This window comes from Canis lupus, chromosome 23 (assembly GCF_003254725.2).
Source record: "Canis lupus dingo isolate Sandy chromosome 23, ASM325472v2, whole genome shotgun sequence".
In the NCBI taxonomy this organism is placed as follows: Eukaryota; Metazoa; Chordata; class Mammalia; order Carnivora; family Canidae; genus Canis; species Canis lupus.
The window spans coordinates 8,263,533-8,335,270 of record NC_064265.1 but is presented as its reverse complement, the minus strand read 5'-3'; the positions used below and the strand labels follow the sequence as shown (position 1 = coordinate 8,335,270).

Below are 71,738 nucleotides of genomic sequence, written 5' to 3'. Positions count from 1 at the left end.
TATGTGACTACCCCTCCCGGACCCTTCCTTGGTCCAAGTAGGCATTTGCTCTGGTCAAACCTGCCTGCCACAGGAGGCCCTGCTGGGAGCCCAGATAAGGCAGACGGATGAGAGCTACAAGGATTCTTTCCTGCTTTTCTCAAGTTCCTACCTACATGGCACATAGCCTAAGAATGCCATGGCTATCTGCTGTCTGGCATGCATGGAGGTTCCATTGCCAAGACAAACTGCAGACGGGGAAGCCCCATCTACAGGGTTGATTTCTGTAACTAGTCTCTAAAGTCAGTGAAAGTGGCTGGTAAGTGTTCACTTTAAAGTTCACAAAAATACACAATCTACAAGCACAAAACCCAACACCCCTACAACAAGTCATTTATGCAGCTGGGAAAATGAATGCACTCTTCAAGGCAAAAAACACTGAAGGTGAACTCTATGGAGGTTCACAATAGCCCACAGATCACCAACAGATGTTAATTCAACAATGCAACTCATAGGGGCGATGGCTGGCACTGCTGGAAACACACAAAGGAGCACACTTTACAGTGAATGTCCTGGTGTCTGTTCTCAAGAAGCTTCTTACTGAGAGGAGTCAATCCCCACTGCTTTCATGGGAGGTAGAATATAGAGTACAGACAGCACTAAGGAAGTGAGGGACCGGAACTGAGGGCACAGCTGCAGCTGAGCCATAGTTCACCAAGAGGCAGAAGTGTAACTGGGGATCAAGGGTTAGCTGGGGAGCCAACAGTAAAGCAAATCCCTGATGCCACCTGGTGGACACCTCCACCACTGCAGTACAGTCTCGGACTCCCAGTATGAGGAGCCTTCTAGACCATTCACTTGATTGTTTTCTCTCCTCCTGAACTCTGTCTACAAATAACGAATTTCAAGAATAATTAATTTGTCATGCCCACCTGCTGCCAACCAGGGCTTCTAGTAGGAGTCATTAAACTCCAGCCAAAAGTAAAGGAATTTGACATTTTAAAAAATGACTTCTAACAAAAAATCTTAGGTCTTCAAAAACTCACACAAGAGCTAGAGGACATCCATTACTGCTTTTAAGAACCCTCACGGGACACAACAATGCCTACTAAGAACCACAGGGTATGATTATCTCACCCACAACCTTCACATAATATTCCAACAAGGAGGAGCAAAATACTATCCCTAAAAATAAATAGAAAAATGAAAACTTAGCCACTATCTTCTCTGATTCAGTCTCCTTTGTTCTTAGGAAGTAAACATCTGTAACCTGTTTAAAATAGGAACCAGCGGGGATTCCTGGGTGGCTCAGCAGTTTAGCGCCTGCCTTCAGCCCAGGGCATAACCCTGGAGTCCCAGGATCGAGTCCCACATTGGGCTTCCTGCATGGAGCCTGCTTCACCCTCTGCTGGTGTGTCTGCCTCTCTCTCTCTCTCTCTCTCTCTCTCTCTCTCTCTCCCTCTGTGTCTCTCATGAATAAATAAATAAAATCTTTTAATAAATAAATAAATAGGAACCAGCAACATTTGGAAATTAAGAAAATCCACTGTTTTTTCCTTGAATTTAAGATTTAAAAAAGAAAACCTAATTCTAAAGCTATCTTTTTTGTAAACAACTCAACCTACATAATAAAATTCTCCTAGTTCTGGGAAAACTAGAAGTCTTTCATAAAACATTTCTAAAAACTGATAGGAACTGGAACCTCAGAGACCTGATCAAGTCCTGGCCTTGACACTACAGAGGAAATCCTCGCTGCTGTTAAATTACCAAAAAGCATGGAACTCTTGCCAAGACTGTAACAAAAACTGGAAATCAACTGGGTATAACTGGAAAACACATATAGAACACCTATAAAGCTGGCACTCATTCACAACCTCAAGTCAGTTTTCGTACCTGCTGGCCTGAAGTTTCCTTCCGTCCAAGAGACAGAAATGACAATTTGCTCTTTTCCGCCCCAGCTCCACACACACAAAACTGGGCCTTCATGCTGACTCAGTGCCAGAAAAGCCTGGCAACAAACAATACTCAGGATAGGTCTGCCATTTGTCAGGTCATATACATACTGCAACTGTGCCATAAATAAAATTAAAAAATAAAATAAATAATAAATAAATAAATAAATAAATAAATAAATAAATAAATAAATAAAATAAGTAAAGCAGCAGCACAAGGAAAATATATGTACCTGCTAGAATCACATAGATATATTTGGTTTACATTCCCCTGGGAAGATAAAAAAGAAAATCCAAAAATAAAACTGCTGGACACATTGAGGCCAAACTCTTAAAAAGTCAATCCAATCAAGTGACAGAAAGAAACCATGACAGTGTAATAAATAGGGGCTCCATACCTGAGAGGAAAGAGGAATAAGGAAAGAAGGGAGTCAGGATGTGTGGCAAAGTCAAAAGGCAGGTGGCCAACCCTCATGCTGCATGCCAAGCCTCTAGAGGAACTTGTGCGACAGCAGAGACCTGGGGAGACTGTGCTGCTCACACTGGGCACCTGCTCTGGATAAGGAGGCTGGGGACTGCCAAGTCACAATACCAGAAGCACCACCTTCCCAGACTATCAATCCTACTTGGGAGACTTAGGGTGGGAGTAAGGAGATACTTAACCAGTAAAAATCATTTATTTTTCAATTAAAACAGATACAGAAATGAACAAAAGCTCTGCCTAAAGAGACAACAGGAGATTTCGGAAAAAAAAAAAAAAAATACTTCTGGATCACTTCAGGTGATGCCTCAAGATTCCTGGAGGCATGTTTTTAATTTCCTCCTCCTCTAGGAACTGGTTTGGAATTAGTTTGGAAAGTAATGCTATAGATGAAAATACAGACTGTTAAGTACTTCTAACATTACCACCACCACCACCAAGTTGAAAAATTTGAAGCTCACTTTCTTGTCAGGTCACTTAAAATGTTCGGGCCAGAATCTTCAGGTATGTTTCACTTGTCTGGAATCAATCTCTTCTTGCAACAGGCACATCAGAGAAAGCACATGGATGACCTCAGCTATAATAAAGGGGGTGATTCTGATTAGAGCTGTCAGATGACTCACTTCTGATAAAATCACTGCTACTAATCTTCCCCTGGGCTCACATTCACTCAAGTCCTATGACACTGTGATCCTTTCCTGTATATTCTAACAGACATTTCTGCCTGGCTATAAGGGATCCTCCTTTTGGCCCATTTTCTGTTCTTATTTTTTGCATGCTAGCAAAAATCACTTGCAACTGCTCTCCATCCTGACCATCTTTTACCTCCTAGCTTTAAGCTGCTATATGGGAAAAGTACAGCAACTCCTTTACTGCTTTTGAAGGCTTCGAAGAACAATGCTATAGAATAACTGGCAGCTCTCATACAAGTAGACAGATCCATATTTGGATCTCCCCTTTGACAACGACTAGCTATGTGACTTGGACTTGACTCCTTTAAGCCTCAATTTCTTTGCATATAAAAGAAGATGACCAATACTGCTTTGTAAGAACTGCTTGTGAGGACTGAATGAGACAACATGTCTAAGACTGCTTATATACCGGATGGTAGATTAACACCAGTTCATTTGCTTTACTCCCTCCACAGTATACGCATACATGTGTCATTGTCTAGAAAGAAAACGAAATAAACACTCTTGTTTTATTAGCTATATTCTCCTAAAATCAGATTCAGAATATAGTTGTAAACAAGCAATAAATATTAAATGGCTGGATCTGAGAAAAGAAAACACTTCCCAGGCATTCTAACAGACATACATAATTGCAAGACATTCCCCTGAAAACAGGAATTCACAATTCAAATATTTATTCATTGAGAGGAACAGACTGCTCTCTAGGGCTGGGCAATGCTATGTCCCCTATTTCAGCATCACTAAAGGATGTGGTCTGATTCACAACTGTTTTATTATGAATTGCTAGAGAGCAGCCTGAATGTTTTTGAGCTGGGCGTTTAGGTTTTGGTCACTGGGCCCCAACTTTTCCTTTTATTTCTGTCTCCTTCCCTGTATGAAGCTCTAACCCAACTGTCTGAGGAACTTACTGTTTTTCAGCACATATCCTACTTTCTCCTATCTCTTCCCCGCGGCTAGCTTTGCCTCCCATGTCTGTTTTCCTTAACCAAACTGTCCTAAGTTTACGTGTATGTATATATGTGTATGCATATGTAAAAAACTTTTGGCCGAACTGAATTCTTAAAATGGCAAGCTGAAACAATTTTTCCAATTTAATTTACCAAAGGATCATATTTTGCTTTCATGCTAATAGGTACACCACAGATTTTTAACTTTAAAATTCCACTTGAAATCATTTAATCTAAAAAAATAATGCCACATCTAACAAAAGCTCCATTACTACAAAAGAGTTAGTGAAAAAATATAAAAAAGTAAATCACTTTGATACGATTCTAAAAGAAAAAAGAAAAACAATATTCTTCTCCAGGGAGATACATTCCTATCAACATTCACCAATGCATATGCACACACAACACACACACACACACACACACACACACACACACACACACACACAGGTAAGTGCTTTCTTTATGACCAGGGTCTATAAATCTCAAAAAAAACACCAAGGAACAATGAAGATGGGAAAAAAGGCCTTCCCGACAGTGAACCACTAGAGGCAATAGAATTTGTATACTATGTTCTTTGGGGCTCTCTCTCTACCCACTATAAAAGGCTAAAAATAAATGTGGTGAACACACATGACAAGCCAACAGCAGCCCAAGCACTCAAGAATCAACTTGTCATCCAGATCCTGGTTTCTAAATTACTAAACCCCATTAAAAGGAACCAGAGCTCCTTACAGAGATGGCTGATCCCAGAGTCTGGTCAAGATGAGCCTGGAATATCACATTATGCCAGAAAGTAGAAGTGCTAAGAACATGATGAAGATGTGTCAGAGCACACGGGAGACAGCCTGAAAGGGGTCCCACTGGCCAAATTGGAGACAATTTGAGCATCAAAATGTACACAGAAGACTGATTAAAATTCATTGAATAAAATAAGAATCCATCAGTTCATACTGATAATAAATAAGAAGGAAAAGCTCTTCCTACAGTAGAATGTCAATTACTAAAAACAAAAGAAATACTAATTAAAAAATCATTACTTGCCAACAATTATAGTAATAACTGATTCAGGCCAGAATATTCAGTGGCTGCTAAAACTAGCAGGTGACAGTTTGAAGAGGAAAAGAATACTTACACAGTCTCAAAGGACTTTTACAGACAGCTGATTAATTTCAAAGGGGAAATGATAACTTAGCAGTGAAGAAATCTAGAAGACACCACCTTTATCAAGTGATCCAAGTTAGTATCACCATAACAGGACAACCAGATAGTATATGCATGCTGTTGTGATGCACCAAGAGGCACACAAGCTCACCTCTGGGATGTTCTACCAGAAACATAACTGAATTTAATCAGAGGAAACAAGAGACAAACCCAATTTAAAGAACATACTACCAAACAACTGGCCTACATCCGTTAACAATGTCAACATTATTAAGGACAAAAATGCTGAGGAACTACCACTTGAGATTAAAGAAGACTAAAGATTAAAGAGACATGACAGCTAAATGCACGCAATCCATGATCCTGGACTTCATTCCAAATCTGGGGGGGAAAACTGTATGAAGAATATTATTGGAGCAAGTGGCAAAATGCGAATACAGACCATTCTCCAGATAATATTCTTATATGTCGAATTTCACAAATTTGATAATTATATGGTGGTTATGGGAGAGAATATTTAGGGGGAAAGGGACAAGATATCTGCAATGAACTCTTGAATGATTGAGATATTAATCAGTATAAGGTGTATGCATAGAGAAGAGGGTGCAAACACTGCAGAATGCTAACAACTAATGAATCTAGGTGAAACATGTAGGAGAGTTCTTTATTCTTACAACTTTTCTACAAATTTGAAATTATTTCAAAGTGAAATGTTTAAAAATATCAACTTGCTTTGCCAAGGATGTGCAAAAAACTAATGAATAAATATTAAAGGAGGTTTCTAGTTCAAGATGGCAACCTGGGCCCAGGCTTCTGCTCCTCTTCTTCCCTCAATCTAAAAAATATACATACACACCCAAAATGGCAGCAAGCAGGCCTGTCACAGAACCAATTCATGCAAGTACAGAGAATGACAGAGTAATGTGTTAGTGGACTAAGAAGTGCCATGAATTTCTGGAAGACAGAGATGCTGACATGTTAGATAAAACAAAGAGGAAGGAGTCAAAGCTTGGATATTCACAGCCCCTTATGTTGTGCTCCAGTAAGTAAAGGGTGTCAAAATCAAGGTGTGAGACAGACGAATCCACCTACAGAATTCTTGAGTGACCAAAAGCAGCAGGCCCTTGTCCTGCCTCCAGGATGAAGCTGGAAAAATATTTCCTAAAAGGATGATTCTCAAACTTTACAGTGTACATAAAACTGTCTGGAGAGCCTGTCACATAGCAAGAAAATTTACCATCCAACGACTCTTCCAGAAAGAATCTGAGGATGTACGCCAACAAAACAAAACAAGGAATCCAAGGAGGAGGAAGAGGGAGCACAAGATAAAAGGGACCTAAGCTAACAGCTATCTGTAAAGAAACAGAGAGATGTGCAGCTGACTTAAAACTACAACAGCTTACAGAGATTGTCCAATGATCAGTTCATCATTCCTTCAACATTTCACTCATCATTCCCTCCATGAAATGCTTTCTTCACTTGGCTTTGGGGACACCACTCTTCCCTGATTTTTCTTCTGCCTCAAAAATTGTTTCCTCTTGACTTCTGAATGTCTGAGCCCGCCAGGGTTAAGAACTCAGATCTGTTCTCTCCCATCTATATTCACTTACATGATTTCATCACAGCTTTAAATACCATCTGCTGTGCTGACCACTCCCAAGCAGATCACTTCAACCTCTCCTAAGAACCAAACTCATAGCCTGCTCTGGACATCAAATAATCTCCCATTCACACAGCCAAAACCACCCCTGATTTCCAGCCTCCAGACCTGCTTCTCTCTGATCTTCATGATCTCAGACTGAAAGCTAGTGTTACTACTCTTTACCTCTTTGTCTACAACTTAACCCATTAGGAAGTACCATCCGTTCTACTACAAGGCACATCCTAAATGAGACCATTTCTCACCATTTCTACCACCACTCCCCTAGTCAAGCCATTGTTACTTCTCATTTAGACTATTCCATCAGCCTTTTAGGTGGTCCAGCTATTCTTCTATTCCTCACATACAGCAGCCAGAGTGGGCTTTAAATTTCTAAACAAAGGTAATAAGTAAATAAAATAAAATAAAATAAAATAAAATAAAATAAAATAAAATAAATAAAATAAAATAAAATATAAAATAAAATAAAATAAAATAAAGTAAAATAAAATAAATAAAATAAAATTCTAACCAGATTATGCCACTATCCTGATCAAACAGCATCGCGCTCTGTGAATACAATCTGGATTTCTTCCCACTGCCTCCCTCTACCTTGCCCTCCTCCTCTTCGGTGCTCTCTGCTCTAGTCAGACTGGCATTCTGCAGCTCCTTAAATATGCCAAGCTAACCTCACCCTGGTGTCTTTTCACTTGCTGGAAAACTCCTCATATACGTTACTCCTCCTTCACTTCACTTAGGTTTCTGCTCAGCCTCACTTCCTCTTAGCAGCCTATTCTGTCTTTCTTTTCCAACCTTGTGTTTTCTTTTTCTAATATGGTATTTTGTTTATTGTGCATCTCCTCCACTATAACCTAAGCTCCATATAACATACAGCTTTGTTTGCTGCTATTATCAGAAATGCCTAGAATGGTGCCAGGTACACAGTAGGAGCTTAATATATATTTGCTGAATGAAAGGAAGAAAAGAAGGGAGGGTGGGAGAAAAGGGATGGAAGGGAGGAAACCAACGGTTCATATTAGAACAGAAGTCAGAGGATTCCAAGAATATCTTTAAGAAGAAACTGATTTGCCTTTTTAAAAAATAGGATGATAGAAAGGTTAAATGGTCTGCAATAGAAAGTAAAAGCATATTATTATATTTTTTAAAATAGCAATTATAATACCCTGTCTCCTTTACTTTCCACCTCCCAAATTTTTGTTGTTTGTGGTAATACTTATCTCTCCAGTGGCACAGACTTAATACAGGATCATACCTACTTCTTTACAAATGGAAACGTTCTACTTAAAGATTCACAGTACTGGGATCCCTGGGTGGCGCAGCGGTTTAGCGCCTGCCTTTGACCCAGGGCGCGATCCTGGAGACCCGGGATCGAATCCCACGTCGGGCTCCCGGTGCATGGAGCCTGCTTCTCTCTCTGCCTGTGTCTCTGCCTCTCTCTCTCTGTGTCTATCATGAATAAATGAATAAAAATTAAAAAAAAAAAAAAAAAAAAAAAAGATTCACAGTACTATACATGCTGTTTTTACAGTTTTAATAGAGCCAGGATTATAAAACTCAAAGACCAACAAGGGCTGGGCAGGAAATATAATGGATGAAATGGGCCAGGTGAAGACTATGATGAATGGAGGAACATGGGCTCCATTGAAGGAGAAAGCTATTATTCTCATCTAGTGAGTGCACCTAAGGGAATATGTGCCAAGTGTCGGAGTCATCTGTTTTTAAGAGAACCTAATACCTGGATTTTTGTGTGAAATCTCTTCCCAATTATGAAAAATTACCAACTGATGAAAAAACAACATACTATCTGAACCAAATCAAATAAACTATGGGCTGGATATGACCCAGGAACACTCTGTCTTACATCTCTGCTATAGGCAGAGCTCAGACCAAATTAGAACTAGTAAATACAAGTGTAAATGCTATAAACCTCAACAATACATAAATAACAGATCAAGAAGTAAAGGTATATGTATACTATATAAAGGTTATGATGTAAAATTTACCAATAGAAGAACTAAAAATAACATGAATGACACATAATGTAACAGCTTGTGAAGTGAACTAAAGAAATTTCATATATTTCATAGTAAAAGCAGCAACAGAGACTGTTTAAAATGGGTAAATCGAAATTAAGAAATACAGTTTAGCACCCGTTATTCTCAGATAGAGAGATAACCAGAAGAACTAGGAAAATGGACAGTGGAACTGGGACCAGGAGCTGACTATTCCTCTCACTCATATCTTATACTATTTGAATTTCATTATGATATCATATACTTTAATGTTTAAGGTTTAACATTTTCATTACTATTCACATATAGTTCCATAACAACAAATTTTTATCTATGTATTTATTTTTTAACAACAAATTTTTAAAGTTTAAATTCAAGGCTCATTAAAAGATGGGCAATTACAGGGGCACCTGGATGGCTCAGCTTAGCATAGTCTGCTTATCCCTCTACTTCTGCTCCTTCCCCAGCTCATGCGCATGCTCTCTTTCTCAAATAAATAAATAAAATAAAATCTTAAAAAAAAAAGAGAGATTGGCAATTATGGTTTCAATGCCATAGCGGGGGGAGGGGGGCATCAAGATTAAACTATGTTTAATATAAGTATCTAGTTTCACAACTTTTTTAAAGATTTTATTTTTATTTATTCATGTCAGATGCAGAGAGAGAGAGGTAGACATAGGCAGAGGGTGAAGCAGGCTCCCCATGTGGGACTGTATCCCAGGACCCCGAGATCACAACCTGAGCCAAAGGCAGATGCTCAACTGCTGAGCCACCCAGGTGCCTCTAGCTTCACAACTTCTAACATAATACATAATTAATGAAAAATAGATTCAAAGGCTTTAAAATTAATAGAAAGGTATCTGCTAAGGTTCTATAGAAGAGAAAGGAAAAAAAAGAATCTAAGAAATTCTTCCTTACTAAAAACTTCCTTACTAATTCCAGTACTCTGCCCCACACTTTGATAAAAAAAAAAAAACACATACCAAATTAATAACCTTTTATAATTGGGACACCTGGTGGCTCAGTGGTTGAGCATCTGCCTTCGGCTCAGAGTGTGATCCTGGAGTCCCGGGATCGAGTCCCACATCGGCTCCCTGTCTCACATCGGCTCCCTCTGCCTATGTCTCTGCCTTTCTCTCTCTGTGTCTCTCATGAATAAATAAAATCTGTAAAAAAAATTTTTTTAATGACTTTTTATAACTTAGTCCAAATGTATTTTATCTTTCAGATATTATTTGACATTCTTGATATGACTATGGACATTTCCTGATTTCAGTACAAATGAAGTTTCCTTTTCTGTTCTTTTGGTACTACTCATTTCTGATGGTTTTGAGGATGAGAAAAACAAAAATATGTACTTTATCTGTCATGATTTCTGGACTCCAGACAGACTGGCCCCAACAGAAAGGGAGGCAGAGAAAGTCACCATAGGCCTCTATTACTATTACACTGCAGGTGTTCAGAGCTTCAGCAAAATCTGAGTAAAAGTTATTAAGAAAGAGAATTGATAACAGTTGCTGACTCAAAGAAATTGAGAGAGATAATTTGTGGACGTGAAATCCAGGAAAGAAAGGAGAAAGTAGTCAAGAGTATAGGTTAAGGCATGTCATTTATAATTCTGTATACATTCCTCCTCCCACATGACAGGTACTTGGAAGATTTGGTGGATTAAAGATTTACTAATGAGCATGAATAGGTCCTGTGAGTTAATATGGACATGGGAAACTAACAGTACAGGTTCAGAGCACAGAACTTGAAAATAAAGACCAAAGACCAGTAAGGCTTTCATGTAAAAACCAAAAACAAGATTATTACTCAAAGTCTACTCTTCAGGAAGCTGATCTTAACTGCTCTCACACATTTTATCACCATGGCACTAATTCAGGTGAGGAGAACTGACAAGTCTCTTTTAAAACTCTCTTTAAGACTTGAATAGCAGTTACTGATGAACTATTTAAGAGAAGCAAGGTTAGTCTTTAGTGGGTGGTTTTATATACTCTAGTGTAGTGCAGGATTGTTGTATAGAAAAGATACATCAAAATATATATACATATATGTATGTTTCATTCTCAATTAATTTCAAATATAGAATTTATAAGATTAGTACAAAGAACACCTGTGTGCCCTTCACAGCTTCACCAACTGTTACCACTTGGCCCAATACGCTTTATTACTCTCTTTTCCTCTATTTTTCTTTTCCATAAACCCTTCGAAAATAAGTCATAGACACATCCTCTAGGATGTATTTCCTAAGAGTAAAGACATTCACTTATATAATCACAGTATGATTATCAAAATCAATAAACTTAACAGACTGAAAACATACAGTGATCTAATCTACGTATCTCAAATGTTGCCAACTGTCCAATAATGTCCTCTTTCATCACGTTTCTATTCTGATCTAGGATCTGACCTCAGATCACACAATGAATTTTGTTTTCAGGACTCTTTAGTCTCCATTTATCCAAGGTAGTTTCTCAGCCTTTGTCTTTTATGATGCTAACATTTTGGAAGAGTACAAGGCAGCTGTTTCACAGAATGACCCTCAGTGGGGTTTGCCTGGTATTTCTGCATGGTGAGATTCAATGTTATGCTTTTTGGCAGAAATATCACAGAAGTGATCCTGTATTCTTCTCAGGGCATCCCACCAGGAAGTACAGCTTATCAGTAATGCCATTACTAACAGTATTAATCTTGATCACTTGGTTAACGACAGTTTCTCCACGTACAGTTACCATTTCTTGCTTTGTTATTAATAAGTAATCTGTGGGGGATCCCTGGGTGGCTCAGCGGTTTAGCGCCTGCCTTTGGCCCAGGGCACGATCCTGGTGTCTTGGGATCGAGTCCCGCATCAGGCTCCCAGCATGGAGCCTGCTTCTCCCTCCTCCTGTGTCTCTGCCTCTCTCTCTCTATGTCTATCATAAATAATAAATAAATAAATCTTTAAAAAAAATAAGTAATCTGTGGAGAGACTTTTAACTATATAAACTTCCTCTTTCCCATAAAACTTGCATCACTAGTTTTAGCATCCACTGATGATTCTTGCCTGAATCCCTTATTGCCATGATGATCGCAAAATGATTTTTTTAAGGTTTTATTTATTTATTCATGAGAGACACAGAGAGAGGCAGAGACAGGCAGAAAAGGAGAAGCAGGCTCCCCACAAGGAGCCTGATGTGGGACTTGATCCCAGGCCCTGGGATCATGCCCTGAGCCAAAGGCAGACGCTCAACCACTTAGCCACCCAGGTGTCCCAAAATGATTTTTTCTAACTCTTTCATTCTTATAAATTTATTAGTTGGCATTCTACACAGTAAGCCGAAGTTTTTCCTTACACTCATGTATTTATTTATGAATTAGAAGTAAGGATTCGCGGCAGCCCGGGTGGCTCAGCGGTTTGGCGCCGCCTTCAACCCAGGGCCTGATCCTGGAGACCTGGGATCGAGTCTCACATCAGGCTCCCTGCTGGGAGGGAGCCTGCTTCTCTCTCTGTCTCTCATGAATAAATAAATAAAATCTTAAAAAAAAAAAAAAAAAAGAAGGATTCGTATTCAACTCAATAGGTCTATAGTCAATTATATTATACCAAATAGCTCCAGACACAGTAAGGTGGAACTCCTGCAAGTTGATGTCTATGTCCTTTTGACAAGTCCCCACCATTTGAGCACTTCTTGCTTTCTGGCACAAGATGTTCCATTTTGTACTTTCCCTGTACCACCCCTGGAATCAGGCACTTCCTCACATGCCCAGTTCTTCTAGTAGGAGTTGCTTTTTTTAGAAACAAGATCTGGTCTTAAGGTATTGCTCACTGCTAAACTGCATATCACTGCTTCTAGGCCCACTGAGCAGAAAGAACTGGCAGATACATAATATTTTGTGTAAGTTCTATTTTTAAAAATTATATCCAATTTAAGAAAAACAATATACTTTCTACTACACAGTAAGCTTTCAATTTTATGAAAGCAAAGCACACATAAAACAAACTTGATCAGGCAGCCCGGGTGGCTCAGCAGTTTAGTGTCTGCCTTCAGCCCAGGGCGTGATCCTGGAGTCCTGGGATCAAGTCCCATGTCGGGCTCCCCGCATGGAGCCTGATTCTCCCTCTGCCTGTGTTTCTGCCTCTCTTTTTCTCTGTTTCTCTCATGAATAAATAAATAAAATCTTTAAAAAAAAAAAAAACTTGATCACTTAATGTTTAAAGGTCAAAGTCAGGGGGGCACCCAGGTAGCTGGGTTTAGCATCTGCCTTTGGCTCAGGTGATGGTCCCAGAGTCCTGGGATTGAGTCCCGCATCGGGCTCCCTGCTTAGTGGGGAGTCTGCTTCTCCTTCTCCCTCTGCCCCTCTCCAGGCCTGCCCACATACATGCGCTCTCTCTCTCTCTCAAATAAATAAATAAAATCTTTAAAAAAAAAGAGTCAAAGTCAGAAGAATCTCTTTTCCAATGGTAAGAGTAAAGAGGATTTAACAAAGATCAAGAATAACTCATTTTTTAAAAATAAGAAACTATAGGAAGCTTTAAGCAATTTTTTTCTTCTAATGTAACAGAAAATACTAAAATTAAATTAGCAAATTGATCAGAGGAGAGAAATTAATCTGCTTCAAATTCTGACTCCTTTGCCATTCTTGCCCTCCCATAAGAACTTCTGGAATATTCTGAGGTTGTGAGAACCAATGTGAACACCCTGGATACTTACTCATCAAGTGGGACAGAACATACCCTAAAGTTTTGGGTTTTTTTTTTCCTAAATCTGTTTCTCAGGTCATTCAGTTTTATCACAGACTCTTAAGTAATCATATAACCTAATCAATATTTATTAAATATAGAGCTGAGCTAGGTGTTCCCTCCAAATACATCTCTTTGACCTACAGGAAGTCCTTCAATCCCTCTTTACTAACTGTATCACCTCTTCCTCCTCACTCCACTTGGTTCCCCACCCTGTACAGAACTCACAGCATCACTGTATCAATTCAGCTACCCTCTAGATGCAATTCTCAATTTTCCCAGGATCCTGAGATGATGACCTGAGCTAAAGGCAGATGCTTAACCAACTGAACCACCACCCAGGCACCCCAAAACCTTTGTTTAAAAAAAAACAAAAACTCAAGCGTGTAAAAGAAAAGCCATTCCTCCCACTTTTTCACTCACTGCCATCTAAATGTCCTCACCCAAAGAGTTAATTTGTGGTTATGCTTTCCTGTATTCCTTTATCATCCTCACTCCAGTTGCTTGAGTTTGGCCCTGTATCTGTTCTCATATGGACCACTGCAGTAATGTCCCATTCATTTCCTCATCTCTCACTTCTCTCTCACACCCCTTCCTTACCTACCTCTACCTCTCTACACGGTGCTGTCAGAATACTCTTTATAAAACCCAAAACAAATGTCTCCCATGCTTAAAAAAAAATGTATGACTTCTTACTATCTAAAAATTAAAATCCAAACCTTCATGGACTACAAAGCCCTTTACTATCTGGCCCCTGTCCTACCTATCATAGAAATCCTCATCTACTTTGAGGCATCCATACTTTTTTGTACTCTCAGCTCCAATCTTTATCAATGATACCTGAATTCCATTATGCTGTTAATCACAAACATCCTGTGCTTACACTGCTACATCTTTTGGAATTCCCATGCTCCCCTCCTGACTCAGTTTACTCTTTTTGCTCCTCATTTTCAAAAATTTTAATTCCAGTATAGTTGACAGTATTACATTAGATTCAAGTGTACGCTATGGTTGTTCTTTGATTCAGTTTAGTCTTGACTCATCTGTCAAGATCTAGCTCAAAAATAACTTCCTTGTTAAGTCTTCCCAACCCACACCAATAGAGTTGGTCAGTCCTCTTATGATACCCCTTCATCTATGTATTTATCTCTAGTACAGCATATCACACTTAAGAGTGATTAACTGATAATAAGTCTGTCTCCCTTTTTTATATTTTTTTTATTTTTTTAAGATTTTATTTATTTATTCATGAGAGACAGAGAGAGAGAGAAAGAGAGAGAGAAAGAGAGGCAGAGACACAGGCAGAGGGAGAAAAAGGCTTCATGCAGGGAGCCCAACATGGGACTCGATCCTGGGTGTCCAGGATCAGGCCCTGGGCCAAAGGCGGTGCTAAACCGCTGAGCCACCAGGGCTGCCCCCCGCCCTTTTTTTGTTTTTGTTTTGTTTTTTTTTTCTCCCTTTCTCAACTGTGAGCTCCTTTAAGTCAGTGTTTGCTTTTTAATGCATCAGTATATCCCCTCTGCCTATTATTCCAACAACAGGTGTTCAATAAATAAAATTAAAAAGTAGAATACAGAATGAAATTATAATCTCATACAAACAACATAAGCCTGAATGTTAAAACATGTCCCTACCTGGTAACTAACTGTTTTCTTTCCATCACTTCCAGTCTGAGGTAAGGTCAACGGTCCAGATACTATCCAGACATCTTCAAACCTCTCTGTCAGTTCTCGACAGTACATTTCTATTCTGAAAAACAAAGTAAAAAATGGTGTGATATTCTCACAAACATAAATGCAGAAAAGAAGCAAACCATATCAAATCCCTATGAAAGATACAGGGAATGCTGAATTTGACAAATGAATGTGAACAAGATAATATTGCACAAAACATTATAACCATATAAACAATTATTTTCCCAGTTCTTTGCTGCACAAGAAAACTTAAAAATTATACATACAACCAGCTACATTATCCCATGTGTGCATTCAATATACATTTTAGAACTGAAATTCTGTTTCATCTTCTCCCTTATCTTTCTATTCTGTAGTTCTCAAACTTTTCTCAAGAGTTACATACCACTTCAACAAGTTGATACATCTTATTTAACCATTTCTATTGTAAGGCAATTAGGTTTATACTAACATTTCCTATATGATGCAACACTCCTTAGGATAAATTTCAAGGGCCAGAATTACTTACTGATTATACTTTAATAACATTTGATTATACGCAAAAGCAATATTTTAAGGGTATTGCACCAATTTACTCTATAAACTCCAAAATACGACACCAGTTTCACAGCAATCTTTACAGTACCGGAATTTATCATTTAAAAATGGTTTTGCTGGGGGATCCCTGGGTGGCGCAGCGGTTTGGCGCCTGCCTTTGGCCCAGGGCGCGATCCTGGAGACCCGGGATCGAATCCCACATCGGGCCCCCAGTGCATGGAGCCTGCTTCTCCCTCTGCCTGTGTCTCTGCCTCTCTCTCTCTCTCTCTGTGACTATCATGAATAAATAAATAAAAATCTTTAAAAAAAAAATAAAATAAAAATGGTTTTGCTGGGACGCATGGGTGGCTCAGCGGCTGAGCATCTGCCTTTGGCTCAGGGCGTGATCCTGGGATCCAGGATCAAGTCCCGCATCGGGCTCCCTGCATGGAGCCTGCTTCTTCCTCTGCCTGTGTCTCTGCCTCTCTCTCTGTGTGTCTCTCATGAACGAATAAATAAAATCTTTAAAAAAAAATGGTTTTGCTAATTTACTAGATAAAAATGGCAAGTAGGTTTAACATGTACTTTCTTATACTGCAGATGGGAGAGATTTATGAGAGATAACAATGAATGTTATCATCCCTCAACTTCCTTATCTGAAAAGTAAAATCAACAGTACTGTAACTCACAGCATATATGCCTAATTATAAGGTAAATTACCCTCCCAAAAATATATTCCTTGGGAAAGGAAAATTTTGGTGTTTTTTTTTTTTTTGAAGATTTATTTATTTATTCATGAGAGACAGACTTAAAAAGAGAGACAGAGACACAGGCAGAGAGAGAAGCAGGCTCCTCACAGGGAGCCCAATGCGGGACTCGATCCCAGATCCCGGGATCATGACCTGAGCCGAAGGCAGGCGCCCAACAGCTGAGCTACCCAGGTGTCCCAAGAAAGGAAAATGTTAAATGTTTCCACAGGTATGCGACCAGACAAAATAAAGAGGAAACTACATAAGACAAAAATCCCAGATCCTCAACAAATAATCTGCAAGGTTAAAAAAAAAACAGAAACAAAAACAAAAACTAAAACAAAACAGGAAGAGAAACTACCTACAGATTTTTTTTAAAGATTTTTTTATTTATTTATTCACTCATGAGAGACACAGAGAGAGAGGCAGAGACATAGGCAGAGGGAGAAGCAGGTTCCATGCAGGGGGGCTGACACAGGACTTGATCCCGGGACTCCAGGATCACACCCTGAGCCAAAGGCAGATGCTCAACCACTGAGCCACCCAGGCATCCTCACCTATAGATTTTTAAAAGTACTAAAAAAAACATATCTATGTGTGGTCCTTGTTCAAATTCTGATTCAAACCAATCAACCAGAAAAAAAAAAAAATTAAGGGCGATCAGAGAAATTGGAACACTAAGTTGTAAAATTGGCAATAAGGCATTACTGTTTAATTTTTTAGAGGCAATAATCATGCTTTGTTTCTATTTTTAAAAACTCTTCATCTTCTAAAAATATGTTAAAACATTTATAGATAAAATAACTTAGCTATCACCTGCTTAAAATAATGAGTGGGGGAAGAGAGGGTATGTAGACAAAACAAATGTGTAGCCATGACTGACAACTGTTCATCTTGAGTGTGGGTGCTTTCTTAATTATTTTAAACCACAAAGTAGTTTGAGGAAAATGTAATAGCCTAAAACAATCTCAATCAGTGCTAGTTTTAGATGCTTAAAGAGATCCCTGACAGAACTCGTTAGAAGTGTCAAGAAACTTGCAAAAAAGCCCACATGATTTTATAGTTATAGATTTTATCAAAAACTGGTTAACAGTTATGTTTAACTGTACCAAAACTTTTTTTTTTTTTTTTTAAAGGCTCAGCAACTCTTGAAATACAAGTAGAAAAAAAGATGGTGTCCTCTGGACATACACAAAAATCTCTTCCTCAGTACAATATTTTGAGCAGTTTGACTTGACTTCTGGCCGGTGGCAAATAGGATCAATATGCCTGGCTGTTTTGAAGTCTGTACTCCCACAGACAACTGAACTCCCAACACACAGCAAAGTACTTACCTTCAGTAGTGCTAGCTTTTGATAAAAAAAGAGAAACAGTTAATGAGTACACTAGTACATTCTCCTGGCACATCATTCATCGCCCACAGAATCACATTTTAAAACTCTCACCACTCACCTGTTCCAATATCCAGCATTATTATCAAAATTCTGAGGTACAATATTAGAAAGATAAAAAGTTTCAGCCATGGCTTTCTGTGAAAAGAAATAAAAATAGTAACCTGCAAAGTAATGCCTTCCCCTTTGAGATTTTAGAGACATAGAAGGCCAGTTCCTTATATGTGAGCTCTAGGCAATTACAATGACTACTTGTTTAAATAAATGGAAGTCACAGCTATTCCAGGTCAGAAAGCTCAATAACGATTATTCAAAAAAGGGATATAAAAAAGTAGTTTGGTGTGCCAGCTTTCTTTGCACTTCTTAAAATTCAAACCTGTAATGCAGACTCTACGAAAAAGTTTCTATTATAAGGCTAAAGGATAAATTCTGGCTTTCAGCCTCTGGCAAAGAGTTTCTCCACAAAGGTCAACTTATAGAAAATTTATTTAAGGAATACAATACAAACATATTAGTTCAAAAGTGGCAGAGAAGAATCCTTTGTTCTTCTCAATCTCTGGCCACTGTGTTCATTCATTTCACACTCCTGACCCATAAATACCAGGCTGTCACTATCACTTCCTTCTACTGAACTGTATTAACTACCAATGCCATCAATTATCTTCTCTTCAAGCAGTGGTTCTCAACCTTGAATGCACACTGGAATAACCCAGGAAACTTTAAAATATTGGTGTCTAGGTTCCACTCCTTAGAGTTTCTGATTTAATTGCTCTAGGTCTGGGCATCAGGATTTTTTGAAACATCCCTGGGTGATTATAATGAGTATCTGAGGTTAAAAACCACTACCTTAATGACAATAATCACCAACGATTGATGCAATAAATATCCATGTCATAAAAGATATTTCTCTCCTTTTTATTGGCAGATAACTTACCCTAAGGTAAAGGAGATTAGAGAGACAGGACAACTTAGTATATAATTCATGACTGAATACTGAATCAAAAAAAAAGCTGTAAAGAACACAATTGTGACAATTTGGCAAACCTGAGTATGAACTGTATATCAAAGATTACTGTACAAATATTCAAAAATACATATACACACACTTCTTGGTATGATAGTCTTGTCATATATACCAATATTGTCATTCTTAGACGACACAATATTCTGAGTAATCTATTTAGGAATAAAGTGTTATGATGTTTACAACTTACTGTTGATGGTTAAAAAAGATTTTTCATATACATACATACATATGTACGTATATACAAAGAAAACATATCAAAATGGGTTTGCTGGGGCGTCTCGGTGGCTCAGTAGGTTAAGCATCCAATTCTTGACTCTGGCTCAGGTTGTGATCTCAGGGTCATGGGATTGAGGCCTGCATCAGGCTTCACACTAAGTGTAGAGTCTGCTTAGGATTCTCTCTCTCAGGACACCTGGGTGGCTCAGCGGTTAAGCATCTGCCTTTGGCTCAGGGTGTGATCCTGGAGTCCCGGGATTGAGTCCTATATCAGACTCCCTGCATGGAGCCTGCTTCTCCCTCTGCCTATGTCTCTGCCTCTCTCTGTGTCTCTCATGAATAAATAAACAAATAAATCTTTAAAAAAAAAAAAAAGATTCTCTCTTTCCCTGCTCCTTCCCCCTTCCTAAAAAAAAGTGTTTGCTGTACTATCTTTTCAATTTTTCTATAGACAAAAATGTTTTTTCTGTACTCTCAACCCTTCTACAGGGTTGAAATTTTTGAAATTTTTGAAATTTTTCAAAATAAAAATGAATATATAATTAGCTCCTCAGAGCTCTCCAGTTCTCTTTTACATATAGCATTTAGCTTTACTTTTTCAACTTGTTTAAGAATATCTCATTATCTGAGCAAAAAAAGGAATTACGTCAGAAAGGAAAATACAAAATAAGAGTAGTAATTCTCAAATTTTAAGGTTTGACTCCTATGCTTTTAATGCCCAAGTCCTATGGTATACAGACTATCAGCCCCACATTCCCATCCTTCCCAAAATATATACCTACAGATGAAAATTTGTTATTTCCTGCTGGAGCCATGTGTCCTCGTGACCACCCGCTCCCAATATAGTCTTCATTGAAGGCACTGAAGGTTGGTGGGATGTTGGGATCAGGCTTGAACTTACAATGTTTTCTGTTGGCATCACCTGAAGAAAAACACACAAAATGGTAAGTTATCAGTGGACAAATATCCCTCAAGATTTTCTAAGCAAGGCAAGCTGTTTGCTGCTGGCTAGTATCTCTCTGAGCAGCTAGTACTTAGTGATTGAATGCATGTCTCAAGTTCCTGGGATAGTTCAGATACCTCATCTGAATTTAGCAAGGACTAGTCTAGGAAAGAATGCTTTTCATACAGTGTAGCTATCTCATATACTTCTGTTTCTAGTCTTTCCAATTAAAGGCAAAAAAATCCTCTGGATAGTATTTAAGTAAAAACAATGACCAATTAAATAGCTGAACTATATAAAAAGCTTACCTACATAATAAATTCTTGCTTTTTAAAAAGACCCTCATGTATCATATTTTGTGCAAATACATTTGACAAGTTTTTATGTACTAAAATAATGGATATATATATAGTCATGAAACAATTTGTTCTGGGCAAGCAGAGCCTATGGAAGGGGGAGAGTGTCTGTGATATCTTGCTTGCTGCCTCCTAAGCCATGACAAAACATTTAGGTTATGAATTCAATTCAGAAATTCCTAAAACAAAATATCTGAGTAACATATGGGAAGGAAAAAAAATCTCAATTTTATTTATATTCTGACACCTCCAGAATAGTTTGCCACAGTGGACTTGAGAAAATCCCAATACTACATTTTCCACTGTCATTAGGCCACATCTTGTAAAATTACAGAAATGATAGGAATAAACAGAACACAGGCTGCTTCTCAAAAAGTTTTAAATGGAGACCAATGAAGTTACTGATTCCAATGTCATCTCATTCAGCCAGAAAAATTTCAAATGATCAGATCCCAAGACAGAATAAATGATCTGATACCTAGCTTTTTAGAACCACTTTGTAAAGAAAAAAAAATAAAAGAACTATTAGTGAACTTCTCTTACATATTATTATCACTGGAATCACTTCCTTATATGCCTGGTTATCTCTGCCTGGTGCTCACTGCCTTTGAAAATTCATCTGTGGGATAAAGATCTCTTCATTGAGGTAAATGTAAATTTGTTTCTATTAGGTTATCTGGAGGCACAGCCAGTGGAGGACCATGTTATACCAATTTCACGGCTTAAGGACTTGATCTATACAGGCTCCATGGCTTTGGGCTATAAGTCTACATGATAGCCAGTCTGTGGCCTCCACTTCTCTGGAACAAACTTTTTATTTTCCTTTCGACCCTTTCAGCTCAGTGCCAAGAAAACCTTCCACATGGTCTCCTATGGTAAGCAGGCAGGTTAGTTCTAGCCTCCCCTTCCTCCCCACAGGGTACAGCCCTTTGGAGTTCTAGGCTAATGTGGGGAGGGTCTCCTATAAGATAATCTACCGTAGAGGAGTCTTATGACTCATGTTCGGTCTCCCTCACCCTGCAAAGGTGCAGAATCAAAAGCAATGTGGTTTTGGTTTACCAAGACCACTCTTACCTCTCTGGATTCTGGCTTTCCCTTAGACATTGGCTTGGCAATTCACCACAATCATGCTGACTCTTTTTTTAAGTGATTTTTTTTCCTACATACTTCTTACATACTACTACTAACATTTCTTCTTGTTTTTAGCAGTTAGTCTGAGTAATCTAGTCTGTCATTACTGAAAACAAAGACTCTTTATACTAAAATAAAGTACGGACATCTAGGTGGTTCAGCAGTTGAGCATCTGCCTTTGGCTCAGGTCTGCCTTTGCCTGGGATCAGGTCCCGCACTGGGCCCCTACAGGGAGCCTGCTCCTCCCTCTGCCCATGTCTCTGCATCTGTGTGTCTCTCATGAATAAATAAGTAAAATCTTAAAAAAAAAAAAAAAAAACTAAAATCAAGTAAATCTCAAATATACTGCTTCCTGTTTTCAAGGTACACAGCCCACAGGATTTACAATGTGAAATACAGTGTTTTCTTATATGCCTCTGAAAATGGTAATTTAATAGCAGAATAAAATTAGTAAAGCTGAAATTCCTTACATCTTGGAAAAAGTTTTGTATTTAAAGGCCTAATGAATTTCATTAGGCTTGAGACTAAATCGAGTTTCTCTTGATATAAGTTTATAATCAACTCTCAACTGCTATGATGAAGTTTCCAACTACATCAGTTTCCTTCTAGCAGCAAGCAAAATCCAGGCCTTACAGCAAACTGAAAGGCAAATAAAATATGAATAAAACACTATGAAAAAGGTAACACTTTATCTCATAAAATACCCCCACAAATCAATTCAAAAAACAATATCCCAATTGAAAATGGTAAAAATAACTCACAAAGAATAATTCACAAAATATTAACTTTCATTGGTAACCAATAAATGAAAATAAAATCGGCTATTAAATTGGTAATCCTTATTATGAGTGAAAGGCAAGACAAGTAGTTAACAGTTTAAGGAAAGTAGAATAACATACATAAAAATCAACTTAACATTAAACGTCAAAGTCTGATCACCTTAATTACAGGAATCCACCAAGACATAAAAACATATAAAAAATACAACCAGGAACAGATTTACATGCCTGCCGACCTCTCCAGTCTTATTTCACAGGTTCTCCCTTGCTCTGGCCACTCTGGCCTTCTTTTAGTTCCCTAAAGGAACCAAAACTCTTCACACTGGGGCCTTCAGAGATGCAGCTGTGCTTTTCTTTCTGTGTGGAATGCTCTTGTCCACAATCCAAGGACCACTCAACTCCTGTGCCCAGGTAACAGCCATCCACCCTCCAAGCCACTTTCTTGGAGAAGCCTTGCTAATCAAAATCAGGTTCTCCTACATCATCGCTCATCACATTCTTTACTGTTCCCTATTTATACTAACCCAACTTGCAATCACTTGTCCTTTAGAACAGTTATTACCAATAATAATTATACATTCATGATTATTTGTTTGATAGGTCAACCCACACCCCACATACCTCAAAGTGCCAAGACCATAGAGACTATCTGCTCTGGTCCCAACGCTCAACACAGTGCCAGACATGTGGCAGGCATTTTTAAATTATTTGTGGAGATTAATGAACAAATAGTGCTAGTTGTAGTAATATTTAGGACAGAGCCTCCAACTCATATGTCGAGATATTGATTGATCCTCTCAGCCCCTTAGAAAGCTGGGAAGTCTGGAGCTCCTTGGCTACCAAGTAGGTCCATTTATCTAAGTGAGCTAACATACATCATCATTTTCTTTTTCTTTTTTTTTTTTTTACATCATCATTTTCTAAAGGTGCTGTAATGTGAAAAAGGTTGAATCAATAATCCTTCTTGTTCTAAATTTGGAAATACCTTTCATCAATGCCTTTACTTCTAACCACCTACCCATTATCTTGCTTTTGGATATATGTTCAAGAACCCATCTGGGCACCCGCTTTGACTGATCATAAGACAAGGCATGATTAGTGTAATGCCTAGTCTCTGTTCCAGTTAAAGGGACTCCAAATTGTTCCAAGAGAGACTTTTCTGCAGAACCTAAAAATGAAAATGGGGAGAGGGAGACAAAAATAACAAATAATTAGTAACTCTTACTAGAAACAAAAAACTCAGTAAAGGGAGAGGGGTCAGACTTACAAAGGACTGGCTCAAAAGTCTAATCCATCAGATCTCATTTTGCAATTATTTCCAAGGCAGAGAAAAGAGATAGCAGGCTTTGCTTACAATCAGTCATGTAGTTTTAACAAAATAAACTGCAGCTATCCCATTAACTTTCTTTTTTTAAGATTTTATTTATTTATTTATTCATGAAAGCCACAGAGAAAGAGAGGCAGAGACACAGGCAGAGGGAGAAGCAGGCTCCATGCAGGGAGCCCGATGTGGGACTCGATCCCGGGACTTCAGGATCACGCCCTGGGCCAAAGGCAGGTGCTAAACCACTGAGCCACCCAGGGATTCCCCCCATTAACTTTTAAATAAGGACCTGATCTTACTGGTCTTTCACATCAAATGTCCAAATCTCTGCCCCACAAAGTACCATGTATTCAACAAAAGCAGCAAAAGAAAAACCCATCATTACTAGTCACTGATATGATTTAATGGGAGAAAGCCTACCTCCTCATTACATTTTAAGACAGTGTGGGGACAAAACACAGCCTTTTATAAACATTTTATTTTTTAAAGGTTTTATTTATTTATTCATGATAGACAGAGAGAGAGAGAGAGAGGGGCAGAGACACAGGCAGAGGGAGAAGCAGGCTCCATGCCAGGAGCACGACATGGGACTTGATCCCGGGATTCCAGGATCACACCCTGGGCCGAAGGCAGGCGCCAAACCGCTGAGCCACCCAGGGATCCCCTATAAATATTTTAAAAGACTATCATCCATCGTTCTGGAACTGAAGAAGAGATGTGCACTGCAGCAAAATAGTAAAACTGGTCTTACTTTTCCTAGTGGGAGAAACCAAGCACACATTTAACAAGGAATCGGCTTCAAAATAATCCTCTCTTGATCCCTTCTCCAGGTCTTCAACCTACCCCAGTAGTTCTCTTGCTAGATGCGAAGTATCAGAAGGAGCAAGAAAAATCTGCATGTCAGGGAAAGTTAAAAAATGAGCATGAGCTTATTTTCATTGTTAAATATAAGGTACCCCTGGTAGCGTGAGGATTTATATACTTTGGAGAAGGGCTAGTAGGTGTGAAAATGAATAGAGAAACCTCAGGAAAGTGGGCTCTGGAAGCTAGAAGGGGAGGCTAGGAGGGGGAAGCCACCCTACTCCAAGTCAATTACAGAAACACTGTGAATTACAGACCCGGACAGAAGAACTGTCAGGAGGAAAGAATCACAGACTAGAGGCCCCCAAGGATAGTACAAATCCTACAAGTTGACACCCCTGCCACTCAGCCAACGAGAAACTCATCACCCTGAACTGCTACTTTTCTCCCGCAGACTTTTCAAAACAACCTGCCCCAACTGCCTCCGCTTCTGCATAAAGCTCCTCTCCTTGGGTCGCTCGACCTGCCTCCGGTTTTGCCATAGCTCGCTTGTCCTCTGCTCTTCCCGAATAAGCCCCCCCTCCCTTTTTTTTTTTTTTTTTTTTTTTGCTGATAAAATAACCTGATGGATTCATTTTTAGGGTTACCGCGGGTACTCTTCACTTGGGCGGAGACAAAATGAGGCCAATTAATCTGCTCACCCCAGGCGTTAACGTAGCCATTGACCCACGCGTACTGTCAGTTCGTGCCAGGTACCGGACTGTGTATACGGCGGAGGACAAACGCTCCGAGCCCTTGTGAACTAACGACCCCACGGACGTCACAGGCTTGGAAACACACAGGGGACAACCTCGGGGGCAGAAGACGAGAAAACGACGGCGGAGAGGGACGCGCAGGAGGCTGGCGAGGCCCCAAGCGGGGCGGGGAGGCCCGGCGGGAAGACCAGAGGGCCCCGGGCCCGCGGCCGCAGGTCGAGGCGGCGACTGGCGCCGGGGGTAGGACTCCAGCCCGAGACCGGGCCGGAGGAGGAGGAGGAGGAGGAGGCGCAGGCCCTCGGACTTACCGTCGGGCTCCCTCACTGCCGGCGCCGCCTCGGCGCTCTGCCTCTCGAGCCACTGCACGGCCGCGAACCCGCCTCCCGCGGCGCCCACCGCAGCTCCGGCCACGAAGACGCCCAGAGAGCGCCCGGAGCCTCCGAGGCGGGAAGCAAAACTTTTGGCAGCCATGCCCGGAGCACCTGCCTTCTGCGGCCGCGCGTGCGCACAGCAGCTCTGGCGCCTGCTAGCCAATCGCGACCGCGGGACCGAGGCACGCATGCGCACCCCGGCGTTGCCGGGTCTGGACCGGCCTGGAGACCCGGGATGCGCAGAGCGCAGGCGCACAGCCTCCCCGCTGAGGGCCTCGGGAGCCCCCTGCTGTCAAGGCTGGAGGCGCGAGTGAAGCCGCCCCCCACCCGCTCCACCCCTGGTTCGCTGGATCCGGCGACGAGTGGGAGGCGCGGCACTTGCGGGCGCAGTGGTGTGCACATGCAGTCCTGAGAAGAAAATACCTTTAGCCCCCCGTGACAGGTGAGTAAACACTGCACGTGGTTACAGGAGGGCCTCAGAGCCGCCAATCCAACTCAGGTCTGATTCCAAATCCTGTGCCACGCTGGATGTCCTCAGGACACCTGGCTTTGAGGTCACAGCCTACAAGTCCTGTTTTCCTATATGAAAATAGCTTTGCACCTCCCTAAGGAGTGTCTTGACAAGACACTACTCCAATCAGAGTGCAGGGGTTTGGACACCCACTCCACTACTTTCCTCTTTGGGTGTGTTACTTCACCTTTCAGGGGTTCTGTTTCCTCTTTTAGATAGGAATGCTAATAATATCATATATGAAAAATATACACTAAATATTATTTATACTTAAATAAGCAAAAGTAATTATGATGAAGATGATTAGACCTTAGGGCTCTTGTGAGGATTAAAGGTTACCATGTAATTTTTTTTTTTTAAGACTTTATTTATTTGAGAAAGAGCAAGCACATTCAAGCAGCCGGAGTGGCAGGCAGAGAGACACAGGCTCCCTGCTTACCAGGGAGCCAGATGCATGACTCAATCCCAGGACCCCGGAAACATGACCTGAGCTGAAGGCAGACACAACCATCTGAGCCACCCAGGCATCCACCACGTAAAGCATTTAGGGAAGAATCATGTCATTAAGTGCTCTGTAAACGTTGGCGATTTTTTATTAGTCCTATTTTATCTTGCTAGAATATAAAATCCAGACTGCTGAAGGCCTGCTGGTGGAGTAAGGGTATGTTTGGGGCACTTGTGCTCAAAATAAATGGGTTTTGTTCATTTTGCAGCACAATCTGCAGCACCCCACATGGACTTAAGCAGGAGGCCCTTTCTAACAACCAGCTAAAGAACTGTCTTGTTTTGACAGTTTCATGGGCCTACGTCCCTACCCAGGAAAACCTATTATAAAGTCATTCTGTGTAATCTCCTGCACCTCTGACCCTAATTGGTCAAGCTAGGTCAAGTAGAATCTTTCCAGGGATTGTGGATCCGGAGTCTCTTCAGGTGGCAGAGCTGTGACATATGAAACTCTGGTACCATCTGTAGCTTTGTTTCATGCTAAGTGGACAAAGGAGCAGATGCATCTGGTCTTGCACAGAGCAAGAGTGGAAGAAATGCTGAGGTGTAAGTGAAAGGCTGCAATGTGGTGACCCTGGCTGCCAAGACTCCTGAAGCCCGTAAGTGGCTTACCTTTACCCAACACTTGGCTGGCCCTTTGCCCCAGGATCCTTCCAGTGAAACCCCCTTTTTGTTTACGGTTTCTGTCATTTGCAACCAAGAGTCCCACCAAATACAATCAGACAACATGGGCATATCTGTAGGTTTCAAAGCCACCTCAGCAGCTTCTACTTGAATTTACTAAATAGATACATTCATTTAAGGGGTATTTCTCAAGGCCCTCCTAAGCGTCGTGGTTGGTTAAACACCAGAACGAGAGAGAAATGGTAGGTGACTTTTCCTCATCCAGACCCAGTGATTAAGGGAAGGAGTGGGAGGACAAGTTTAATGGTCCCTGAACCCTCTCCTACTTGCTCACTTGAGCAAGCCTGTTTTTAGAAATCAGCTTCTGTGTCCAGGTTCTTCTGGTGAAGGAATTCCCTTGCTGAAGAAGTGTGACCAGATGAACCCTCTGGTCCAACCAACCTTCCAGCATTTCTAGCTGTAAGGTCCTCTTTCAACAATGCTAGCCTTCCTCTCCTTCTCTGCACTTATTACGGCCACTCACTAATAAAAGGTGAACTATCTAAATCTGAGAGAGCAGAAATAGTCCAAAGCTGGACACCTGGTCCCTAAATAAAGGGTGCCTTCATAAAATTTCATTCTCTGAGAGTTCCAAACAGGTTAATTCTCATATTAAAGCATGAATAAAAAGCCATTGACCCTACCAGAAGGAGGATTCAAAGCTGGCGTAGCAAATATTAGTCAAAGGCAAAAAAAATCCTGTGTTACTATAGAAAGCAGCGAGGTAATTTCTGGGGTTTTCCAGTTTTCTTAGGCTGTAGAGATTCGTTATTTTGTTAACAGGGAACCATGTTTTCATCTTGTGAGGTAAGTCAGGAATTCTAAAACAGGAGACCTGGCTAGTTGATTCAGATCTCGGGTAGTGCCCCATGACTATATTTTTTATAAGTGACCTGGATACTCAGCCATGTTTAGAAATGACAGAGCCTCTATTCTGCAGTAGCCTTGAATAAGTGATTTTCTAGGCTTCTCTGCTCCACTTACAAAAATATTGCTCAGGGTTGTCCACAATGTATAGGACAGGGTAGGTGGGGAGGTACCAGAATCTTGGGAGATTTGGAAAAGATACCCCTCCCATACAGGAACTTACCCCGGGTCCCAGGACAGTCCATTTAGGAGAAACCCACAGTGTCTCCAACTAGGTCCTGAGCTTCTGAAGGGCAGAAATGAAGACCTATGCTGAGCTCCAGGACCATAGGACCATGACAGATTAGGCACTCAGCCATTAACAATTGCATGTGTACCCAACAGGAACTCACGGCCCTGTAGGTGGAGAACACCACTGTATATATTTCTAATTCCCATGAAAAGAAACTTCAATCCCCTGACATGTGATTAAGAAAGACAACAGGGTAGTTTTATTATTATTATTTTATTTTCATATACAAAAAGATAAAACTTGAAATAGCTCTAGATTTTTCCTCCTATTCTGTTGGGGTGTGGCTGCTTCTTCACACAGGGGGAAAAACTACATTCACATCGGTTTATTTGAGGACCCAGTGCAGAGTTCAAGCAGCAAAACCCCAACTTAGCAGATCTAATTTCAAACTTGACACTCATTTCTAAAATTACCACAGTAAAAAGGAACAAAGATCCACTGCAAATGAATGAACTATGATACAATGTTCTTTCCAAAATGTCTTCATTTTGCAACTGTAATTACATGGATGTCTGCTTTAGGCCATTTTAGATGTGTGCGTGTATATAATATATATGTATGTGTGTGATATATATATTTATATATATATCAGCACACTCTTCAAATCCAGACAGGGTAACAGCAACAAGATTAACTCTGTGTGTGTGTGTATGTGTGTGTATATATATATATTTTTTAACATGATACTTTAGTATAACTTTTGTTAATTCAGTAGTACAAGCTATTTCTGTTCTACAAAATTTTTATTTTATAGCTACAAGGGTGAAAAGTGACCTATTACATTTACATCTCACATATCCTGGTATACAAACAGTACTTACTGAATTTGAGCCAAAAACTAAAAGTCTTTATTTTTAGCACTTGAAGAGCTTCCTCACTTCTACAGCCTTAAAGTCATATACTAGTCACATTTCCAGAGTTTGTAATTACTCATTGTTTTAAACCGCAAGAAACAGGTGAATCCAGACTTTTAATTACAATTGTTATATACAAGTTAGATAACACAGCTCAGTAAGACTTCACTATCCATCCTAAACCCGACATACATATTCTCCACTAAGTTAGACGAGTCTTAGGGTTTTCCTTCTTTTCCTTACACATAATGTACAAATTTAGAAGTAGCTCGTAAAACTGATACATAAAGATGGCAAATGAGAGGTGACATTTTCTGTTGGTTCCAAAATTCATCCTGCAAAATTTGTATTCTGCTGTGTTCTTTAACTGTGTATCTGTTACATGCAGAAGCTCTTTTCACAAGAATTGACATCAAACTCAATGTAAGTTAAATTTACAGTACTGTAAAGTTACTCAGATTCAAGGACAAATGTGGAAAAATATTAACAGGTGAAAAATTCGGCCCTTTGACGCTACCACTAAGATCATGTCAAATTCATAAGCAGATTCTTTTGTACAGTTGAAAAATGGCATTGTGTGGATTTGTGGTATGGAACTGAAATCTAGAAGTATGCTTCTATTCTGCGGTAACCCTCACCCTCAATTCTTAAGTACCACCCAATTTTCTTTGCATTTTTACAGAATTCTAGAAAAAAAATGGGGGGAAAAAGCTGCTGGCATTTTAGCAATCCCTCCACTCACAGGAGGTCTTAACACTTCCAGATGAGGTCTCCTAAGAATATCTTTGTGATCACTGGCTCTCAGACGGCCTTTGACAGTGACCTGGACACTTTCCAAATCAAAACCCCGATGTTGCCTAATCTTTCCTACTCTCATCTCTGTCACTGCTGGTAACATTTGAATGAGCGCATTTTTCCCTTAATGGAGAAATTATTTGGCTAAACATACACTTAGCTTGTGGCAGTGCTCTGAGAAAACCCCACTTGGGCTAAAGCACTTGCAGGGACTGAAGTCAACAGTCCACTGATCAGGGCAGAGACCAAACACTCTGAGGGCTGATCAGAACCCACTGGGAACATACTGACCTTGGCATCCCATGGTCAGCAGGACAGCCCAGGCAGGCATCCCACGCTCTTATGGCTGAGTTACCACTTTTTATCTTGGTCTGCCATCTATGCCCCAGAGACAAAAATTCAGATGTGGTGACTGCTGGTTAATTAAACTTTTTGAACTGGTAAAAAAGGCTCTTTAAAAATATATATATATATATATATTTATTTAAAATACATCAAAATGACAAACAGCCGTATCCCGCAAGGCCTAATTTCACAGCAACATATGCTACAGACATCTTCCCAAAATGCACAGTGGTGGATGGTGGGTTTTTTAATCCTGCCATTTAAAGGAATGTTCTACACATTTGAGTTGTAGTGACTGGAAATGTGTTACAAAGAGCTCATCTTTGGAACTGATTTGTGTGCAAGACCAGCCAATTGAATCACTTTGCCTATTCAGACTCGAGAATACTGAAAATGGCAGAATTCAGAGAGGAACCCAGGAAGCACCGTTCAGATGACACTCTAGACCTATCCCACCACAGTGCAGTGAAGAGCTTGCCAGAAGCCCCCTTTTCAGTCCTTGGGAAGAGTTTAACTTTAAAACAAATAAGTGCCCGTACTTGGCAGGGTTCCTGCATGTGTATGTTACAAGCCTGCAGTATCGAGAGGACCCAGATGGTGACACTGTTCAACATGAGGTCTGAGGTAACTGGTTCTTCAAATACCTGGAGCATGTAACTGCATCCAGAAATTACAGCTGGGAAAAAGGAAAAAGGTAGGGTTTTGGGCTAGAAAAGACAAGTAGAAAAAAGCTTACAGCAGTTGCTTTTGGGGGAAGGCAGGTGACAAAAACAAAGGCACAACAAAATTACATTCCAAGACACGTGGCTGGAAAGCAGAGAAATGTTCTTTCACAGGGAGCAGGGAAAGGAATGACAGGCTAGTTCCTCGAGTGCTACTGGACCTGCTGAAACTATATTTATCCAAAGTACAAAAGGGGTCAAGTGTAAAACTTCACTCTGAACCAAACTGAAGAAAAACCACAGCTCGTTTAAAATGACACATCAGGGATTCTCCTGACAAAACTGTCCCAACCAGTATAGTTCTGAGTGCAGCAGCCCAGGGCCGGGGGACAGGCCTTCAGCTGGGCCTCAGGACTGGCAGTGACGATACAAAGAATCAGCTTCATCGTTCACCTTCCCTGTATCGCACCATCCAAAAGGCTCACCCAAATAGCCATCTACTCTCTACCCCAAAATAAAAAGGCTAATAACATGAAGACCACCTCCCATATCGTGGTAGTCATGCTGACCTTTTTAGGAAGAGCAGGAAGGGCTATGTGACAGCTGGAAGATGCCCTCTGGTATGGGGCTCTGAACTTCCTCAGAGCACTCCTGGTTGGATGCAATAGATGAAAGCAGGGAGCTGCCCCAAGCACTCGTGTGTCCAAGAGGCCCCAACCAGAAAAGACACAATGTGCCTGGCAGCTCACCATTTAAGTTGATTGCTGTGTCCACACACCACCCTCCTATTCTGAATAATTAGTCAACTGGAAATTCTGTCCTGAAAACTGGAAAATTTGGTCCTAGATAATTCAGTTTTGTGGATTCCTCAAATCACCAAACTCTCATTATAACTGTTTATAGCCTGAATCTTAATCATCCCAACCTGCTCCAATCTACACTCCCATATGATTTCTGTTCCTCAAAACACCCTCATATGACTACATCCTGTAATAGGAATTCACAAACTCATTTCTAACTTCAGAACGCTTTGTTCAGAAGAAATCTCAGGAGGAAGCACAAATGTAAAACACACCGCAGGCTCTTCTTGCCTCTCCTCAGCCCCTTGCCACCCAATCTGCAGGGAGCTGAGCAGAAGCATCACTGTCCCTCACAGCTTCAAGTGGAGTTTTGGCCAAACAAGACCCATAAATGGCCTCCCATCTGCCAGTGTATCGTGAGAATCCATATGAACACTAGGTAAAAGCTCCACACCACTCACACTCCAGTGTACATTTATCCTGAAAGGTAAAGCTCATTAGTCTGATTACAAAATCATTCCCATTCAAACTCACTAGACTTTATAAAAATAATCTGTGGTATAAAACAATCTCCACACTGTGCAGAAGAATCTGTCAGGTGATATAACTAAATATATATGTAGAGCTATAGATTTTTTTAAAGTAAAATTTCAAGTGTCATATCTCTATTATATAACCTATTCTTTTATTTACAATGCTACCTAACAACATTCCAATGCAAACGTGATTGGGAAAAACAGAATGATCCTGTGCCCAACCAATAGCAGAAATTCCCAGGACTCAAGACAGAACTCATCCATTTGTCAAAACAAAACAAAGCAAAATACAAAACACCCATCCTCACCTGCCTAAAAAGCATTAGCTAATAATGGGTCATACTTTTCATAACTGTGAGCTCAAAAATGTAAACTTTGCAAATAAATGTAACACTTTCCCACGGATGTCCAGAGAGCCTGCGTTTGAATAATCAACTGCATACACATGTGCCCAAGCGTATACTTCTCTGGGGTCCTGTGGTTGGTGTGCAGTGGCTCTCAGAATTGTGTAGGCCCCAGACAGTTCAAAGATACTCCCAGAGAGGAAGGGCAGCACAGGGCCCATCACCACATACTGGCATTTAGAGACTATGCATTTTAATTCATGAGGAAAAACCACTTGTATTATCTCTACAAGCTGCCATAGGAGCAAATAAAGTATCACTGGTTTTGGCACTACAGGGATACGTGGAGTACCACAATCAAAACATCCTCCTTCATTCACACCTGGAAGATATGGTCACAAAAATGTAAAAGCTTGGTACAATTTAAATAGTGGTAAATTATCTAAATTCAAAATCCTGTTCAAACCAAAGTTTACAATGGCCCCCAAATGAGTATAAAATAGAAATACTCAAAATATCCCTCTAGAGAATTTGGACTTTTATTTGATGAGTTCATGGGTCTCTTGGACCCACTGTTTTTAAAATGTAGCTGAGTCAGCTGAATTAATTTCCAAGGAGGCATTTTAAACTTCAATTTCTTTTTGCTACAAAACTAAGTCATTATCTTAAAAAACTTTTCCAAGCCTTCTAAAGGTTTGGGATACATTCATAGGTGGATTGCTGGTTACAAATCATCTACCAGGAATCTTACTTAAACAACTATGCATATAATCCTGAATTCATTAAATCTAGACTGAGAAGATAAACAGTTCATCAACTGAATTACTAGGCCTGTTTCTTTACCTAAAACATTACTGTTGATCAAGATTTAAACTCGTCATTACTAGGTTGAACACTTATTAGCTACTGACTATTTTATTAGTTCAGCTTTTATAAACAGCCCCTAACCAAGGAATTCATGGCACCCAAATGAAGAGAAAAGGCCACCTTGCCCTCTTTCCTTTCTGGCTGCTCACCCTGGATGGGGGGGTAGGGGGGAGTAGGGGGTAGGGTGGATAGAGGAGTAAATTCACTGTGCTTCTTGGAAAGGTGTGGTCTAGGGAGCCCCCAAAACGTGAACCAGGCCTGGCTATCTCTCCAAAGATGAACCATTAAGAACCCAAAAGGCTACTGAGATAGCTGGGACTAACAATCAAACTGAGTTAGCTATAGGAAATTATTTGCAATTCAGATACTGATCTAGTAAGCCAAGTTCTCAGGAATAACTCTTGGCCGTTCCACTTATAGTACCAATTCTAAAAACTTACATACGTATGCTTACTATATTGCTAAAAACCACCAAATCCTTGTATTACCAGTATGTGCTGAGAACTTTACACTGCATCCTATAAAAGGCAAAATTCCACTTTTAAGAGGGCCACCCAGTCTGCCTCTCTACCCTTATGGCTCAGAGCATAGGGGCCACATAACAGGCCTGAGCCCCACACAGCACACATACACACACAAAGGCAGCCAGGCTTGCCACCAAAGAAACACCACACACACAGTTCAAGTATTCCGTGCAGGGTGTCAGGGTAGCAGGGAGCTCAAGAACATGGCAGCTGGAGAAAAAGGTGACAGAGCGGGAAAGTGCTGATCACCTGCTTTGCTTTGCTTTTTAAAGCAAGGCATGCATGACCAGCCATGACAAGAAGACTGGAGAGATTCTTAACTGGGCTCAGAATATGGGAGTAGGGGGCTCAAGCCACTTGAAGATGTTCAAAGCTAAACAAAATCTCTCTTGTCCTGCACACATGCCCAAGTCCAGACGGGAAGAATTCTGGGTCAGAAGCAGCTGGCACACATGGGGAACTCCTCCCCAGGCATCACTAATCCCTTTGGGCACTTACACCTACAGAGCCATGTTGAACAACGAAGGACAAGCAGACCATGTTGAAGAGTGACAGCTGATGACAGGCCGATGATGCTCACCATTTCCCTTCACAGCCACATCTTCCTTCCTCCTAAGGATGCTCCACCTATAGCCCTCACCCTGAGTACCTCACTCAAAGGACTCCTGGGAGGGACCAGTGGTCCCAGGAGAAAACCTGGCTGATGCCAGCCCCTAAGGACTACGTCCAAGGCCTCCTCTGGACCGTCATCAAGAGTTCTTTGCAGGACACTGTTAAACCATGGCCTCTGTTCCCCACTTACCTCCTCCTTCTCTTGATCATTCCTGTATTTCTCTGGCTCAGTGTATCTTCCCAGTGATCACGGGTATTTCCAAACAGAACACATTCTCTCCCAAAGCCCACCCCACAGCCAGGAGCCTGTGTGGATAGAACACTAGAAACGAAGGAGCAAGGATCCTTGGCCACCTCTCTCCTCTGGCTTGACCACTCTCCCAACCTAGATGCCTAGATGGGGCAGCCTCTCCCAGTAACAGGCAAAATGATGTTCAACCTCTACCAGGCTGCTACAAGAGCTGGAGGGGGAGGGGGGAAGCTAGTTTTCTGAGCTCCCCAGAGGTGGACACAACATGAAATCTTTGTGGAAAAGAGCACAGACAGAGGCCCTACAACCCAATAAACACAAACCAGTTCTCTAAATGGTTTGCTGCTCCCCAAAGAATACATGACAGCACACAGACAAAAGGGTCTGGTGCAAAAGACCCATCCCAGGCTCCCAGGGGCATACCCTGGAAAAAGATCACCCACCTTCTTCTGCCATCAGCAGCAGGCAGGGATATTGCCCAATGGGTGCATTTTATACCACAGCACAAGGGAGAGGCAGCCTGAAGCCCAAAGGACTGGCGCTCCTCAGACTCCCCTCACTGGGCCAGCCCACACAGGAACCATCTCCAGACACTTCATTCTGGTGCCAAGACCCAAAAGCTACCAGAGCAGCTGAGCACAAGGTCGGCAAAGAGGGAGCCCATCCAGATAAAAGGCCTGTAGGCCAATAGGAAGGCCAGCCCCATCTGTACTGCATCTGGACAAGCAGGTCCCACACCAATGCCACAGCTCAACCCTCCACAGCCAGGCCAAAAACTTGTTCTCACAAGAATCAAGCCAGACAAAAAAATCATCCAGAGGAAATCTAAAACCAAATGGAGAGGCAGGGGTTTAGTGTTCCACGATGGGCAGGATGAGGGATCTGATCATTCCTGTGGTGAATCAGCTACATCTGTTAGTGGTTTATTTGTTGCCGAGGTTGAAAAGCAGATGCTAGAAAAGTAGAGATGCACTGCCTGAGGTGAAAGCTAAAGAAATTAGATATGGCACTTTTCAATAAATATTTTAAAGCTTTTTAAAGAAATAAGTGGAAAAGAAAAGCAACTGCTGTAAGGCCTGTTTTGCTGTTAAAAATTATTCCGAGGGAAGAAAAATACCACAGCACAAAATAATTTAAAAAAAAAAAAAAAAAAGGAAAAAAAAGACAACACAGCTTACCCAACAAAATCTTGTCCCTGTAACCACCTTGGCCAGCTCACAGCTTGACCTTTGAAACAAAAACTGAGCTCTGAGAGGGACACTACTCACCTCTCACAGTACCCTGTGCCCAGACATGCAGTAAAGGGACGCAGCCAAGGGGCAAGCCCCAGACGCACACAGTGTGCCCAGTGGGGAGCAGGCACCCTCATACTGTGATGCCAGGGTGCCGTGAGAACTCTCCACTCTCTCAAAGACTGCCCAGAGTCACAGTGTGGACTCATGGAGACACTACCGGCCTCCTCCGCCATCGCTGCTGCTTAAGGAAATTTACCTCCAGCACGTCTAAGGGCCACCATCTGGCCAAGTTACAGTGGGGTTACCTGTCATTCTGAACACTAACCAATCCAGTTGAGGGAAAGATCTAAACCTCCATGTAAGTCAAGAGGAGGCACTCCTGTCCCGTTCTCACCCAGGTCAACCTCTCCCCATCGCTCACTGCCTCACCTACCCTCAAGATGAAAGAGATCCAGTTTTTAAATAAAAGTCTCAAGAAACCCAGAGGGAAAAGCCTTCATAAACAAGAATGATGAATGCCCAGACGGCCCAGAAAGCCAATCTACAGTTGATGACAATTATTTACAAGGGGGCGTTATCAAACAAAAATGGTAGCACTCCCTAGAAGACTCAAACTTTTTTTTCTTTTTCTCTATTTCTTTTAAACTTTCTTGTCATAAAAGCCAACTTACATTAAAATATACTTACTACGAGACAACACAACTAATAAAATATATAATAAAACTTACACAAGTAGAAAATTGAGGTATTTCTGGTTTGAGGTGGTCTGTGGTCGTGAAGTTTTAATTCTTTTAACTTTTCAAAATTTAAACCTCGGAAGCCACATTGCAAAGCATGTGTGTCTATGTGGATGTATGTTTCGTTTTTTTAAAAAATTTGCATGTCTCATAAATTAAAAAAATTCAAATGTTGAAACAGCAGCATTAGGAACATTCACTGACTAGAGCAAGGTTATGGCATAATAGAGAAACGGTTTTTGAATATGCACCTCTTTGAGGGGTCTGGAGAAAGCCATGTGCACGAGCCACAGAAAGGGGCAGCAATGTCACCACACAAGGCAAAGCTTGCACTGCAGGACCCTCAGGTCTTCAGAGCAGCAGGCGTGGCAGCCCTGCCCAGGGAACCCTCTTAACCTGGCTGTGCAGGGCGCCCGTGGGCATTTCCCTGAACTGCTCTGGGAGGAAGCAGTGTGTTATAACTTCTTCCTCCACTACAGATAATTACAGCATTGTCTTATGAAGAATATGGTCACTAAGCCATGATGATTTCTACCCTTACCTAACCTTAAAATTAGGGCAGAGAAAATGTTTCGTCCAACGCCCAAGCCCAAGTCAATGGGAAAAAACTGGTCAGGGCCAACAGACGGGTCAGAGCCACACCTGCTTTCAGACTTTCTCCAAACCCCGCTCTTGCTGTTAATGCTCGGCCCCCCACACAGTCCTTCCCCACGATTCCTGGTTACCTGAGAAGTAGCATCTTAGCAAGGGATGTTGCTCCGAATATGCCCAAGTCCAGTGTAGCTCTGCTCCAAATCCCATCCCCAGCTCTGCCCTCCCCTTCCAACTCCGGTCCAAACCATCCTCCTTCTCATCCCCGTTTTTCCTCAGTCAGGACAACACCCGTTAATCCGTGAAAGACACATCTGCTGTTTCTGAAACTCACTGTCTAAAAAGGGAGAAAAACAATAAGGGGGAGTGGGGGGACAAGGGCTGGGGGGACTCCTCCTCTGAGGAAGGTGTGTTCTTATGTAACAGTCTTCAAAGGTTCCTCTAGGTAGAGTTTGCAGCATTAAGTTTCCTAAGACAGGAGATGGGTTTCTTTGTGTCACAGATTCTGAGACAACAAATAAAGAGAAAGCGGGAAAAATGAACCCCAAAGGACAGGAGGTGGCTGAGGCTCTTCAGCATGGCGCTGGTTCTGCATTCACAGCTCAGCACCTCAACGCCTGCTGACGTGTCCGCTGTTTGCGATACAGTAGAGCAATGTGCTGGTAAAAACTGATCCAATCCAAAAAATAATATTAATAATAATAATTATAATAATTATAATAATAATAAAAAGTCAAGGTAAAATAGCAGCTGCATTTTATGTGTTTGTTGGTGTTATGGGATTTCCAAAACAAAACACAACTTTTTTTTCTTTCCTCTTCAGATCCACTCGTGTCCTGGGCTTAGATGCTCGACTCCTTAGGGGGCAGGTCCACATTGGTGACGGAGGTCACCAGGGAGACAAGACAGTCCGAGGTAGTGCCGTTGACCGACCTCCTGATCAGGGCCACCCGCTCCTCCACGCAGCCTGCAGACAGACGAGCCTCGGCATCATGGTCCCAGCACTCCTCGATGGTCACGCAGAGCTGGGCCAGGCCCTGCACATCAGTGAGGATGGGAAAGGACAGCCTTATGAGTGCCCCACAGGGAAGATGAGCACAGGGGACAGGCCAACCTGAGGATGTCCCTGAGGACCAGACAGAGCCCGCTAGCCCCAACCCTGGGCAGAGACTGTGGGAATCAGTGGCCTTCCCTCGGGGAGGCCACCATCCCGAGCCCACTGGCCTCCCTCCACAGGCTTAACGGAGGGAGAGATGGAGTGGGGAAGCCTGCTCCTCCCAGGGCAGACACAGCTGCTTGCCTTGGGGCAGTGACATTTAAACAAACTCTCTCATGAATCCTAATCATGTCAGGGCTCACAGTACAGGTTCAGTTACAGTAGGGACCGGAGGAGGGCTTCCTCCCACTGTACTCCCCACAACCCCGGGGCCCCTCCTGAGAGTCCATATCACATGGTGTAACACCCTATGCTGGCACATACACAGAATGGGACCAGGAAAGACAAATGCCCTTTTCTCTGGCCTCTCAGTGCTAGGCCACACTGAGATCTCTCTGGACCTTGGGCTCCTCATCAGCGAACTGGCCCAGCCACCCCAGTATGTCTGCCCTGGGAGACTGAGAAGGTCTGAGGCAGAAGGTCCAGACTCTGGCCCAGTCTCTGTGTCCACAAGTCTGTCTTCCCCATCTGCAGCCCTCCAGCTGAACTTGGTCCCACCAGCTTGACCCCTGATGGTGTGCATGGTAGACTGCTAGCGTCCAGTGGCCTCAAGACTGTCCTGTGACTGAATGAACCCAGAGGTGACCAGGGGGAGCAGATCAACAGAGCTGAAGGCAAGTGTCCTTCCAAGATAGGGAACAGTTTATATGGCTGGGGTCTTTATACAATCTCCCCAGACTGGAGGAGCCAAGATGCCATGTGGCTTAGTCCCGGAAAAATAATGAAGGCAGAGAAGAGAGAATATTTAATCAGGGCTAATCCATACTAAACATTTATATGACAGGTATCCTGCCAAGCAATTTACAATGACCAGTTAAATTTAGTGTTACCCTGAGAAGACAAAGGCTCAAAGAAATAAAACAATCTGCTAGAAGCCACCCACCTACTAACTGGCAGATCCAGGATTCAAACATGTCAGGCCCAGACCCAATGGGTTCCCCTCCACATAGCGGCAACACGGGCCCTGATGAACTGTCACGCCCCATCAGTTCTGGGCCCAAACCCAGAGCCACCTCCCTGCCGAGACTGGAACCTCCCCAGACCCTTTCCTGGTAGAAGGGAGGCCTCTGAGCAGGGAGGAGATGAGGAGACTACCCTGCTGCCTGAGGCATCCTCTCTCTCTCTGTCCACACCCCCTTGATCGCCAGTCTTTGTCACACAGCAAGGGCCTCCCCTCTCTGCTCCCCAGCAGTCACCTGCCACCCAGGCCCCTCACCGGGTGCTTCAGCCAGTGATCCTTAATGGTAGGCCGCATCTTCTTGTGCACAACCACCTCTTGCAGCTCCTCCAGTGATGGGTGCTGGCCAATCTCTTCCTCAAACGGCAGCATGTACTCATCCACGGGTCCTGTGGGTGACAGCGAGCCCAGCAGGGTCACCACAAGGGCTCACTGTTCTTCAACCCACACCCTGGATGCTCGGGGCTCCCATCCCACTCACCATCTGCAGCCTTGCAGCGGGACACAAGCTCCCACAGCACCAGCCCCATGGCGTACATATCAATGCGCAGGAAGGCATCTCTCTGGAAGTTGATGGCTCCCTCAAGCACCTCAGGAGCCATGTACCGCCGTGTGCCCACCTATATGAGGACAGGGGAGGCATGCACAAATGTACTCACTGCTGGACACAAGAGCCACCTCCTGAGTGTACCAGAAAGGGCCAGGATGGCAGCATCAGAGGCCACGACCAGGGATGACAACCCCTTGATTCGCCATGTTCACGGGAGGTCACAAGAGGTCATGGTGTACATGTTATGCCTCAAGGATAATTTAAAAATATCACACACTTAAGACCACAGTCATCTAACCTGGAACTGCTGCCTGTTTGCTCCATCAGCACCACAAGGGGCTACCCAGATGGCATGTGTTTTACTAAGATGAAGATCAGAAACAGAGGGCCTGAAGAATACTTAAAAATATTTATAGCAATTGTCTTAGGACGGTTTCCTCAGGTTTAAGTTTCAGTTACGTTTTCTCGGGCTTGGGTTTCTTAGTATAGTTCCTTCTGTTTTACATTGTTTAACAACTCCACTAAAAGAAAAACATAGAGCCTACAAGGGCAAGCACCAACCCCAATAGGGAAGCTGTGCCTGTCTGACTGACTAGACTTTGAGGCTCCATGCCCTCCAGGCCCTGCGTGACCCATCGCGAAGACCAGTGTTATTCCTGGAGTTTTCAGACAGCTCCAAGCTCACAGTGACCTTTGCCAGCCGGCACCAAAAGGGCAGCATGCACCTCCATGCTGGCACCCCCCTGCACCCCTGGAGGCTCAGTACCTGCCCGTGAGTGTCCCCCGGAGGTTTCCCTGGCTCAAACCGAACAGCCAGACCAAAGTCAGCCAGCACGGCTGTGAGGTCACTCTTGAGCAATACATTCTTGCTTTTGAAGTCCCTGTGGAGACAAGTGGACCAAGAGGAAGGTGAACACCCTGGTCCTTGCTCCTGGCCTCCCACCCTGACCGCCAAGATCCTGGAGCCCAGGTCTCCCAGCCCCCAGAGACCCCAGACCAGGCCACCCAATCCTCTCTGGGGAGCAGGGTCTATCCCAGAGCAGATAGGCAGCTTTAGGACACCCTCCCACCACCCTTCACCCCTCTCGATGTGAGAATCTCTCACCGCACCTCTACCACTGCTGTTAAAGCCACACCTACCACAGTGGCTGGCCAGACCCCATTCCAATCCCTTCAGTATAAAAGGCCAGCCTCAAAAAAAAAAAAAAAGAAAAAAGGCCAGCCTCTGCATTCTTGGAGGGGGCAAAGTCAGGCATACTGACCCAGGATTAAATCTTCTGGGAAAAATGTACACTACCCAGGACATGAGTGACAAGTTTAATGAACTTGCCCAGGTCTCCGTGCAGGCCCCTGCGGGGCTGGCGCCAGGGGAGAGCAGGGTACTGGCAGGTACGTTCAGCTCTGCCTCTCATAGCAGAGGTATGTTTGGTCCTCTATCTCCCCATTGTCTGTGTCAGTCTCCCTGTGAGGATTAAGCTCAGCGAGTAGTAAGCACACATGCTTGGGGCCATCCGGCACACGTCCTGTGCACTACTGTTAGGGTGAACCATACAGAAGAGTCAACATTCAACCATTTATGACCTACAAAAACTGCAACTTCATACCGTCAACCTTAAGTGTCACTGACGATATTACCACAGGGGCCCTCGAGCTTTGAATCCTGGAGTCCACAGCCCATTCCCCTCCCTTGTAGGCAAAAAAAACACACTAAACTCAGTATGATGACAAAATACTCAACTTCCGTACACTACTATTCCTCTATGCAACGAGGCCGGGAACACACCACCTGTCTCACAGACGACAAGTGTCTAAGACCTCTCTCTCAGGTGACAAGACTGACACAGCCTGGTGTTTCTACGCCTTCAGAGCAGTGCCTCTGTTTAGTGAGGACTACAATGACCAGTTAATACAGTGGTCTCAAGGTGTAGCCCCAGAACCCCAGAGTCCCTGACACTGTTTCAGGAGAACCGCAAGATCAAAATTACTTTCATTCATGATCCATTATTTGTCTTTTTGTAAATTCACTATCTCAGGAGAAGAGTTTTCCAGAGGCTACATACGTGTGACATCATCACTCTAACACTTAACAGCAAATATCAGTAGACGTAACCTATAAGCACGGAAGTTCTTTTTAAGAATGTAAAGAGATCCTGGGGCACCTGGGTGGCTCAGCTGGTTAAGCATCTGACTCTTGATTTCCACTCTGGTCATGCTCTCAGGGTCATGAGATCAAGCCCCAAGCTGGGCACATAGAGCCTACTTAAGATTCTCTCTCTCCTTCTCCCTCTGCCCCCCACCCCACTATGCACAGATGTGCACACTCTCTCTCTAAAAAAAAGGAAAAAAGAAAAATAAAAAGAACGTAAAGAGGTCCTAACCAAAATGTTTGAGAACAGCTGAACCAACCTTCCAGCCAAAGTAATGGAGTCAGCACTTCCTCATGCGGCCACTGGAGGGCATGAGGAAACCAGCTTTCAAGGCCATACCAGGCCCAGGACACAGGTGAAGGCAGGGGATGGGCCAGCTGGGCCCACTACAAGCTGCCAAGCATCTTTATGAAGCAGGGACCCCTCCCCAGCCCACCTCAAGCCCTGCTCTCACTCTCCAGCCCTCTCTGCAGCCCCACACCAAGTGCTAACCTAGGTACCTGTGGGCAATAGACGGCTTGTGGCCCTCACCACGGCACCACGGCACGTCCTCATGAAGGTATGAGAGGCCTCTTGACATTGTCTCTGCCACATGACACAGTTCATTCCACGTGATGATGTTCCCCTTGAGGTAATCCGTGAGGGAGCCCTGTAGGAGACAGCACAGAACTTGGGCACAGGATTCTGGGCTCAGTGGACCAACAGCAGGCCCCTCTCCTGGGAGACTGGTATTGATACAGAAGGTACGTGAGGCCAGGAAGGGCTGGGGGAGGGGGCATCAGAAGGTGTTTGTCATGAAGTCTCTGTGCTCATTCATAAGAATTCATCCCATAGTTCTCGTTGTGGACACTCTGAGTCTTCCACACTCAGGAAGGGTCCCCTTATGGTGGAAGGCCACCTTGTCTGAGGAGCCCCTGTCCACAAGCATGACTCACCTTGTCATGGAAGGCCGTGATGAGCCAGAGCTCCACCTCAAGGTTGGAGCCTCGCTTCTCAGCAGCAATGAACTGCAGCAGGTTCTCATGCTTCATGCCAGGCGTGCTGAAGATCTCCCGCTCACTCTGCCACGACTGCTTGTCCTAAGGCAGGGATGCGCTCAATGCCACTGCTGCCACCCACCCTGCAGCAAAACCGCCATCCCATGCCATCCGTACCACCCCTCCTCCCGACCTGCCCAGCCTCATCTCTGTAAGGGGGGCAAGCAGACAGCCAGGACTGAGCTGGCCCTGGAACACAGGCCAACGGCGATCCCAAATATCACTTAGGACTAGCACCTGATTTACAAACAAGGCCACTGAAGTCCAGGGAGGGAAGTGAGTGGCCCAGTGTCACCCACCAAATGAGACACAGAGCCAGCTCTGGCTCTGCCAAGTGTTCTGGGCAACTGCTGGAGTAGCCTGGTTTCTCAAGGCCTCTGCAGAACCGACATCAGAAACAAACCCCTGGAAACCAAAGCCCTACCCTAGCCCTACAAGAAAATTTCAGTGGGGCCTGCCTGCCTCTCATCCCACCTGCACAGGCCCAGACTGCCCTGGGGGGAGGACAGCTCAAGCTACAACAGAGGATGACCTGGAAGGCCCTCACACACTCACCTGGAGTGGGAAGATCTTGACAGCCACAAAGTCATTCATGAGCTGTGCCTTCCAGACACAGCCAAAGCGCCCCCGAGCCTTAATCTCCAGCAGTTGCAGAGGCTTCAGGCCCACCAGAGGGGACGGAGGAGGAGGTCCAGGGTCCTGGGGGACGTGGAGGACTTAAGAGGGTCTGGTCCGGCCACCCCACCTCTGCCCCTGCCCTGTGCCAGCCCTGTCTCACCTCGTGGATGTCCACATGGCCGTAGGGAGGCTTGCGATGCCGGTACATCCAGAAGGCCAGCAGGACGATGAGGGAGAGGCCCCCGATGGGCAGCAGCGAGTAGGCCAGCACCGTGAGCAGGGTGGGGGCTGTCGGGGGTGGCTCGTACGTGACTGGGGGACACACGGAGCCCTGTGTCATACAGTCCGCCCACCCACACACCTCAGGGGCCAGACCAGAGAGCCCTGCAGCCACTGCCCACCCAACTCAGGAGCAGTGATGAGCACTCCAGGGCCAAAGAGAGCCCCAGCCTGCCCTCCCACAGCCCTCACCTTCCGGGCCCCCAGCCTCCGGCAAGTGGGTGAAGCGCTCGTTGCAAAAGTTGCCTTCACAGCAGCAGAAGTACACCTGGGGGTTCTCCTCGGTGGCCACGCACTCCTGCCTGGAGGCACACAGTTTCCCACATACCCCTCAGCTGAGGGATGAGAGCCTCTCTGGGGCCTGCCCAGCGAACCCTCCCCATTGACAGAGAAGCTCATGGGAAACCATCAGGGGACAGTGTGAGCCCACCTCCCCTGAAGTGGGACCCAAAGTTGGGCAGGGACAGCCAAGGGTCCACACAAAGAGCCCTCCTTTGGACTGGGGCAGAGTACACACAGGGGCAGGAAAGCTAGGACCCTGGCACCATCCCTACTCGACCAGGATGTCTGGAGAGGCCCTTATCTCACCCTACCCTTAAATGCCAGGCTTGCTTTCACATCCTGAGGCCCAGAGGGCACTGCAGCAAGAGGCAGGCCTCCAGCCGGACTGGGGGGTGAGGAGGAGGGGAGGGCGGGCTCTAACACACCTGTCGTAGCAGTTGAAGTCGTCCAGCCAGCAGCCCTTCTTGACCAGCTCGATGGTGCCAGAGCTGTTGCGCCAGGAGGCGTAGCAGTGCAGCCGCTTGTCTTGCTCACCCTCGCAGCGTTCCAGGCCACTCTGGTTGGTGCGCTCCAGCTCCCAGTTGGCGTTGTAGTAAATGCACTCCCGAGTCTCGGCCTCCCCGCGCCCGGAACCTGAGCCCGGGAGGTGAGAGGACTGAGCATCCCACATACCTCTGCACCTATCTTGGGGCCCCTACCACCTTGAGGGAGGCTGGCTGGTGGGTGGGTGTCCGGCAGTCAGGCTGGTGGCCACACACACAGAAAGAGGCCCCACTGATGCCTGAGGGTCCTGAGTGGGGGCAGGGACTGTTTCCTCGCAGCAGCAGAAACAGAGGAGCCGTCAAAACCCCAGGGTACAGTAGAATCACTGTGTGTGGGGGCGGGGGGGTTTGCTAAAAACACATATTCTGGGTCCAGCCCATACTGGACAATTGAAATGGAGGCAGAAACTATATTTTTAACCACTATCACCCTCCACGTCCAGCCCTCTCCATCCCACAGAATCTCAGATGACTATGACTGCAGACCTCAGGGGACCATGTCTGGAGACACTCCAAGAGACAGTTTCCTGCTGCTGCTGTCTGCCTCACCCCAGGGAGAGGGAGACACATACTGCTGGTGTGTCCCCACCTCCCATCCAGACTGAATGGGATGTAAGGACCCTCCAGGCCAGTGTCCTTCCTGCACCCAGCAACACTACCTGGTACTCAGCAGGGCAGAAGAAGGTCCTAAGAATCAGGCCAGCATGATCAGGATAAGGCTCCCAGAGTCACCATGGGGGAATATGTGCCCCAAGCAGGAGGATGGCTGGCTAGTAATAAGCGGTGATAACAGATAATCCTCCCAGCTGGAGCTGGCCCCTTGAAGATACTCCCCACCATTCCTGTGCCTTCTTTCCAACCCCTGCATGAGTGCCATCCTAGTGGCCAAACACTTTGACCCCCGACTGCCCCTTCAAATACTTCTTTCCTTCAACCGTTCACCAAATCTACCTTTCTCACCAACCCCTCCCAGGCAACCTGTCCCAGCCCTCCCATCTGCCCCACTGCCCTTAATGAGGGCAACCCCCAAAGCCCTGTAATGAGAAGGAGGAAGGAGATGCCAAAGGAGGTTCCCAGGAAACAGGTACTCCTGCACCCTGACACCTGGACTGAAGAGCTCTCCAGAATGCCATTTGTGAGTGTCCTGCCATGGCCCCTTTACAGGCATACATGATCAACCTCGCTATCAAAAACCACACTGACACTCAAAAGGAAACTAGCACCAAGCCTCTCCACTCTTCTTGGGCCTACTGTGGACAAGTGACCTGATGCCACCCCCAGCTGGTATTCGTATCCCAGGAAGGAAGAAGGAAAGGATGGTCAGAGTCACCCCCATGGAAGGTCAGTCAGCCAGCCCACCAGCACATAGGAACCCTCTTCACTGTCAGCCTGAAAGGCTGGCTTGGAACAGCCAGGAGAGAAGACCCCACACCAACCCAGGGAAGAGCTAACTAAATGACCTGCATCCTAACAAACCAAAGCCTCCATCGTCCTTCACTCCACATCCGCAGTGGCCATCGCGAGTGAAGAACTTGATATGCCATGGTATGCTCAGGGAGAAGGATGAGGACTGGCTGTCAGGAAGGAAGGGCCCCCCATTGCAGATCATTCTTTAGTCATCCCACCCCTTCTGTACCTCCCTGCAGGGATAAGAGGCTCGCTCCTCTACAGGCCAGGGACAAGCAGCACATCTCAAAGCTCCAATGAGGAGGACTAAGGGTTCAGAATGTCATCCTATCAATGCCAGGGTCTAGCCATGGCTCTGCATCCAAGAATACTGGTAAGAAGAAAAAAGAGTGGCCTCCCAATGCCCCAGGCAGCTGGGACCCAGCCAGGTCCACAGCAAGGGCCCCAGGATCTACAAAAGGGGCTCATGCAAGGGTACACAATGGCTTCCCCCAGCCAGGCCCATTGTCAAGCATAAGGCTTACAGTTTAAGGGGAAAACCTGAAGGGATGGGGTGAGCTGCAGATATGGGTGCTGCCTACTCCTCAACCTTGCTTCCCCCACTGCCGTCACAGCACATTGCCAGGCCCTTGAATATGCTCCATTTCTGGGTTTGGCACAAGTTACTACCTCTGGTTGCATGATGCTCCCCGGGGACTTTCTCCTTGGAATGCCGGCTCTCCAGAGACTAGGCAAACATCTATTTCCACAGGTCCTTGTGTTTCATCCATCATCTAATTTACCACCTCGGGCAGCCCAGGTGGCTCAGTGGTTTAGCGCCACCTTCAGCTCCAAGCCTGATCCTGGAAACCTGGGATCAAGTCCCATGTCAGGCTCCCTGCTTCTCCCTCTGCCTGTGTCTCTGCCTCTTTCTCTTTCTCTCTCTCTCTCTCTCTCTCTCTGTGTGTGTGTGTGTGTGTGTGTGTCCCTCATGAATAAATAAATAAAATCTTAAAATTTAATTTAAAAAAATAATAATTTACCACCTCAAGCTGCTTAGTATTTTTAAAGGAATATTTCAGACATTCAAAAAGTGTAAAAATAATGTTAACCAAAAACAACCTCCAAGAAAAAATGTAGGGAATACTCCTATTGAGAAATAAAACATTATAAATGTACTCAATGATTACTTTTTTTTTTTTGATTACTTTTTAAATGTCAGCCTTCCCCCCATAAGCTGCAAAGCTAATAAAGGCAGAAGCCTTGACTATCTTGAGTGCTAGAACCAGTTCCAGACACACGACAGGTAGATGGACGGGAGGACCAATGGACAGGCAAGAGAACATGGTTATCACTTGGCTAGGGCAGGATTTGGAAGGAAGGGATGGCAGGAGGCATGGCCTCAAGGCATGGTCTTGCAGCCTAAGATGGAGGGTCCTCAAGGGAGGTCTTATTTCCATGCAGACAACAAGCAAAAAGCCCCCTGTGCAAGGTGAGGAGTCCCAACATCAACGGTGGCAAAAGGCTGGCCCAGCTCCTCTCCTCATGCCACTCACCAAGCAAAGGCCCTCTGGCCACTACCATGGGCAGGACCTAAGTGAACATGGCTAGGAACACCAAATTGCAAGGTTCTAAGGTAAGACCCAAGGGCTTGGGATGCAACTGGACCCCCTATCTAATCAAATCCTCCTACAGACAACCGAGAGTAAGGCAGCCTTGAGCTGGCCAGACTTGTTCAAATCCTGTCTCTAACACTCCCTGGTGGTGCAACCCTGGATAAATTACCAACCCACTCTGTGCCTGTTTCCTCGTGTGTGAAAAGGGGGTGGTAAGAGCACCTAATTCCTCAGGCTGTTCCAAAGCCAAATCAGTGAATGTGTTTTAAGAGTGGTTATGACCGTGCCTGGCACATTAGCTGTTACATCAGGAGCCATGCCCCTCCCTGCTCCCTATAACAGTCCTTCACCATACAAGCCCCCAGGAGGGCTCCCAGCCCACCAAGCAGGGATTGTGCATACCAATGCCTCCAAAAGCTCTGCACTCAGAGCTCATGGAGGACCTAGGGAGACTGGGAGACCATGCCTTTCCCATACCGCGCTCAGGCTCTGTTGCCAGCTGGAAACCCAGGGCCTCCCCCTTCCTCCCTCCTCCCTGGTGCTCTGCTTCTGCACACAGAGGCTATTTATAGCCTCTGGCAACACTCCAACCACAAGGCAGCCTCTGCCTTTTAATAGACACAGAATTCCTGCCCACGCATGCTCACAGGGCCAGGGCACCCAGGCGCAGGAGGCTCCCCTGACCCCCACCCACTCACCTATCCCAGCAGGAGAGGAAGATGTGCACCCCAGATGGGGTGCCTGCAGTCCCCCCTCCCCAATACTTGCTGCCTTAGGCCTAAGGGCAGCCTACCTCCCAGACACCTGGGCAAGTGGCTCACTCCATCCCTGAGCCACAGCCAACTCAACTGCTGGTCTCCAAAGGAACATGTATACAAGTGGCAGTGTCCAAAATGGCAGTCCCTAGGTTCCAAGAGGACTACCTACACCTTGTTGGAGAGAAGGTGCCAGTACTCTCCAAGCCCTCAGCCCAGGTGGGCAGAGAAACCGACTCCTAGACACACACCACCACTGAGAAAAGTAAAAATACATACTCCACTCTGAATCACCATTCTAGAGCTTGCCCTAAACAGACCAGTTTTGGTGCTTGAGGACAAGTGCTGGGAGGGATTTCCCAGTCCAGCTGGTCTTGGACCCAGCCCACTCTGTGCTGGGTAGAAACAGGGAAAGCCTACTGGGATCCTACCTGTGACGGACTGGGATCTTGCCTGTGATGGGCTAGAAGCACAATTGGGAGGATGCAAAAGTGAGGGCGATTAAGGCACAGCCTCAGCAGGAGGACATGGAGCTGGTGTGGCCATGCTTCCCCTGGGGTTCCCAGAGCTCTGGGCTTGGCGTGCATCTAGCCTAGCCAACATCTCCCAGAGGAGCTTTGAACCCCAGCAACCAGCAACTTGCTACACTCTACCCTCGGCTCCTGAAGCCCCTCAGCAGCCCCCCACCCTCCACAAGAAGCAGGTGCCCAGCCCCAACCACAAGGCATTGGAGGCCAGTGAGAAAGGAATGCCACCCACCTACCACATCTACCTCACCCCCCTGCTGTCAGCATGCCAAGGTGTACCCTCCTCCCAGAAGCCTCCGTGCCTAAGAAGTGGCCACCTGAGGCATGCGTAGTGTTCTCCCTTACTGCCCAGACTGCAGTCTGCCTAAAGAAGAGGCAGCTTTCCCCTAGCCAGTGGCCAGGCTCTGTTCCTTGGAGGCTCCTGCCTGAGGCTCCCCTAGCCCTGCCTTCCTCCAAGGGCTGACCTGCACTTAGCTGAGTACCTGCTGCCCAACAGCAGCCAAGAAGGGCCCAGAGACCCAAAGGTTATGGCTCCCAGTGACAGCATCTGGTATCGTGTTCATGACTCCACCTCCCCCACATGAGTAAGCAGGGTAAGGGAACCTAAAGCGGGAGAGGGGGGCAGATGGGGGAGGGTAGAGTGTGAGAAAGACAACCACAGACAGACACACACACACACACACACACCAGAGTGTGCACTCACTGTGGAGTAGCACAGATGGAGTAGGGCAGAAAAGAATCAGAATCCAAAATGTATATATACTTTCTCTTTTAACTTTTACATAAGAGAAGAACTCTTGAGTTATGTTTCTAGCAGCCAAACAATCTCTGACACATATGCTTTTTTTGCCTTGACCCTTTTTATTTGTGAGCCATCCAAATTGATACATATTTAACAAGCACATAGCAGGCACTAAACTAAGCATTTTACAAATAACTTAGTGGCGCTTGGGTAGCTCAGTCAGTAAAGCAACCAGCTCTTGATTTCGGCTCAGGTCATGACCTCAGGGTCCTGAGATAGAGCCCATGTAGGATTCCATGCTGGGCACCAAAGCCTGCTTAAGACTCTCTCTCCCTCGTAAAAAAAAAAAAAAAAAGACTCTCTCTCCCTCTGCCCCCACCTACTCCACTCCACTTAATAATAATAATTTTATTCTAAAATGAGACACAATGAGGAATGAGGGGATCCCTGGGTGGCTCAGCGGTTTGGCGCCTGCCTTCGGCCCACGGCACAATCCTGGGGTCCCAGGATCAAGTCCCACATCAGGCTCCTCCCTCTGCCTCTCATAAATAAACAAATAAAATCTTTTTAAAAAATTCTTTATATGTTCTTGGTAATGAAACTTTTTTTTTAAGATTTTACTTATTTATTCATGAGAGAGAGAGAGAGAGGTGGAGACAGGCAAAGGGAGAAGCAGGTTCCATGCAGGGCGCCCAACATGGGACTTGATCCCGGGTCTCCAGGATCAGACCTTGAGCTGAAGGTGGCGCTAAACCGCTGAGCCACCTGGGCTGCCCATAATAAAACTTTTCTAACTAGATAGTAACCCTCTTCATTTATTCATTTGCTCTTCACCAAAAAGGCCACCTGAGCTGATGCTAACATACATATACAACATTGCTTGTGGTATTTTCTGAATTTATCTTTTTCTTTTATTTTAAATCTTTCTGATCTTTTTTCCCCAGTTCAATCTAACACTTTGATCTAGAATTGAATCCTGTTTACATTCATGATTACTGCTGTTTACATTTGTTTTTTTCTCTATTGCTACCACCTTTGGATGATCTTTTGTAATTCTACATTTCAGCCATTCCAGTCTGGAAGGAGTGCGCTCTGTATCTATTCTATTACAAGCTAGCCTTTAAACTTTTATAAGTACTATTTATGCTAAAATCCTAAAGTTAATCAACATCTCTACCAACCCTCATAGGAACCTGTTTTAGCCCCAACTATCTCCTTCCAACCACACTTAATTAAATATTGGTGTTAAATACTTAATCTGCTATTGTTCTTTTTATCTGCCTCCCAAAGCAGATATGATCTGTGTTGCATATACCCCGTATTTTCTTATTTGTCCATACATTCATCAGTTTGCCTGCTTGGCCAACCCTACATCTCTGCAGTTTTTTCTAGGACCACTGTCCTTCCAAAAGAACATCCTCCTTCATTGAAGATCTTTTGGTAGAGAAGTTGTTTGATTTTCTGAAAATGTTATTTTGCCCTGTTTCCTAATTAATAGTTTATTTTTTAAAGATTTTATTTATTCACAAGAAAGAGAGAGAGAGAGAGAGCTCACAAGCAGGGGAGTGACAAGCAGAGGGAGAGGGAGAAGCAGCCTCCCAACGGAACAGGGAGCCAGATGCAGGGCTCAATCCCGTATGCTGGGATCAAAACCTGAGCTGAAGGCAGATGCCCAACCAACTGAGCCATCCAGGCACTCCCTAACTGATAATTTAAAAGAACATAAACTAAAAAAAAAAAAAAAAAAAAAAAAGAACATAAACTTGGGTCGCCTGTGTGTTTCTGGCATCCTAGGATCGAGTCCCGCATCAGGCTCCCTACATGAAGCCTGCTTTTCCGTCTGCTTATGTCTCTGCTTCTCTGTGTGTCTCTCGTGAATAAATAAAATCTTTAAAAATAAATACATAAAAAAGAACATAAGCTCTTAGGCTGAGTTATCTTCTCTTGTCATCTTAAAAATATTATTACACGGTCTTCTGATTTTTACTATTGTTGCTGAAGAGTCTGCTAATATTTGAACTGAAGATACTCTGTCTTTTCTCTCTAGCTATTTTCTTCAATTGTCTCTCTGCAGTTTCACTATGAGGAGCTGTGTGTCTAAGTATACGTTTAAGTTTATTTACACTGCTTGAAAAAATGATTTTGTCCAATGATTCACCTCTATTATCAATTCTGAAAAGTTCTTGGCTTTTTCAAATTTTTTTTTTTAATTTATTTATGATAGGCACACAGTGAGAGAGAGAGAGGCAGAGACACAGGCAGAGGGAGAAGCAGGCTCCATGCACCGGGAGCCCGACGTGGGATTCGATCCCGGGTCTCCAGGATCGCGCCCTGGGTCAAAGGCAGGCGCCAAACCGCTGCGCCACCCAGGGATCCCGGCTTTTTCAATTTGAGTATTGTTATCTCCCTATTCTATGATTCTGAAATTCCTATTAAAGTTTATTAGACCTTCTCATTCTATCCAGTATTTTAACCTTGCCTTTATATTTCCAATTCTGTGTCTAGGCACCATTATAGATAATTCCATATGGCCTAACTTCCAATTTATTAATTCTCTCTTTGGCTGTGTCTAATTTGCTGTTTAGCTCTTCTACTCAATTTATAAACTCAACCCATTTTTTTCATGTCTATAAGTTCTATTTTTTTAAAAAAACAACTTCTTGGTTGATTTTGATACTTCTGTTATTTGTCATACTCCAAACCCCCATTTTATAATTCCATAATGTAATTTCTTCAACATTTATTTCTGTCACTTGTTATTCTGATTATTTTCACTCATAGTATCTTATTTCCTGTGTGTTTAGAATTTAGGATTCTCAGAATTATGGGTTCTCTTTTTGAATACAGAGCTTATGTTCATCAGGCCTCTTCTCTGAGAATACTCTAAGGCCAAGTGTGGAGGTGGAGGAGAGACAACCTTCCAAAGATAATCTATATTTTTGCTTCTGCCCAACTTTCTAAGACACTATCAACTTGGAATCACTTTAATTTCTCAACTTCAAGTTTCCCAGGGAACACTTGTTGGCATAAACTTCAACTCCAAGCTTATGTAAGCACAAATCTATGGTTATACATTCTCAAGGGAAACCACCTGCCTCCCTATCAACCTAGGCAAAGACAATTTCATTATATACTCCCTTTGTCAGCAAAAGGATGTTTCTTCTAGTCCATACTTTCACTGAAGGTATAGCCCTATGTGAGTTTCATCATATGAGGACCTCAGTCTTAATTTTATACCTGATCTCTTATGTCTTACCTATTGCTACTAAACCACCCACATCTCTAAATTAAGGAGAGGCAAAGTCTCCCTGAGAGTCAATAACTTAAGCCTCCTCTTGCTTCTCCCTTACTTTCTTATATATGCAGCTATGCATATCCATTTAATTTTTAAGATTTTATTTATTCATTCATGAGAGCCACAGAGAGAGAGGCAGAGACACAGGCAGAGAGAGAAGCAGGCTCCATGCAGAAAGCCCGATGTGGGACTCAATCCCTGGTCTCCAGGATCACGCCCTGGGCCGAAGGCAGGTGCTCAACTGCTGAGCCATCCAGGCGTCCCTGCATATCCATTTTAAAAGGGTATTTATTATACCTTATCCATCACTTCTACTCCTCATGAAGACTTCATGTCTTCTATGAGGAGGTTTTTTGGCTATTTTACTTTCACTATTACTGCCAGAAATTTAAATGCAGTAACACTTTCCAAGGGTGACAAGAGCTCTATATGCCTTCACAAGCCCAGCCTAGGAACAAGGAATCAAGCCAGATCACCTCAATTCACTTCCAACTTCAACTCTGTAAACAAGTCCCTGGCACCATCCTCCCAAGAACAAAGTGTGAGTCCAGGGCCATCCTCCAGAATCCTTGCCTTTCTCCAGGCACCATCATATCTGTAGGATACTAGAGAAGAGCTTCCAGGTAAAGGTTAAGGATTATACACAAATATTACTTTTGCTCCTTCCTATAATCCCAAGAAAACCACAGCACAGAGAAGTTTTTAAAGCATAAACCCATAAAAACAAAGAGAACAGGAAAGAACCACAGAAATCAAATTCTGAAGCTGGAAAGCAGATTATACCAGTTGTCAATAACCACAAAGACTCCTGAGTCGGCTGTGGAGAAAGCTGAAAAGCAACATGATTTCCAACACAGGATCCTCCAGAACTCAGGAATTTGTGTCATGTCTCTCTCTGGAAGTGAGGTGAAGATGAATCCAAAGAAAAAAAGGCTGGCTAGATCCTCAGCGCTCACTACCACTCACCATGGCTGGGGCTGCCTTCCCCAATCCAATAGGTTATTTTCTAAAGAAGATAAAGAGTCTCTAGACAGGAAGGATTAGGAAAACTTGAGGGCACAGGTATCATACTAAAACAAGAAGAATACAGGACAAAATGTGGATTGCAGAAACTCCAGTTCTCCTCCAACCATGGCTCCCAGGATGTTGGTAGTCAGGCCTTACACCTACCCTCCCAGACAAGTCCCCAAAGAGAAAGCAGAAGACATTTCTCAGGAAAATCTGGCTAGCTTCAGAAATAACCCAAGCAGATCATCCTACCGTTGGCAGGTTCCACTCAGGAGCTCAGAGCTTTCAATCGGTATTCAGGTCCATCCTTAAATATGAACAGGTCAGGGCACCTCGGTGGCTCAGTGGTTGAGCATCTGCCTTCAGCTCAGGTTGTGGTCCCATTATATATATAATGAAATATGAATGTATATATATACATACACACATGTAATTATTATATATAATATAGTTATATATATAAATATATATGTGGACCCATTTTATATATATATACACATATATATATATATAATGGCAGAAATGAAAATCAACAGAAGGATTAAAAGATAATATTGACGTAATCTCACAAAGTCAAGTAAACACACAAAGATACAGAAAATAAGAGAGAAAAGAGAAAAGGAATCTAGAGGCTCAGTGCAGAAAGTTCAACACCTAAATAACAGGAGTTTCAGGAGGAAACAAAAGGGATGAAATCAAAGACCAGCACATGAAAACAGAATCCTTAGCAGGTCCCGTCACTATGAAATTTTACCACAGTGGAGACAAGAAAAGACCTCACAGCAGATGTCTATCAAATGAGAAATGTCACCTATAAAAAATTAGGAATCAGAATGGCTTTGAACTTCCTGCAGCCAATAATATTTAGAAGCTAGAATACAATGGGGCAGTGCTTCACAGTCTGGAGGGGAAATGATTTCCTATTTATAAGCCCATGCCCCATTAACTATCAATGAAATACGAAGGCAGAAGAGAGAAAATAAAGATCCAAAAACATACCTTCTGTTCATTCTTTCTCAAAAGGTATTAGATACTCTCCTCCAAAATGAGGAAGCCATCAAAAAAAGAAGATACAATAAGGATGCAAAAACCCAAAGATGCAACACAAAAGATAGTGATAAGTATCTTAAAGATGAAGAGCAAAGGAGTTACAGGGTGACAGCCAGACCAGGCTGGAAGCCAGAATCTACATGTGAACTCTGTTCAAACTGCTGGCTAACCTTTAACTACACAGGCACCATCACACTGCAAGCAACTAAGTAAACATAAAGGAACTAAAACAGACATTTCAGCAGCTACACACCACAGAAGAGTTTATGAATTCAGCCAATATAACTACCTGCTAACACAAAAAACAAAGAAAAACAAAACAAAACAAAACAAAACAAAAAAAAAAACATTAACTCAAAAAAAACACAATGCTTATAAGAGGAACATAACAATCCAGAGCCTCTATAATTATCACTCACAATATTTAGATATAATCCAAGATTATATGAAAAATAGGTAAATATGTCTCATATTCAAGAGAACAGATAATCAATGAAGACTGATTCTAAGATGATCAGATGTTGGAATCAGCAAAGATTTTAAAGTAACTATCAGAAGTATATGTTTAAGAAAGTAAAGGAAAATACATTCCAGTGAAGGCATTGATAGGATACACCAGCAGAAAATAAAACCTATAAAAAAAAAAAAAAGAACCAGATGGAAATTCTAAAACTGAATAATCTTAAACAAAAGATTCATAAAGTCAGGTTGTAAAGAAATGAATGGAAATAAATATACCATGTCAACATTAGATAGAATGATTTTAAGATGAAATTTTATAACACTAAGACATCAAAATGGATGATTTATTCCCCTGATGAAACGCCATCATCTAATACCACTTCCCAATATTGAAACAATTTCTCACACCTATGAAATATCACTTGAAAGTGGTATTTCTAATCCATTGTCTATTTACTATCTAGCACCGAAAGCTTCCCATTTTAATTACTATAGCTTTACAATGAATCCTGATCCAGAAGGCACAACTTATTCTTTTTAAGACAGCCTTAGGGGGGAAAAAAAAAAAAAAGACAGCCTTGGCTCTTCTTAGTTCTTGCATTTCCAAATTGTTTTACTCTAAGGATTAAACCCTACAAGCTTTTTCTGCATCTACTGAATATACTAAAAAATCCTATGGGGTTTTTTGCTCAGTTAACATGGCAAATTAGATTTTCAATTGTTAGACCAAGTATGCATTTATTTCTGTGATTAAAACACTTAGTCATTAGATACATAGAGAGATACACACAGAGAGAGATCTTTTTTTTTTACATATTGCCAAATTCTATTTGTGAATATTTTAAAGGTATGCATCTTATATTCATTAGAGATATTAGTTCTATTTATCTCTCCACTCTGTCCTCTTATCTCACATTTATTGCTTTCTTTTCAATTTGTGAATTCTTTATTATTCTATGTTCTCTTTATTAGCTTCAAAGTTCTCATCTTTCTATCCTTTAGTGGTTACCCTAGAAATTTACAGCATACCTCCATGATTTATCAAATCCTAACATTAATAGGTAGTTTTATCCTGTTGGTGACCAATGTTAAGAACTGAATTAAAAAAAAAAAGAAAAAGAAAAGAACCAGGATTGAGTCCCGCATCGGGCTCCCTGCATGGAGCCTGCTTCTCCCTCTCTGCCTGTGTCTCTGCCTCTCTCTGTGTCTCTCATGAATAAATAAAATCTTTAAAAAAAAAAAAAAAAAAAAGAACTGAGGGATCCCTGGGTGGCGCAGCGGTTTGGCGCCTGCCTTTGGCCCAGGGCGCGATCCTGGAGACCCGGGATCAAATCCCACGTCGGGCTCCCGGTGCATGGAGCCTGCTTCTCCCTCTGCCTATGTCTCTGCCCCTCTCTCTCTCTCTCTCTCTGTAACTATCATAAATAAATTTTTTAAAAAATGTTTAAAAAAAAAAAAAAAAGAACTGAATTCCATTTTCACTCCACTTCCTATACAGCATTGTTTTCATGTGTTTTTATATGTGTTTCAAACTCAGTAATGCAATCCTATGTATCACTTTCAATGTCCATTCTTTTCTGCATCTCTGACCTCCCATCTAGATCATTTACCGTCTGTCTGAAGAACACCCTCTTTACTTGATACCTTCATTCTTTTTTTTTTTTTCCTAAGATTTATTTATTGGGCACCTCTCGTTAAACATCTGCCTTCAGCTCAGGTCATGATCCCAGGGTCCTGGGATCAAGTCCTATATCAGGCTCCCTGCTCAGCAGGAACCTGCTTCTCCCTCTCCCTCTGCCTGCCATTCCTCCTGCTTGTGTGTGGCTCTCTCTCTTGCTCTCTCTGTCAAATAAATAAATCTTTTTTGAAAATTTTTAAAAATAAAGATTCATTTTCTTATTTTTAAGAGAAAAAGAGAGAGACAGAGGGGAAGAGGGGCAGGAGAGACAGAATCTCAAGCAGACTCCCTGCTGAGCATGGAGTCTGACAACAGGGTCCATCTCAGAACCAAGATCATGACCTGAGCCAAAATCAAGAGTCAGACACTTAACTGACTGAGCCACCCAGGTGCCCTGATACCTTCATTCTTGAAAGATAGTTTCACTTGATTTGGAAGTTTAAAGAGACAATTTTTTCTTTTAGCATTTAAAGCTTTCATTCCATTATTTTCTGGCTTCCACTGTTTCTGAGAAGTTAGGTGTCAATATAACTACTACTCTTTTGATTGTAATGCCTTTTATCTCTGTCTGCTTTTTAAGATTCTCTCCTTGGTGTTCAGAAGTTTGGCTGGAGGGATCCCTGGGTGGCTCGGCGGTTTGGAGCCTGCCGTCGGCCTAGGGCATGATCCTGGGGTCCCAGGATCGAGTCCCACATCGGGCTCCCTGCATGGAGCCTGCTTGTGTCTCTGCCTCTCTCTCTCTCTCTCTCTCTGTCTCTAATGAATAAATAAAATATTAAAAAAAAAAAAGAAGTTTGGCTGGAATAAGAATAGGTGTGGAATTTTTATTTTTCTTGGTTCACAGGGCTTCTTGATTCTGTGGCTTAATGCCTTTCATTTATTTTGCAAAGTTCTCAGCTATTCTCTCTCCTGCTTCTATATTTTGTTTCTCTGGCCTTTATTTCTGTGGCTCTGATCACACGTATCTTGGACCTTCTCACTTCGTCCTGTCTTTCCCTCTCCTTTGTATTAATCTTTTTGCCTTTCCAGGGTTTAGTCTGCATAGTATCTTCTGATCTATCTTCCCATTCACTGATTCTAATTCTTTCTTCATTTTGACTTAATCTCCTGATAAAATCATTCATTGAGTTCTTAACCTCTGCTAGTGTATAATGCCCATCTATAATTTTTCATTTAGTTCTTATACATTTTTCCAGCTCTCTACTGAAACCCTCACTTTCACTTCCTTGATCATAGCAAGATTTTTCAGTATGTATATAACTCCAGTCTGGAGCTCACTCAGGTTTGCTTCAACTGTGATATTTTTTCTGGTTATTTATTTAAAGTGATGAACCAGTCGTGATACGTGCAAAATTGTCTGTAAAATAATTTGAGGGCTACAATGATGTTATATTCCTATAATGTTACATGTACTTCCGGCAGGCAGCTAAGGGTACCATTAATTCCAGAGCATCTAAATCCTGCTTTAGGGATGCCTGGATGGCTCAGAGGTTGAGCATCTGTCTTTGGCTCAGGGAGTGATCCTGGTCCCAGGATCAAGTCCCTCATCAGGCTCCCTGCGAGGAGCCTGCTTCTCCCTCTGTCTATGTCTCTGCCTCTCTCTGTGTGTCTCTCGTGAATAAATAAATAAAATCTTTAATTTTTTTTTAAATCCTGCTTTAGATCTGTCTTCTTTTGGTTCTCCCTGGCCTCCAAGTCTTTGGGTATCCAACTCAAAAGGAGAGGTTCACTATATCTGCCCTCTGTTGAAAACTCCAATCCCTGTCTTCCTAGCCCCACAAGGCTATCAAATGCAGATGCAACCCTCTCAGTTCCCTATATGGAAGGGCTAAAAAGAAATTCAAACATCAAGTCACCACCAGGGCCACTGTTCTCAAACAAATCCTGACCTGGTAAGTCTTCACTATCTTCTTAGCTGTACAATGCTTTCAGCCAGAGATGTTTCCTCAATGTGTCCATCTTTTCCAGATGCCTCCAGAAAGAGGGTTGGTCCTGGTCATCAAAAAAGAGGAAGCCTCCATATCTACTTCTTACCCAGCTTTTAGACTATTTTCAGGAACACATAATACCCAAAGGGAAGACTCTACACATACACAGAAACTGAAATCACCTGTGTAGATAAGCCGTTCACAGGAAGTGTTTAATTAGACCCTAGGGGCAGAGGCCGGGAAAAAAAAAAATAACTTTCATTCCAAAGTGTGACTCAAGAGGGAAACAAAATCCCCTTTCAATCAACTTTATTATTTCAGACCATTAAGGACTAAATTGTGTTCCCCCAAAATTCTTAACCCCCAATGTGACTAGACTGGGTGATTAGCCCATTAAAGAGGTAATTAAGGTCAAATTAGATTATAAGGGTGGGGCCCTAATCCAGTAGGGCTGGTGTCTTTAACACAAAGAGGAAAAGAGTGTCTGCACACAGTGTCTGCACACAGGAAAAGAGTGTCTGCACAAAAGACCATACAGTAAGTAGGCAGCTATCTGCAAGCCAAAGAGAAAGGCCTCACCAGAAACCAATCCTGCTGGTACCCTGAGGAGGACTTCCAGCCTCCAGAACTGTGAGAAAGTAAATTTCTGGTACTGAAGCCACCCAGTGTGTGTTATTTCAAAGCCATCCATCCGGTGGCAGCCCTATCAGCCCAATGCACAGAGAGCACACATCACCTGTACAATGTGGGAAAGCTAATGGGGACATCATTCATCCTAGAGACAGTATCATAAATATACTGTCACCTAAGTCCACAAGCAGAGCCTAACAAGTGGACTTACACAAGGAATCCCAGTGAAAGCACAGTGAAGCAGCAGGCAGCACACTGAAGGAGACTAGGAAAGTACAAGCTCTGGAGAACAATCATCTCAAACTATCCTACCTAGTTCTATGGCCAACTGTGGCAGAAAGTTATACAAGCGAACACCACACACACACACACACACACACACACACAGAGAGAGAGAGAGAGAGAGAGAAAGAAAGAGAGAAAGTGAAGCTCCCCAGAGCCCCTTCTGGTGAGAAGCTTCTCACCAGATTCTAGAATAATTCTCTGCAAGTGTCTCCTATCCCTCCTACCAGCATTATCACCACATACAAAATCAGGATCCTGCCATGTTACAATCTTGTCAAAGCACTGGATTCACCAGTGGTGCCCTGTTAACACACAGGTCCTCACAACCTTCAGCAAGTGCCTCAGTCTCCCTGGAGGGTAGAGGCAGCATAAAGCATGGCCAGTGAGCTTACACAGACATGTACATCCATCCCATACTCAGACCTGCTAGCACTTACTGGCAAGTCCACTGCTACCTCTCTTTTATCAACACAGTTACCAGGAGGCTCAGACACAGGAAGCAGTGGACCTAGTGGACACTAGACCTGTCTGGGCACCCTTCGTGACACGGGCTATTTCCAACCTATGCAATCTAGCGTTTTTGGAGGGGAAGGAGAGGCTCGTATATCGCTGCAGAGGGCCAGCTGCCATCTTACCCAGCTTCTGCCCCCACTGCCATCACCTGGATAGATTGGGGGGGTTGGGGGAGGGGACAGTACAGCCATGTCTCAGTACCTATTAAAGTTTTAAATATACATGTGCTGCGGCTGGGTCGGTCAGTAGAGCACACAACTCTTGACCTCAGGGCTTTGAGTTCAAGTTCCACATTCGGTGTCTTTATTAACGTTAATAAATCTTTAAAAAAATAAAATATAGGGATCCCTGGGTGGCGCAGCGGTTTGGCGCCTGCCTTTGGCCCAGGGCGCGATCCTGGAGACCTGGGATCGAATCCCACATCGGGCTCCCGGTACATGGAGCCTGCTTCTCCCTCTGCCTGTGTCTCTGCGCCTCTCTCTCTCTCTCTGTGACTATCATAAACAAATAAGAATTAAAAAAAAAATAATAAATAAAATAAAATAAAATAAAATAAAATAAAATAAAATAAAATAAAATAAAATAAAATAAAATATAGGGATGCCTGGGTGGCTCAGCAGTTGAGCACCTACCTTTAGCTCGGGTCATGATCCCAGGGTCCTGAGATCAAGTCCCACATCGGGCTACCCACAGGGAGCCTGCTTATCCCTCTGCCTATGTCTCTGCCTCTCTGTGTGTCCCTCAAGAATAAATAAATAAAATCTTTAAAAAAATAAAAAGTAAAAAAAAAAAAATTCCTCGTTATCAATCCTTGAGAATCAGTCTGCATAAAATGTATACAATCAGAAAAATCCATCAATAGACTATATAAAATGTAGTCTACATACAAACTGAAATTTCACACAGCTATTTAAAAAAATCAAGGTAGAAAAAAAAAAAATCAAGGTAGATCCACAGGTATGAGAAAGATTGCCAAAACATACTTCTGCATTTAAAAGCCATGACATCGAACAACACAGATGAGCACTCGATGGCCACAAACAATTCACTCTGGTAGATTTCACTCATCTAAAGCACAAAACCAGGCAAAACTAATGTGTGCCATGAGAAGTCAGGATAGTGAACAACCTTAGGGATGGATGTAGGAGTAGAGCCTGGAAGGGAGCAAGAAAGGGCTTAGTGGGGATAGGGGCTGGTAAATTTCTGATTCCCAGGCAGCCCGGGTGGCTCAGCAGTTAGCGCTGCCTTCAGACCAGGGCCTGATCCTGGAGACCCGGGATCGAGTCCCGCGTCAGACTCCCTGCATGGAGCCTGCTTCTCCCTCTGCCTGTGTCTCTGCCTCACTCTCTCTCTCTCTCTCTCTCTGTGTGTGTGTCATGAATAAATAAATAAAAATTTTTTTAACAATTTCTGATTCCCCATCTAGATGCTGATTATATGGGCACAGTCAGTTTGTGAAAATTCATCAAGCCATCATTTATGATAATACACAGTTCTACTTGTATTTTATACCCCAATTAAATGTTTGAAGAGAAGCAATACCATTTTAGGTTAAAAAATACTATTTCATCAATGCTTCCATAGACGCACAGATAAAAATGTATAGAAGGACTCAGATGGGGGCCAGGGGTGGTAAAGGGCCCTGGTTTTATCTGTAATGTCTAATTTTCTGCAGCTGAATGTATGCATATTATTTGTAAAACTAAGAATTAGTAAAATTTAAATAGGAAAGGAAGGGACCAAAGTGACCTCTCCTCTTGGAGCTACAACCAGGGTGCCTAACCAGGAGACCCCTGGGTAAAGGGAGGTGTGGGAGTGGGTTTTTCAGGGGAGGAGAGAGGTAGCCTGGTTCTCCTTCCCCTGAGCGGCCCTACAGGACCCACTCTCAGGTAAGGGGTTCACAGGAAGGGCCAACCAGGTAGGAAGGGAAGTCAGAATTCACTGTAACTTTTCTGCCCCTCTACTTCTAAGCCACAGAGCAGATGAACTCTGCTCCCCAGGTTCTCAGGGCACACAGAGGCTAGACCTCCTTATAAGGCATGAGCCACATAATCCACTTCCCAGACCCTGGTCTGCCTGGATACCAAGTACCTGAAGGGAATGTCAAAACTTGGGTAACAAGGAAATTCCCAAAAGTACAGAAAAGCGCATAGGTTTCTTAATCCAAGGCACTGAGAACTCACATGTTTCCTGAATCAATATGGGGGGGAGGGGTGCACTGTCAAAGACATTAGACATTAAAAGGCATTGCCCTCATACCTGAAAACACTGCACACCACTACACAAACCAGAAGAAAAAAACACCCTGACCCTGACATCAACACTCAAGAGACTCAGCTTCCGAGTCAGCCTCCCACTTCCATTGGTTCAAGTCTAAGAGGCAAGCAGGGGCCCCACCCTCTCCATGGATGGACAGACAACAGCTGGTCTGGTCACATCTTCTGAAATGCTTGACCACAAACTCCGGGAAGCAGCCTTCTCCATCCTCCAGCCAAGGGCTTGGGTTTCCAATCTGCCTTCCTTTTCCTTCCCCAGAACTAATTTTAGCCTCCTTGGTTGTCAGAGTGGAACTGAGATAGTCGGCAGAGGAACATTTGCAAACAAGAACATGAGCTCACCTCACAAAACACCTCTGCTCCAGCTCAGAAGCTGACCAGAGAAGAGAAAGTCCTGTTGTGCGGCAGGCCAGGCCCCTAGAGAAGGTCCCTTGGGAGAAGGGCTACACATCTGCCCAGTGAGGCAGGCTTCCTTTCCAACACCTGCTCCTAATAACCACAAGTCCAGGAATGAAAATACCCAGCTAGGGCTGCCAGCCCCTGAGTCTGAAAAAGGCACATGTATGTGTACAGCAAGACTGGAATAACCAGAGCAAAACATGGGGCTGGCCAAAGGCAGGAAGCCAGGATTGATCCTGGGCCAGAAAGAGTGACAGCTCACCCCCAGCCCGTGTCATCAGTTGGGTTTCCAGTGCCTTTGACATAGTCATCACCAACAAACAAACCAGGGACTTGGAAGAAGGAGTCCCATCTCCTCTCTCTTTCCCAACCCCACCCCCAACCTGGGCATCCAGGAGGGTCCCACCAAGTCCTCAAGAAACAGGCACCTCTCAGTCAGGTGGAGAAAGTTCAAAGAGGAAGCCCCGAAGTGGTGGGTGTCTATTCCGGAACAAGGAATTGGGTGACCGAACGGGAGAGAAGATGTAAGAAGTCAAGAAGATGGAACCAGAAGTCTCAATCCCAGTAAGAAGCCCTTTAAAATAAGCACGGGACACACCAGTGGCGGAGAACTTGGAAAGGCAAGCGCTGGGGACTGCATCCTCCCACCCTGTGAGCCCAGTCTGCAGTCAGGTCCCAGTGCAGCAAAGCGAGCTGAACTTGCTGAGCTCCAGATCAGAGGAGCCCCCAGAAAGCCTTCCCCAGCAGAGCTCGGGGCAGGTCAGGAGAGGAGTGAAGAAGAGATGCGGTGCTGCCCACCTGCCAAGCCCAGCACACGTGCCCAGAGACCAGGCCCCCGGGTGAGGGCTGCCCGCGCTGCCCACCCCAGCTCCCAGGGGCCTGCCCGCCGACTCCCAGTGGCCAGGTGGAGGCCTGAGCCCATACCTCGGGGGAGACGCTGCCCCCCTGCGCTGGCGTCCCCAGGTTCGGCGGGGTGCCAAGCAGCCGGCCTGCTCGAGGGCAGGGGCATGCCCGCGTCCTGCTGCAGCCCCGGCGCTGCTCGGGTCCACGGGCAGCCTCAGCTCCCAGCCGCGGCTCCCCGGCCAGCGGCCCCGAGGTTCCAGGCGGCGCGGCGGCCCGGGCAACACGCACTGCCTGACATTCTGCTCAAGTGGGAGGGCGAGGCCCCCCGCGCAAAGCTCAAGGCAGCAGGCAGAGGCAGTGGGCGGGTGTGTGTGGGTCCGGGGCGGGCAGGCTGCCGGGCCACCCACGGCCGCCACCTCCCTGAAGCCCTGAAACCCGAACCGCTGCTGGGAAAACTCAAGGACGCCAGGATCCTTCCCGCTAGCTGGCCGAGGTCCTCCCAAACCGCTCACTGCCAATCACTCTCATGGCCGAGCAGGCAGGGATCTCCCAGGCTTTGAGGAGACTCCAACCTCCCACCTTGAATTCGCAAAGGCTAGGTGCTGTGGGCATTAGCCATAACCCCACCTCCCACAACTGTCTCTTTAAAGCACAGGAACATTCTAGATCCAGGGTTCTCAACCTGAGGCGATTTACAACCCCTCTACCCAGGACATTTTTGTTGTCACAATACTAGCATTAAGTGGACAGAGACCAAGGATGGTGCTAAAGGTCTTACCACGCACAAGACAGGTGTCACCACCATCTCCAAACACACACAACAAAGAATCATAGGGTCTAGATTGTCCATAGTGTCGAGACTGAGAAACCCTGTCCTAGATTGAGGTCTACCTAGCCAGGACCCTGCCTGAGAGCTGTCCTCTAACCAGTGTCATTCTCAAAAGTATTCCCTGCACCAGCTCCTCCTCACAGCCCCCAAATCTTGGTCCACAGTAACAGGCCAGGATCCACAAGTGAATCTTAACTCTTAACTTGATGTCCTTTGATTCCGACTTGCACCACCCTGAGCTCTCAGGAAGGGACTGAATGCACAGGCACTCAAGGGAGAGCTGCCTGGAGGAGGAGAAAAAGGAACCAGAGCTGGAATGTAAACACTACAGGGGGATTACAAAGGACAGAAGTAAAGAAGTCCAGTGGAGGAAGCAATGTGGGAATGAGCCCAGTGCACCCCCCACCAAGGGCAACAAATTGCCCCTCAAAACTGGTACAATGGCTATGGGTAGGGCAGCCAGCACTTCACAGAGCCCATCCCAGGGGGCTACAAGTTTCTGGTATCAATGCAAAACAGCAAGTGTGCATGTACAATGCATGCATTGGCTCTCACACACATATGCTTTCTCTTTCTTTATTTGTATTTTCCTGGGGGAAGAGTCCACAGCTTTTATCGGATTCTCAGAGAGGTTCACAATACAAAGGTCCATGGCATAGAATGGGCAGTCTTCCCTGGGCTCCCTGCAAATTCCTTGAGTGAAGTGCTAGGGGTAGGGGAGGTCCAGGTGTTATCTAGGGATTCTTTTTTTTTTTTTTTAAGATTTTATTTATTCATGAGAGACACAGAGAGAGAGAGAGAGAGGCAGAAAAATAGAGGGAGAAGCAGGCTCCCTGCAAGGAGCCCAATGTGAGACACAATCCCGGACCCCGGAATCACACCCTGAGCAGAAGACAGACACTCAACCACTGAGCCACCCTGGCGTCCCAATCTGGGGATTCTTAATGCCCCTGCAGAGTAGTACACCAGAGGCCCACCCAAGCTGGGGGAGGCTATGGGGTTCCAGGACTTATTTATTCACACAGCTATAGAGCCTGGAAGGCTGGCTGAGTTTCTCGGAAGAGCCTCTAACAGTAAGGGTGTCCACTCCTCCCAAAGGGCGGCCCAGCCAGCCAGTACCTGGAGTACCCAGCAGATACAAGGAGAGGGAGCAAAGGACGCCTTTTCCTTGGGGAATGGCACCAACAACCTGTAGATCTGTGGTCTGCATCGTTAGCAGCCACCACTACAAAAAGCCTGCAGGTCACCTCACTCATAACACATACACACATTTCTCCCCTGAGGACATAAACACCTTTGGATCAGAGAGTATCCAGCCTATGAGGACAACTTCAGGCAGTCCAAGCTGGCAGTTCCTGATGGGACAGAGTTAGCTCCTCCTCTGCCAGTGGCTCCTGACATTCCACTCAGAAATTCTCCACCCCACCCCCACAGGCTCTGATCTGAACCCCAAATAGAGAGACAGATGTCAGAAATCCTAAAAAGAGAAATCTGTCTAGGATGTCCTACAAGGCAAGTGCCAAACTTATTTCACAAGGGTACTGAGCCAGGCACAGAACACGAAAAACCTGCAGAACTGAACAATGATCTTGTAACAAGCACCATGTGCCATTGTTATAGCATAAATTCCCCCCTTTCTTCTATGCACCATCCAGTATGGCAGCCACTACCCAAACGTGACTACTGAGCACCTGAAATGGGGAAAGTTCACGTTCTGTAGGTATAAAATACACACTGGATTTTGAGGATAGCACAAAAAAAAAAAAAAAAAAAGAACATAAAATGTCTCATTAATTGTTTTAATACTGATTACATGCAAAATCATGTAATCATTCAATACTGATTACTTGGTATATATCAGGTTAAATAACCATACCATTAAAGTTAATTTCACCTTGTTATAGACTAGTTTTTATTTATTTAAATTCAATTAATTAACATAGTATATTATTAGTTTCAGAGGTAGAGACTGAATGTTTATATGTGTCCCCTCAGAATTCGGATCTTGAAACCCTAATCCCCAAAAGGACGGTATTTGGAGCTAGAGCCTTTGGGGGGTAATCAGAGTTAGTCTGGTTCATGGTAGTGGGGCCCTCAATTTAGAATTAGTAGAAGAGGAAGAAGGAATGAGCTCTCTCTACCTGGCCCTCCAAACACAGAGGAAAGCCACATGAGGATGCAGTGAGAAGGCAGCCATCTGCCAGCCAGAAAGAGGGCCCTCACCACAACACTACCATGCTGGCACACTGGTCTTGGACTTCCAGACACTAGAACTGTGAGAAATAAATTCTGTTATTGAAGTCACCCAGTCATGGTATTTATTTACAGCAGCCCAAACAGACTAAGACACCTGTTTTTTCTTTTATTAACACGACTACTAGAAAATTCTAAGTTACATACATGGTTGATGCTATATTTCTGTTGGACAGCGCTGTTCCTGATCCTCCTACTGTGTGCTGCAGGCGATGGAGTAATCCTAAATGGCAAGCCAAGAGCTTGAAGCAAGGGCATCCATGAAGTAAAAGAACAGGAGCACCAGCTCTTCCCATAGCTCTTCACAGGTCAGCGCAGCAGCCACCAGAAAACTGGCTGCTGTGACCACAAGAAACACCCAGTGACCCCACCTTCGTCTCAGGGCAGGAACACGGGTCCTTGGATTCGGTCTAACTCCAGCACTGCCCAAGTCAGGCGGGGGAAGCCGAGGGAAGGAGGGAAAGGCAGACCATGGAGGAGCCCAATCCCACCCTGTCCTGTCCCGCCTCACCAGGAAGGGAGAGGAGGCTGGTGCTGTCCTGTCACAGAAGGAGGTCCCCTCTGCAGGCTGGAGCTTGGAAGAGCCCAGAACCTTCCAGAGAGACCCAGAGACAGCCAGGTGGGCTGCTGCATGCCTAGTAAGTCAGCCTGACGGCCCTAGCCTCCGCAGAGCAATGCCTTCTTTTCTCCTCAGAAGCATCTCCAAGCAGCACTTAAAAGGCAGAGAGAGAACCAAGCTCAACACCGCCACTCTGCTTCCACCACAGGGGAAATGGCTCCAAGGGGGCCGTGATACCCCCTGTCACACTGCGCCCAAACACCAGTAAGGGGGTCTTCTTCGTCCCTGCGCTCTGGCTACGCCGCTCCAGACTGCACACAGACAACTCACTCGCGTCGGGCGCGGACAACCAAGTCCCGCTACATCAACAGGAGGGCGCAGAGCGGGGGTGGGCTGCGGCGGAGATCCCCCATCTCCACCCCCGCAGGGGCGCGGGGATCCCTGCCCCACCCCTGCACGCCCGGCCCCGCCCTTCCCGGGTTTCCCAGACTCCGCGCGGCTGCCACGGCGGGCGGCCGGGGACCCGCGCTGCATGTGTAATGGGGGCTGGGAACAAAGGCGCGCAGGACCCGGCGCCCCGGATTCCGCGCACCGGCCGCCCCGACCTCCCCAGGCTTCTCCCGGGAGCTTCAGTGCGCGGCTCCCCGCGTTTCCCGGGGCCGCCCGGAGCCGCCCGAACCCGAGGGCGGACCCCATCCCCGCACGCAGCCGGGGCTGGGCGCGCCCCAACGCCGCTAGAAGAGGAAAGTCACTGCTTCGGCTCTGGGGGAAAGCTCTTCCCCGCGGGACCCCGTGTACACCCGCACCCACACAGCGGCCGCCACCGGCACGCGAGCCGAACGCTGGCCCCGCCGACCACCCAGCCCTGCCACGTGCTTCCCGGAGGCACAAACGGGGACCGGTCAATTTTTCTTCGCACCCCACCTCCCGTCCCAGGAGCCCCGAACAAAGCGGCCCCGCGGGGTGACCGCACCTCGGGTCCCGGGGCCGCCGCGGGGGAGGCGGGCGTCGGCGGGAGCTGGCGCCGGCGGCCCGCCCCGCAGGAAGCACGACGCAGACGCCGGAGGGATGCGGCGCGGGGGACTCCTCCGGCCGCGCCCAGGGGCTCCGGGGGTCGCGCAGCCCTGCCCCGGCCCGCTCGGCGCTGCGATCCCGCCACCCCCGGCGCAGACCTGCCCACCACGCCCGCCGCCTGCCCCACGCCGCGGCGTCCCTCTCGCTGGCCCTGGGCTCCACGCGCCCGGGCTGCCCGACCCCCGAGCTGGCTGACGCCCCGGCCCCGGCCCCGGCCCCGGCCCTGGGGCCGCACCAACGAGATCGTCCCCCGCGAGGACGCCCGCAGTCCCCGCCCCGGGAGGCGCCAGCCGGGTGCAGGTGGCGCGGCGAGGAGGCCACGGGCCCGCCCTTTGTTGGTAAACACCGCGGCGCCTCCCGCGCCCCCCGCGCCGCGCCCGTCCTTACCCGCGCACAGCGATCCCCAGAGGAGGGCGAGGGCCGCCCAGGGCGCCGTCATGTTCCGCGGCGCCGCCCCGCGGACACCCGGAGCCCGTGGGCAGGGCCGCGCGGCGGTCCCGGGGCGCGCAGGGCCCGGCGGCGGCTGCGCTCTCCTTCCCGCTTCTTCCTTCGGCCTCGCTCCCCGCGCGCTTCCCGCGCCTGGGTCCCCGGGCGGCGTGCAGGCTCCAAGGCCGGGCGGCGGCGCCGGGCTCACGGCCGCTGCGGGCGGCGCAGGCTGCGGCCCGGGCTCCGGGGCGACGCGGGGGCCGGGGGGCGGCGGCGGGGCGCGGGCCGGGGGGCGCCCGACTCGGGCATAGCGCGGCGGGGCTGGGCCCGGGCCCCGGGCGCAGGGGCCGAGTCCGGAGGGGCCATGAACGGGGGGAGGGGTGGGGGGAGGGGAGCTGAACCGAGTCCAAAATGGCTCCTGAGCCGCGGCCGCGGAGCCGAGCCAGCGGGGAAACCCGGATGTTGGATACAAAGAGGCGGGCGGGCGAGCGGGGCGGGCGGGGAGGGGGAGGGGAGGGGAGGGGGCGGGCCCTCCGGCCGCGTGGCCCGCGCCCCCCTCAGGGGCGGCGCCGCCGAGAAACAACAACAAGGAGGCTCCGCCCCCGCCCGCGCCCTCCGCGCCCTCCGCGCCCCCCCGCCCGGGGTAGGCTGCTGGGGCCGCCTGCTGCGCGGCCGGGCGCGCTGGCCGAGGGGGGCGGTGGCCCCGGGACCGCGCGGCCGCCGCACCTGGGCCCTCGCTCCGCGCTGGAACCCACCGTCCCGGACGCGCGCTGCGCTGCGCTGCGACGCCGGAGCAGGTGGACGGCCCCGGGCTCGCCCGCGCTCCCGCCGCCGCCGCCCGCGCTCCCCGCCTCCGAAACCCGGGTCCCCGGGAACCGCGGGGGAGTCGTGCCTTTCGTGCCGAACGAATCGGCAGGACAGGCTATCTTCTCTCTGAAATGACGAGTAGCCCCCCCACTCTGCGACCCTAACACACACGTACGGGCACGGCTGGGATCCTGGAGCTGGACCCATCCCTGGGAGAGCGGGTGCCCGCCGAGCCTCTCCCCGCAGAGCAACAGCAGGTGGAAAAAGACCAGTGGCAGCTGCCTTCCCCAACACTGCACCCCGCATCAGTCGGCACCTTCAAAACTGGTCTCAACTGCCTCCCGTCCCTCGAGTTGAAGATCTTGTCTAGCAAATGGTCCTGCTGCCCTCTTCACTTGCCACATTCCTCCTTGGGTGCCCCTTTTCTTCACCTGAGATCCCACAACCAGAGCTTGGGAAGGTCACGATGGGGCTCCGAGCTAAAGAGGGAAAGCCCGTTAGAGCTCAGGTAGGAGGGGCAGGATCCTTCCATACAGAAATTATCCTCCGGCAATTGTGCTCCTGACTCGCCACAGCCTTTCTTGGAGCAGGGCAGGAGCAGGGCAAAAGCTGTCTGGAAGGAGGTGGTGCCTGGAAGTCGGAGTTATTTCGCCTTTCTGAGCCTCACTTTCCTTACACAGGTGAAGAGGTTAGATTCCTGTGCTTTGCATTTTCCAGAAAGCAGAAACCTTATTCAAACAAAATATTATGCATACAGAGCGAAATTGCCTTGATTGAAGTCGAAATGAGGGCCCAACGCCCCCAGTTTCCAAAGCATTAGGAGCATCCAGGACCACACTTTGGAGTCACTACCCAGGAAGATTTGAGTCTCTAAATCTTCCAGTTCTGGAAAATCCTGTGGAAAATGACAGCACCTCCTTGCCACAATCCCTGTAAAGGCCTTTTAACACAGGATTGAATACTACATTGTGCTAAGTAAGAAGCAGTGTCATATGGGGTAGCCTGGCTATGTATAAGGCATTTGGTAATCCTACAGGAGGCAATATCCACAGACACATGATGGCAGGGGAGGTTAATCCAAATTCAGAATTAAGTGTCTTTTCTAGGAAAGATAAA

General features: G+C 45.2%; 2 protein-coding genes across 10 annotated transcripts in view; both read right to left on the bottom strand.

Annotated features, from left to right (window-relative positions):
• Nucleotides 1-25,868, bottom strand: part of EXOG (exo/endonuclease G) — a 28,589-nt gene extending 2,721 nt beyond the window's left edge. Inside the window, exons 1-12 of one of the 7 annotated variants that reach the window (XR_007405372.1) lie at nt 25,239-25,354; nt 24,488-24,629; nt 23,431-23,580; nt 22,104-22,272; nt 19,982-20,125; nt 18,022-18,098; nt 15,245-15,359; nt 9,871-10,053; nt 8,128-8,321; nt 2,874-2,989; nt 2,165-2,202; nt 1,873-2,047 (exon numbers count right to left, since the gene is read on the bottom strand). Coding sequence is in view for 2 of the 7 variants with exons in the window: in XM_025461270.2 (XP_025317055.1) it covers nt 15,245-15,359; nt 18,022-18,098; nt 19,986-20,125; nt 23,431-23,580; nt 25,601-25,853 (735 nt within the window). In the remaining 5 variants the exon portion in view is untranslated. Of the gene's footprint in view, nt 1-1,872; nt 2,048-2,164; nt 2,203-2,873; nt 2,990-8,127; nt 8,322-9,870; nt 10,054-15,244; nt 15,360-18,021; nt 18,099-19,981; nt 20,126-22,103; nt 22,273-23,430; nt 23,581-24,487; nt 24,630-25,238; nt 25,355-25,600 lie in introns of those variants that run through there. The other 6 variants (XR_007405373.1, XR_007405368.1, XR_007405369.1 and 3 more) reach the window with 6 other exon arrangements.
• Nucleotides 25,869-28,694: 2,826 nt separating this feature from the next.
• On the bottom strand, nt 28,695-70,179 carry ACVR2B (activin A receptor type 2B). Of its 3 annotated transcripts, none has more exons than XM_025461268.3 (11): nt 69,777-70,177; nt 45,165-45,372; nt 44,650-44,759; nt 44,339-44,466; nt 44,116-44,259; nt 43,459-43,602; nt 43,024-43,172; nt 41,143-41,257; nt 40,308-40,446; nt 40,085-40,215; nt 28,695-38,689 (listed from the first exon to the last, which is right to left on the bottom strand). In XM_025461268.3, exons 1-11 carry the CDS (start codon nt 69,826-69,828, stop codon nt 38,495-38,497), a joined length of 1,515 nt encoding a protein of 504 aa, XP_025317053.1. In that variant the 5' UTR covers nt 69,829-70,177; the 3' UTR covers nt 28,695-38,494. The 3 variants fall into 3 exon arrangements, with proteins under 3 accessions (XP_025317053.1, XP_025317052.1, XP_025317054.1); XM_025461267.3 differs by having other exon boundaries at nt 44,339-44,490; nt 69,777-70,176; XM_025461269.3 differs by having other exon boundaries at nt 38,550-38,689; nt 43,016-43,172; nt 44,339-44,490; nt 69,777-70,179.
• Between the last annotated feature and the right edge of the window lie 1,559 nt (nt 70,180-71,738).

Coding starts and splice junctions, on each gene's coding strand:
- ACVR2B (XM_025461267.3), bottom strand. CDS start 69,828: ATGACGGCGCCCTGGGCGGCCCTCGCCCTCCTCTGGGGATCGCTGTGC. Junction 43,173..43,458: donor TCACGGCCTTCCATGACAAG/GTGAGTCATGCT, acceptor TGTCTCCTACAG/GGCTCCCTCACGGATTACCT. Junction 41,258..43,023: donor AAGCCGTCTATTGCCCACAG/GTACCTAGGTTA, acceptor TTGTCTCCACAG/GGACTTCAAAAGCAAGAATG.